This window comes from Pecten maximus, chromosome 3 (assembly GCF_902652985.1).
Source record: "Pecten maximus chromosome 3, xPecMax1.1, whole genome shotgun sequence".
Lineage (NCBI taxonomy): Eukaryota > Metazoa > Mollusca > Bivalvia > Pectinida > Pectinidae > Pecten > Pecten maximus.
Window position 1 is genome coordinate 3,119,013 of NC_047017.1, and position 72,089 is coordinate 3,191,101.

At 36.5% G+C, this 72,089-nt stretch overlaps 2 protein-coding genes across 2 annotated transcripts in view; one reads left to right on the top strand and one right to left on the bottom strand.

Moving 5' to 3' along the window:
• The window catches only part of LOC117322968 (REST corepressor 1-like), a gene marked incomplete in the record, with an annotated part of 10,071 nt that extends 8,302 nt beyond the window's left edge, over positions 1 to 1,769 (bottom strand). Inside the window, 2 exon segments of the mRNA XM_033877938.1 lie at positions 1,352 to 1,408; positions 1,544 to 1,769. Coding sequence (XP_033733829.1) covers positions 1,352 to 1,408; positions 1,544 to 1,649 — 163 coding nt within the window.
• Positions 1,770 to 5,307: 3,538 nt separating this feature from the next.
• LOC117322969 (CLK4-associating serine/arginine rich protein-like) lies at positions 5,308 to 34,084 on the top strand. The gene is made up of 21 exons (XM_033877939.1): positions 5,308 to 5,343; positions 7,401 to 7,535; positions 8,047 to 8,144; positions 9,376 to 9,474; positions 10,859 to 10,941; positions 11,189 to 11,279; positions 11,747 to 11,874; positions 15,569 to 15,665; positions 16,669 to 16,740; positions 17,376 to 17,382; positions 17,879 to 17,952; positions 18,413 to 18,457; positions 21,803 to 21,988; positions 22,245 to 23,048; positions 24,013 to 24,147; positions 25,225 to 25,273; positions 27,766 to 27,820; positions 28,199 to 28,257; positions 28,930 to 29,123; positions 30,607 to 30,632; positions 30,789 to 34,084. The coding sequence occupies exons 2-21, from the start codon at positions 7,437 to 7,439 to the stop codon at positions 30,815 to 30,817; spliced, it is 2,430 nt and encodes an 809-aa protein (XP_033733830.1). The 5' UTR covers positions 5,308 to 5,343; positions 7,401 to 7,436; the 3' UTR covers positions 30,818 to 34,084.
• The last annotated feature ends 38,005 nt before the right edge of the window (positions 34,085 to 72,089 follow it).

Genomic DNA, 72,089 nt, shown 5'->3' on the forward strand with positions numbered 1-72,089 from the left:
TTTTTACCATGTCATAAATAAATGAGCCATTAAATGATATATTGCAAAAGTTAATGTTTAAGCGATTTTTGGTGTTTTTTAAATAACATACCCATACTCCAACTGGTGTATATATGTGAGTTTGCATATTGTAATCAAGTTATATGCAGCCAATGCAGGTAGTAATATTTGAGAAAAGTATTTTTATTTCATTACCAATTCAGTGTATGAAAGTATATATGAAAATTCCTTAGACAATATGTCTACATAAAATTGAAATCCCATAGCCCAAGTCATATAAACATATTGTTGAAAGTAGCATATAACTGTCATGCAAACGCTTGCATCATCCAGTAATAACACACTGTTATGGGTAAAAAAAACAACTCTATTGTAAGATCCGATTTCATATGATCATTCGTCAGAAAATGTTGGAATGTTGTTTACATGAATTGTAATGTATGTCAGGACTCAAACTTTTCATAGCCAATGGGGCCAACACTTTGAAATTTTACGTAGACCGACCAGGCTTTCTATAGCCTCGGACCATTGGACCACCTTTACTTTCGAACACTGCCAATTTTGTGAGTTTATTTATAAATGTTATAGATGTTACAAGATTACATAATTGTATGGTCTAAGGGAGATAATCTAGCTACAAATATATGAGTAATTCCCCTTCATTTTATTCTTTACATCATTGTGATTTGAGGACTTGGTTAACACAACCTGAATCCGATATATTTGGGAATTCGGGTAAATGACTTGAAACTGAACAGACGTGTTCATGATTTATATGAAATGACAATGTGTACAAGCGAGTTCCCCATAACCTTCCAATTACTACAGCCAGTAAATACAGAAATTAGTTTTAAAAAGAAACACATGGCAAGAGTACAAAAACTTAAGAGTAAATTCATGGGAACCTATCTTAATTAATTAAATCATGATTTTACTTTTTCCCCATAAGAAAAAAAAAATGAAAAAAATGATATGCTATTTTAGTTTCACTTTGGATAATGTTAAATTCTGGTGTAAAAAGTTGTTTTCCGATATTAGCCGTGCAGATAATGTCAATATTTTCTAATTTTGTCAAAATGAAAAGAAAACAGTCAGATGATTTATTGATGGTAACATGACTAGAAACTCATATTAAAAACTTATACTTAATTTCATTTTTTTTTTTTTACTTAAATTCTAATAGAAAACATATATGCCTATTTTCCATTACATATGTTATGAAAATAATTCAAGTAATTTCAATAAAAAAAATGCATTAATCATGATATGGGGAGGGGGGGGTGGGGGGTCCATGCTAGGCCCTATGTGTTATGAACCTGTTTTATCCCAACGTGTTCCAAAACGTGCTCACCTGGAGTAAACTCGGGAACTGTTGCCTGGAAATCGTGTCCAACTCTCATTCCACCGCCTTCTATAACAAAGAAAGCATAGTCAACGTCTTCTTCAAACTATGTTAACGTAAAAACATAATTTCCTTAAATCTTTTAAATCAGTTAAATACGATCTCTTTTAACGCCATGTGAAGCAAACGGCGATAACTTACCGTGCTCGGAATCGGCGCTGTCGTCGTCTGAAAAGTCATTTGGACTAGCACAGCGAGAACGCCTTCCATTTCTTATATCTACGACATTTCTGTCCGCCATAACCATTATAATCCACAAAAAATAAGTTTCTCTGTTTTTCTTTAACTTTTGTAAACAGTTTTTACCCTCACACGGAAACTACGGCCGTCGGTAACACAAGCAGAGAAGAGTGTGATCACTCCGATGTTTTCGATGCCATCCTCAATCCTGAATATAGTGCCGATTTTATTTCATATTTGTGACACATTTATATCGAGATGATTCAAAACATGATATTTTCATCTAAAATACTCAATTTAGATCCACATTAGCCTTGTTTAAGTTTGCCATATCAATGTTTTATATTCTGAAGCGAAAAGTTCCCTGGATGATAAATATCATTGCGCTGAGCTGGTGTGCTATTTCTGCAAACAACGTACACATTTCGACCAAATATGAACGTTCACCGAAAGGCCTCCATACCTCTTGTTAACTGTTATTCAAAATTTAGTGTTTTATGAGAGCTGAATTATCAAAATATTCCCACATTCCCTTTTAAAACATTGCAAGATATATGTGTGTCGACGATTTTTCATTAATTCCTTTAATTATCAATTATCACTTATTGGTGATTAATCCTCACATACAAACCAATAGGACATTTGTAACGGAAACGACATACTTGTTAAGATGTCTTGTGATGTTAAAGGTGAAAATTTTCCTTTGGGAATTGTCTTAATAGATTATTTCATTTCAGGATAACACAAAGAAAATAATATAACATATTGCGAGTATGGCTCACCGTACTTTCTTACTCCCCTGTTCTTGTGCTGAACGCAACGTGTCAGAACGGACAGGATTTGACTCAACAACGATCCCAGCGATTTATGGATTGTACGTTTGAAGCAACAAAGACACATTAGATATAAAATGATGAACCGAATATGATTCTGAATTACAGACTAGACATCGTCTGCGTTATTGAGAGCTTGGTGCAACAATATTACGTAACCACTTGCCAAAACGACGTGATTGGACGTTGACTGAAAATCTGACGTCATACATCTACCGATACTATGACGTTTTAATTTTTGGCTCGCTTATAAATACAATAACTAATCTTTGTGGGGCATGGCATTAGTGGATTGCTCAAGCCACACTGTGCTATATATCTAGACTCGTACATATTTATTCATAATATAATACGAAGTGCTTTTGAAAATCAATATCAACGCCTAACGGTGGCTTCGCAAAGGGTTTAAGTATTTAAGACACTTGATAACAATTATCTGAAAAAATAACCAGAACAACGCCTATCGTCATACGTCTGAATAAATCCGCCTGAGGGGAAACGGTAGCACACATTGAGTGACAGATACCGTCCAAGGCCGTCCTTACTAGTACTCCACTTAGGACTACACGTTATGTCTACCTATATAAGCCATCTTTTAAATCTCTGTTTGAATTACCTCAAATACCCCCGCCAACCCCCGCGAACCCCCCCCCCCCCCCCCCCCCCCCAAACGTGATTATGATTTTTTTTTTATAAAACCTGCATGCAAATCCTTTTAAACCATTTGGATTTGGATTTATTCCTTGGCCCCGACACCCCCAGAACTCCCGAAACCAAAGCACACATCACAAACATTTTCAAGCTGTTTCAAATTTTAATTGAATCGGAAGCAATAACACGTGCACTAAATTGTTTCTCACGTATTCAAACATCAAAATTATATATTTTTATATTATAAATGGTAGCCTAACGCCCAGCTTTAATGAACACACGCTTCTTCTTTTCTAACTCATGGACTATCCCAGGGTTAACAGTTAAAACATACGCACATGTTCGTGTACGTCTATATATATATATGTTCATAACTTCATGAACATTGGCGGATTGAAGTGGGGGGGGGGGGGGGGGGGGGGGGCTAAAATTGTATGAAAATCTATCGTGAAATACACTAGAATGCAGGATTTTGCATTAACCTACTAAAATTTTTCCCTGGGGAACACCCCCGGACCCCCCCCCCCCCCCCCAATACATTTGTCCCCCCCCCCCCCCCCCCCCCCCCCCCCCCGACCTTGATGAACGTCGATCAATGTCGTCGTCGGTGATTACAACCCAAAATTCAGTAACGCCACCGACTTCTGTCGACGTAGACGGACCACCAGACCCTAAGTTATTTTATTAAGACTTGCCAAGCTAAATTCTAATACTAGATTATCTGCCCCTAGTTTGAAACTTAGAATCAGACGTATTCTAGGGATCAAAATCATAAAGCTCAATTTTATTTATAATTTTAATATTCTAGAGACAGGGGGCCAGTCTACTGCCGACGCTGCAAGAGTTGCTTTCAAGTCGATCGATATTTAGAAATCAGTCCGCGAAAATATTACTTTCGTTATTAATTATAGCTCTAGCTAGACATCTGCAGTGACGACCTGCACTTCTGTGAGGGAGGCTTTGGGTTCTGTCTCCTTGCTGAGACATACTGAGTGTCTATAAAAAAAATGGTAGCTACTCCTGCTTCGCCCATTTTTGGGAGTAGGACGACTGGTTTGCCCGTTTTAGTATAATTAGATGTGACTGGGTGGGGTGTCCTGCTGGTATCTTCGATGGTATGCTTCAGTGAGATAGCACTATCTAGTCGGCATCGGTCCTTCACTATCATAATGACCCAAACACAAACATGTATACTGTTGTAAAATTGGGGCGTTATGAAACAAATTCGGGGCGAAATTCCCACCCATGCACCGTTCGTTGTTTCCATTCGCTATACATTGTCATTATATAACCTTGCCAAACAAAATATTAAGTTGTCTGATCATAATTATCAAGTCACAAGACAAGTCAACTTTATAACGAGGCAGGTCTGTGCTGTCGAAGACACTTTTTAAGATACTCTAATTGCTCGTGATGGCCTGCAACGGACCTCCCGCATGTTGTTAAGTGAGGTGGTCACCAACTGCTACAAGTGGACCCCGCCTTAAATGACCTTGGCTGTTCATTGGGTGATAAACCCAGCATACAAAACACACAAACTTTAGAATGCAAATACGGAATTTTGGAAAGTTATTGTCTATAATTCTCACAAAATGCACTAGACTATTCAATATTTCTGCAACCCAATGAGAATTTATATAACAACCATATAATAGGCCTATACTCACATAAACTCTATATATACAATTTCTTTATTGACTAATTTCGGCCCACATGTGGCAACAATGGTATCACGTTACTCATAAACAGACTAAGGGTGGCCAAAAAAGACAAGTTATGGGCAGGATTATTGATATTTTTGCAGCACAATGAGTACGTTCTATGCAAACTGTTGAAAAGGGATGGAATATTGCATTCCATATGAATATACATATGGAAAGATGTTATGATATATACATTATACTTAGATGTTCAATAATGAACGTGAGTGACGTCATATATATGATAATCAATGTATTTATCACATACGATTATCAAAACTTAGCACGAAACATAATTAACCCTGGAATCAATGAGAACTAACAAACAAACCGACGTCGTTTTCGCGCCATTGAACTTGTAAAGTCACGGGGTTTAATAAGTTGGTAAATCATTGAACATGTTAGACATCCAAAATGGAGTTGAATTTTTTAATTTTTTTTTAGTATTATGAATTATTATGCGAACAAGCCAACAAATGAGGTAATTCAAGAAATTTAGTTCACGACTGTACAAAGCAATAGTTTTGTTAGAGAGTATATCCTTATTTCCGGTTAAATGGCGGCGAAAAGTTGGAAGGTAATGCATGAGATATTTTCATTACACGTTTACAACCATGGCTTTATATTTTCGATAATGTGTCAGCATTTGCTTTTAGGTCTATTTATAGTTCCACTAACTGACAATGATTTTATTTATCGTGCAAAGGCTAACATTGAATGAAAAAATAAACGACACGCAGATATTGTTATAACTTACACCGCCACAATCCGACATTGATCTTGGATCAGATCTTCTCGTCAAGTATTTTCCAGTCTTCTCAAAGATATATATCGTTAGCTGACCACAGAAAGACTCCAAGAGAGTCTGTGAGTTTCTGAAATGTTCGGTTTTAGTTTCGGTTTTTTTCTTCAGAAATGAGATACCTTCGCCGGCCCACCTTCGCTCATGAATAATTTCCCACGGTGCTGTTATAAGAAACTCCACTGAAGTCTTCTGGACGGATCAAGTCATTAGATTTATTCTTAAATTAAGTCATAGGTCCAAAATCGGTCACAATGGATTTTGTAGTCTAAAGATGCAAACATCAATAATTGCATTGTAAAACAACTTGAAGTAAATTATGCTTTTGATAACCAATGTCCTTCCTGTTTCAAAACTTGAAAAGGAAATCAGAACTGTATACAAGTTCTATGGACAAAATTCCAAATGTGAGATGGCTGAATCATCCACATTTTATTATAATGCTGCTTATAGAATGGAATGTTTTACCAAAGTCTTGAATATCACGATTATCAAGAATAAATCTAGATCTTAATTCAGAATCATCTTCTCAACCTAAAAGAGATGAAGACAAACATTTAAATTCTCTTATATAATTAGTAGTAAGCTATTATTGTTATATGGATTTCTCAATTTTATATGAATAATCTTAACCCTTATCCCGCCACACATGATCATATGTGTACATATGCACTGGCTGCTGTACACATTTCTGCAGTACCTCCCACTGCCAAGTGTAATGTAGTCGGGTCTATCTTTTTTTCTATACTCAGACTATTATACTCTTGGTCATCAGAGCCTTTACAGCATCTATTGCTCTCGGTCAGCAGAGCTTCTGTAGCCTCTGGTCAACAAGGCTCATATATATTTATACTAGAATTACCCACTCGGTGACAATCAACAAACGCCAAATTAACAGTTCAATAACAATTTATTTTGGGTAAAGTCTAAAGACAGGTACATCAACTATAAACTCAATAACGTAACTGTAATATACAAGTACCCCAAGTTGTCTATCGCTGGCTTTCTTCTCAACTTTCACTCTGATTCACTATTCTAACATAATGCTAGAAATGTATGATCACCTTCAACTAAGACTGGTTAAATTAATGTGCCTATAAATGCCACTTGACTCTGTAACCCAACTACACAGTAGCCGTACAACTGATGCGGTAGCCTTATCACTAATGTAAACCTACATTTGACAATGATGTAATAAACAGAGAAATCCTTTGTTATAAATAGACTAGTTCATACTTCTACAAGACATTAAGTTTGGTTCCCTAGGAAAAATAGGAATGAATCGCGCCCGAAACTGGTAAGCGGTTCTGAGACCTAAAAACCTACTGTACTCACTGGCTGCTGTGTCGTGACTGATGATGGAATGTCAGAGTCCTGAAACTAACGGGACTCGGTTCCGAGAAATTAATGTGCCATGACCCCAATTTGATTGGTTAACACGTGCACCCACGAAACGTGAAAACATAAACTTCCGGTAACAGACATAATGTGTCTTAAAACATAGACCCCAGTTGAAATAAGCCTGAGACCTTTCTGAGTAATCCTGCTTTTAAGGACAACATATATTCATTAATATTTATTTTTTATAGGAATAGTTTATTTTAAAGTGATTCCCATATCGTTTAGATTTCAATAGCTTACAGTAATTCATGCTGTGATCAAACATTTCTTGTGAACCATAATGAAACTGTTATGTTGTTGTACTTTTTAACCACTGAATAATGTTAGCACTGGACTGATTAATTAAGAATTTGATTATTCTAACTTATTCTTTACTTTCATTTTGAGTTTAATTTTGTTTTCAATATTTCTCCATTAATTCTCTGTTTTAGGTATTCATATTCGGGTGATAGTCTCCCAAGTACAACATGTGGCATGAGGCGAGGAAGCAGGAGAAAAAGATTCGGGGGTTGATGGTTGATTACAAGAAAAGGGCAGAGAGAAGAAGAGAATTTTACGAAAAAATTGTAAGTTTTTTCATCTAATGTAATTTCGTTTTTGGACTTCTTGATTTACCCCGATTCTTATGAATTTTCATTCTGTAGTTATGCAAACAACTTTAATTGATTTGATATTCTGTTCAGTCATGTTCAATCAGACTCTCTGATTTCTGTCCCCATTTACGTCAGTATTCTCTTCAAATGCAAGGATGATTCTAGATGACTTAGTGGGATTTATTTGTACAGTACATCATAACATCAATTAACATGTAAAAAAAAAACATAATTGAGAGGTACTGTATTTCTGGTAGTTAGGGAATGAAATCTTTATCTAAGTGTTACTGCAGCTTGAAAGTTCTTTCTCTGAGACGGTCAAAATCACAGACGAGAATAACATGACACTATAGATTATGGATCTATTGGCTTTCCATGTAATATACCAAAGATGCAGTCAAATACTATTTATGGATGTGTATTTCTGTTTGTTATCTGCTGCTTAAAATTCTAATTGTTCTGAAAACTTCCTTTGTTATTTCAGAAACTAGATCCTACCCAGTTTTTGCGAATCTACGGACGGCCATGCAAGATAAACCTCGACCAGGCAGTGGCTATTGCTGCGGAATCCCCACAGAGCATGTCAGTATTTACATAGGATTAGTAAGGATCAGTGTATAGGCATTCATTGTTCTCTCTTACAGAATGGTTTGTACTCGGTAAGATGCAGTTTAGTTTTGTGTTGTGTCCATCCATTCTTCTGTCCTTCTGTCTTTCTTCACACTATCTACAGGTGAGGCAGTTTGTCATGTACCAAAATTAGGTCACTCTGACCTACTTGCATTTTGACCTTAAGCTTTGATCTACACTAAAAAAAATTGTTCAGGCTATATATCCTACAATACCTGTCATGGAACTTCATACTTGGTTTATAGGTTCACCTAGATGAGGTATTTTGTCATGTATCAAAAGCAGTCGCTCTGACCTACATTTGACCTTTGACATACATAAAAAAAGTTTGTCTGGGCTCTATCTCCTACAATACTTGTCATGGAACTTCATACTTGGTTCATAGGTTCACCTAGATGAAGCATTTTGTCATGTATCAAAAGCAGTTGCTCTGACCTACATTTGACCTTTGACCTACATCAAAGAAAAAGTTTCTCCAGGCTATATCTCCCTACACTTCTTGTTCATAAAAAAAACGCTTCATTTGGAAAAATATTGAGGAATGTTATTAGTATCTGTTTTGATATTGATAGACCAAAAAAGTATCATAAGAAGTTTAAAACAAAATTTACAATATACTGAATTTCAAAATATTATTCTGTAAAATGTCTAGAAACTTGTGGAAGGCAGTGTATATGGTATTCACTGTTGTATATTTTGATCAAGGAAATAATCAGGTGAGGCTTGTCCTATGTATGATTCTTCTTAGGAAAGGGGAATGGATTTGTTTTGGTTAGCGAGGTTGATTACCTGTGTAGACTGTTGCTGTATTTCACATAGAGTTGTTGATTGTATTTTGTTTTGTTTGTAATTAAATGAAAAGTCGTAATATGCGGTTTATATGTGTTTGACATAGAACAACTTCAAAACATCCGTGCCCTTGATTTTCACTGAGTTATAGAAACACTGATGTTAGATACAAAGTTATTTCAAATCAAACATATGCTCTGGTTGAAATACAGAATTCCATTGCATGTGACCAGAGGGGGAGTGTCTGTTAAGGTTTGACAACAAAACCTTGTATTGAACTGGAAGGACAACAAAATGTTGATTTGAACTTGAATAGTATTTTCCAGAGATTTTCTCTTTGTTCTAGCTTTGCTCTAACCTATGATATGCTAATACTTTTGTTTTCCTTCCACAGGATGCCCTGGCAGGGACAGACGGATAACATGATTGACAGATTTGATGTCCGGGCACATCTCGACTACCTGCCACATTTCAACATAGCTGCCCCTCCTACGTATGTTAATCAGTGCATATAAAACTTCTAACTATGCTAATAACTCGGAATACAGTGGAACTCCTCTAAAGGGATCATGCATGATACATTGATATTGGACAGATTTAGAGAATGTTCACTGGGTTTTTTCTGAAGGCTAAAGTCGAAAGTCGAAGTCGAAATTATTTCATATTTAAGCCAAATTCCCAAAGTTTGCAGTTTACTCCTGGAAAAATCTTTCCCAATTCACCATTTTTCTTCCCAAAATGAGACAAAAAGGCCCCATCCCAAACCAGTGAGAAAAAGCCCTGGTTCAGTGTGGGGAAGTGATTAATTTTGATTGGTCACGATCCGATTATAATATTGATCGGATGACTTTCCAATCTCATAAGCAGTGTCAATAGTACGGAAGTTAGCAAATTCATAGAATGCAGATTCTTTGAAAAATGAATGAACAAAATTAGTTTTAATACTGACTGCAGATGTATGCTATAAATCATTATACTTATTATTTTACAATGTTTAGTCACCAGTACCGACTTCCATCCTGCTTGTCACTACACCTCCGTGCTTATGGGGCACAATAAGGATATTTATTTCATTGTGAACTAGAATGGTCAGGGCTCAAAGTAGCGCCTATTTTAGTGGCCATGGCGCGGCTGGCGCCTTAAATTCACCATTGGCAACCAGATATTGACTTATAAGGTGCCTGCGCATGCATGACCATAAAAAAAAATTTGTGGAAATTTGCGATTTGGTAAATTTTTCAAAGATTGCAGTCCATGCTAAATGACATTCACAATTGAAAAAGTACAGAGAGATATCATACTGATAAAAGAATAAAAAGATTATTTATTTTTAATTTTTAATTAAAGACAACTAGGCAAGGCAACTAACTTTTCAATTGGCGCCTAGATTTAATGACTTGGTAGATAAATAAGTAAAAATATCCACTTTGAGCCCTGATGGTTTTGCAGATAAAATAACCTTAAACACGAACCAGTTTATACCAGTCTTATATAGGACATTGACAGTGTATTTTTAAAATAAAGTCCAACCTACTATTCTATAGCTTCTTTGCCATATATCTGAATTTGTCTACTATAAAGATACCTGTTATGTTTTAACTATTCAGGACACAAAATTGGTTTGGTATTTTAATTCACAGGGATTGGTATTGGGAAGGTTATTATAACTATTAAAAAGAAAAATCATTTCTGTACATCACCATTCATTTCGTATAATTATATTCTCAAAATTGATAAAATATTCTCCAAATGAAAAAATAAAAAACAACAAATCTCTGTGTCAGTGTAAGACATGCTAACGGAGGCAAACAACATTGTCCGTCATTTCACTTTGGATTTACTAAGTGTTTATCATGTTTTTTTTTTATACCTTTTAGACTGACTAGGCATGAAGAAGAGGAAGAACGACTTTGTTGTTATGAAAGATACAGAACACTAGTTGAAAACGAATGTTCTGGCTGTAAGTAATCTGAAGTCTGTAAACAATGTTCTGGATTTAAGGCACTTGTTATATGTAATTTGCTCTCTGTAAGATAATAGCTGATAACCCACAGTACATTGATAGAATTACAACTTACTATTTCACGTCGGAGAGCTACATAATGAAAAAGAGACAAAGGTATCACAGCATTAGTTTTATAGTGTTGTATTGTCCATCGGCATTTAGGACAAAAACATGAAATTTAACTATTTATCTTTATTGACAGTGACTGAGGAACAGTGTCTACAACAGATAGCGATTGATGAACAGTTTGGTGCAGCTAACAGAGCATTTCAGATTGAAGAAGAGAAGAAAAAGTGAGTATTTATCATGTCTGTTTAATTATGTCATATGTATATATTTTAACATAGTAATACTATGTTGTACACACTCTGGGGTCAACATTATCTAAAAATCAGGGGTCAACATAACCTCTGACTTAAAGTCAGGGGTCAATATAACTCTTGATTCAAAGTCAGGGGCCAACATAACCTCTGACTTAAAGTCAGGGGTCAATATAACTCTTGATTCAAAGTCAGGGGTCAACATAACCTCTGACTCAAAGTCAGGGGTCAACATAACCTCTGACTCAAAGTCAGGTGTCAACATGACCTCTGACTTAAGTAAGGGGCTGGGCTTTATTACAGGGCAATGCAGTTTCCACTGTACATTTTGTTGGCAATGTTACTGAATAGTAGCAGGATGGTTTGTATATGGTGAAGAGAAACATTTTGTGATGATCTGCAATTGTTATGAAATTAAAAATTATAATTTTATTGAACAGACTTGCAGGGAAGAAGGCTGCCATTGGTTACACATATACAGACAGTACTCCCGCCCCGGAGGAGCCAGAGGAGGAGGAGAATGATAGTGATGATAGCAGTGACACTGATGTTGAGGTGGCCGACTTAGGTAAAGTGTTATAGATATACGAGTGACAGACTTAAAGAAAGTATAATTGATTTAGAATCGGCACAGTTTGGTAAATTGTAATAGATTTAGAATTGGGTGAATTGTAATAGATTTAGAATTTGGTAAATTGTAAGAGATTTAGAAGTGGCACACTGGGGTGAATTGTAATAGATTTAGAAGTTGTGGACTTGGGTAAAATGTAATAGATTTAGAAGTGGCACACTTAGGTAAATTGTAATAGATTTAGAATTGGGTGAATTGTAATAGATTTGGAAGTGGCACACTTAGGTAAATTGTACTAGATTTAGAATTGGGTGAATTGTAATAGATTTAGAAGTGGCACACTTAGGTGAATTGTAATAGATTTAGAATTGGGTGAATTGTAATAGATTTAGGAGTGGAAGACTTCGGTAAATTGTACTCAGTAAGATAATAGCTGATAATCCCTAGTACATGTAAATTGATAGAATTACAACTGACTATTTCACGTCAATTTCATGTCGGAGACCTACAAAACAATATTACTACTTACTATTTCACGTCGGAGACCGATAGAACGAAAAGAGACATGAAGGTATCACAGCATTAGTTTATAGTGTTGAAATTGTCCATTGGCATTTAGAACAAAAACATGAAATTTAACTAATTATCTATAAATTGACAGTGACTGAGGAACAGTGTCTACAGCAGATAGCGATCGATGAACAGTTTGGTGCAGCTAACAGAGCATTTCAGATCGAAGAAGAGAAGAAAAAGTGAGTATTTATCATGTCTGTTTAATTATGTCATATGTATATATTTTAACATAGTAATACTATCTTGTACACAATCTGGGGTCAACATTATCTAAAAATCAGGGGTCAACATAACCTCTGACTTAAAGTCAGGGGTCAATATAACTCTTGACTCAAAATCAGGGGTCAACATATCCTCTGACTCAAAGTTAGGGGTCAACATAACCTCTGACTCAAAGTCAAGTGTCAACATAACCTCTGACTTGAAGTTAGGGGTCAACATAACCTCTGACTCAAAGTCAGGGGTCAACATAACCTCTGTCTCAAAGTCAGGGGTCAACATAACCTCTGACTTAAAGTTAGGGGTCAACATAACCTCTGACTCAAAGTCAGATGTCAACATAACCTCTGACTCAAAGTCAGGGGTCAACATAACCTCTGACTTAAAGTCAGGGGTCAACATAACCTCTGTCTCAAAGTCAGGGGTCAACATAACCTCTGACTTAAAGTTAGGGGTCAACATAACCTCTGACTCAAAGTCAGATGTCAACATAACCTCTGACTCAAAGTCAGGGGTCAACATAACCTCTGACTCAAAGTCAGGGGTCAACATAACCTCTGACTTAAAGTCAGGTGTCAACATAACATCTGACTCAAAGTCAGGGGTCAACATTACCTGACTCAAAGTCAGGGGTCAACATAACCTCTGACTCAAAATCAGGGGTCAACATAACCTCTGACTTAAAGTCAGGTGTCAACATAACATCTGTCTTAAGTCAGGTGTGAGTATAACATCTGACTCAAAGTCAGGTGTCAACATAACCTCTGACTCAAAGTCAGGGGTCAACATAACCTCTGACTCAAAGTCAGGGGTGAACATAACCTCTGACTTAAAGTCAGGTGTCAACATAACATCTGACTCAAAGTCAGGGGTCAACATTACCTGACTCAAAGTCAGGGGTCAACATAACCTCTGACTCAAAGTCAGGGGTCAACATAACCTCCGACTCAAAGTCAGGGGTCAACATAACCTCTGACTCAAAGTCAGGGGTCAACATAACCTCTGACTCAAAGCCAGGTGTCAACATAACCTCTGACTCAAAGTCAGGGGTCAACATAACCTCTGACTCAAAGTCAGGTGTCAACATAACCTCTGACTCAAAGTCAGGGGTCAACATAACCTTTGACTCAAAGTCAGGGGTCAACATAACCTCTGACTTAAAGTCAGGTGTCAACATAACATCTGACTCAAAGTCAGGGGTCAACATTACCTGACTCAAAGTCAGGGGTCAACATAACCTCTGACTCAAAGTCAGGGGTCAACATAACCTCCGACTCAAAGTCAGGGGTCAACATAACCTCTGACTCAAAGTCAGGGGTCAACATAACCTCTGTCTCAAAGTCAGGGGTCAACATAACCTCTGACTTAAAGTTAGGGGTCAACATAACCTCTGACTCAAAGTCAGATGTCAACATAACCTCTGACTCAAAGTCAGGGGTCAACATAACCTCTGACTTAAAGTCAGGGGTCAACATAACCTCTGTCTCAAAGTCAGGGGTCAACATAACCTCTGACTTAAAGTTAGGGGTCAACATAACCTCTGACTCAAAGTCAGATGTCAACATAACCTCTGACTCAAAGTCAGGGGTCAACATAACCTCTGACTCAAAGTCAGGGGTCAACATAACCTCTGACTTAAAGTCAGGTGTCAACATAACATCTGACTCAAAGTCAGGGGTCAACATTACCTGACTCAAAGTCAGGGGTCAACATAACCTCTGACTCAAAGTCAGGGGTCAACATAACCTCTGACTCAAAGCCAGGGGTCAACATAACCTCTGACTCAAAGTCAGGGGTCAACATAACCTCTGACTCAAAGCCAGGTGTCAACATAACCTCTGACTCAAAGTCAGGGGTCAACATAACCTCTGACTCAAAGTCAGGTGTCAACATAACCTCTGACTCAAAGTCAGGGGTCAACATAACCTCTGACTCAAAGTCAGGGGTCAACATAACCTCTGACTCAAAGCCAGGTGTCAACATAACCTCTGACTCAAAGTCAGGGGTCAACATAACCTCTGACTTAAAGTCAGGTATCAACATAGCATCTGACTTAAGTAAGGGGCTGGGCTTTATTACAGGGCAATGCAGTTTCCACTGTACATTTTGTTGGCAATGTTACTGAATAGTAGCAGGATGGTTTGTATATGGTGAAGAGAAACATTTTGTGATGATCTGAAATTGTTATGAAATTAAAAATTATAATTTTATTGAACAGACTTGCAGGGAAGAAGGCTGCCATTGGTTACACATATACAGACAGTACTCCCGCCCCGGAGGAGCCAGAGGAGGAGGAGAATGATAGTGATGATAGCAGTGATACAGATGTTGAGGTGGCCGACTTAGGTAAAGTGTTATAGATATACGAGTGACAGACTTAAAGAAAGTATAATAGATTTAGAAATGACACAGTTTGGTAAATTGTAATAGATTTAGAATTGGGTGAATTGTAATAGATTTAGAATTGGGTAAATTGTAATAGATTTAGAAGTGGTATACTTGGGTAAATTGTAATAGATTTAGAAGTTGTGGACTTGGGTAAATTGTAATAGATTTAGAAGTGGCACACTTAGGTAAATTGTAATAGATTTAGAATTGGGTGAATTGTAATAGATTTAGAAGTGGCACACTTAGGTAAATTGTAATAGATTTAGAATTGGGTGAATTGTAATAGATTTAGAATTGGGTAAATTGTAATAGATTTAGGAGTGGAAGACTTCGGTAAATTGTAATAGATTTAGGAGTGGTAGACTTTAACTCAAGGGTAATAAATGTAGAAGTGATAGACTTCGGAAAAAGTAAGTAGATGTAGAAGTGGGGTCCTGAGGAATTTTTATGAGCAAACAGGACTACCAGATTTATTTGCTATAAATTTTTAATATAAAATGTTTTCCTTTAGATATCACTCTTGATGTTGATACCCTGAACCCGGAGCAGTTGACCATGTTGAATCAGTGTGCTCAGCTGTTTGGCATGAAGGAAGAAGATTATACTAGGTATGAATCCATGTTTATATTGTATTTCTAGGCGTGACATTGCTCACATAAAATTCCCTGATATCGGATGTTTGTATCTAATGGTAGACATTTCTCTAAGTAATTTTCTCAGAACTCGTGTGGTGTTAATGTTATTAACATTGATTACAGTTGTATTTCCTCTCCTTTTGTCTTGTATGTATGTAAATTGTACGTATTTACGCAACACCAAAGCATGTCAATGCTCTAGTAACTTCATTCCTTGAGGGATTTTGATCAAACTTTGCACAATTACAAAATTACAAAGGACCATAATTTCTTAGAAAAGTTTGAGCTGCAGGGTTGTTAGGTCAAGGTCACTGTTACTATTTCTAGAAAATCTAAGTTTCTTTATAAATCATTACAGTGTAATATCTAGTGGGGGCCAGCAGGGCACAAGTATTGCTTTAGCATAACTCGGTATGCTTGTAATTGGTAAGTTTGTAAACTGTCTTATAGTTGACAGCCAAATCTGGCTGTGATAATCTGGCTGTGATCATGAGTGCATGAACAAAACATAAACATCCTGATCTAGTGGTGTTCCGATTCATCTTGTTCATCGAGTATCACTTGTTTGAGAAATTTGATTGTGTAATAAATCTGTCATCGGGTTTCATCTGAAATGTCTGCCATCGTGATAAACCAAAGAAAATTTATTTAGCTGATTGGTATAGCGTGTGCGAAAAAGCTCGTCACAATTGATCGCCTGATTGTGGTTGTCACTTATATCATTAGAATTACATGCAGCATACATCACGAATGAATGTAAAAATCATTTAAATACCAAAAAAAATATAATAAAAAATGAATTGATTTTAATTGATCATCGATTGGAACGACAAAACTGATGTTCGATCAGGAAATTTCAACCGATTCCCATTACTATCCTGATCTCACCTGAATGTTTTGCTAAGTTGAAGTGTTGTTTTTTTTCCCCACATTACAGTTCTAGTTTGAGTTGATGTGTTGTGTACAATTTTCACAGGCTGTTGTCTAAAGATAAGGAAGAAATCGAGGCTTTAAGGCAGGCGAAGATGCTGGAAGAAGAAAAAGCTCAGTTTCGCAGTAAGTTACATCTTCTGTAGTTTTGGCAGTACAACATTTGTCATTAAGTAATCTTTGTTACTCGGTAGAAAGTTTGTATTTTACAATGGTCATGATAATTTGAGATGCAAAAGTATTTCATGTCTGATCAAGTAATGCATATATACTATAGGGGTATATAGTGATTATTCTGTCCGTTTCTTTTCACTAATATATTTTTCAAATATTCTCTCATACATTTTATGGCTCAAATCACACCTGTTGATAGTAAATGATATCTACAATTAAATTCTGTTGTTAGATTCAGATATGAGAAATAGCATCAAATGGGACAATATGAAATTATTGAATACAAATACTGTATGAATTTCCTTGGTGTAAATTTTTATGGGGTATGTAAGTTAATGAATATACAATAATGGCTATATCCATCATCCATATGTCATCTTTTCCTTAAAGTCGTTACTTTTCGGAAATGTCTCGGTGAATTTTTAGCAAATTTGGTCTGAAGTATCCATCAGGTAAGGGGAACCAATTTTGTATGAATGGTGTATGACTGTGTCAAAGTCAACATTGCTATCTTTTCACTAATAAACATTTTATGATGACATAACAAATATGCATGGAATTAATTAGCGCTGTCTTAAGGTTTAAGGTCAGTGTATAATTCTCTAATTTTTCACTGATGAACATTTTGTGATGACATTTTTTATAAAAATTGGTTGGGATTAAAAGAGGTGTCATCTGGTCAAAGGTCAAGGCTATTTGGGACCTATGGTCAAGGACAAATTTGATCTCTGACAAGGCCCCAGGTTAGATAAAGCAAGTCAAATTTTACAAATGAGTATTACCAGTATACTGGTATATTTTGCAGTTGCTTTTGGACTTAAATGTCAAACAGAAATAAAGACAGATGGTTTCTTGATAATTTTTGGGGAAATAAAACCAAAAGGGGCCCCTGCTGATCTGTCAGTATTCTGGATTTCTTTGAATATTCTTTGGAACAAGAACTAAAAAAAAAAAAAATAGTGAAAAGTATTTGAAATATATAGCTTTGCCATAATTACTGAAATATCCAGGTTAGCAATACAGGCCCCATGGGCCTCTTGTTTAAAAAAACTCATACACAGCTGTTTTGTTGTCTCATTTAGGGTCGGAAATCAAGGAGAGAAAGAAGGGCATACAAGGAAAAGCGATTGGCTGGTCGTAAGCTGAGTCCACCGAGGTAATTGGCTGGTCGCAAACATTTCTTCTATAATGATTGATTTGAACTGAGACCTGAAGCCGAGGACAATAACCGTGTCTAGATTTAATGCTTTAGTATCAGAATGATTTCGGGTTACGGTATAGCTTAACAAAATGACCAGAAAAAGGAAATCAATTTTTCAATTGGGATAATCATATTGGATTTTTTGAAAGAAAAATGCTGATAACTAAGACGGCAATCATTCAGGGATGAGGCTCATTTTGGGAAATACATCTACTGAGGTCAGCACTAGAAATAGTTTGGAATGATGGGGTAACAAAATGTATGACTTTCTAATGGTAATTACAAATAACCCTCCTGCCATAAGTTCAGGTAAAGGAATTGATGACTTCCACAGTGTTTTGAGTATCAAATGAGCATCCATTTATTGTATAAGTGGAGAAATAGCACTATGTAACAGATCATTGTTGTGTTTCAGTTATGCTGCTCGAGACAGTCCCAAGTATGAACCATACAGGAAAAGGTAAATACAAAATCTACTCGTTCAAATATGCAAACCTTAAAAAGTATTTTGGAGGTAGATATCTGAAAAGTGTACTCCGAATGATTTTTGTTATGGTTACTGTGTAAGTTAAAGTTTTAAAATAAATTACTGTGAAGAAATTATGTGAAGATATTATATCATTTTCGAGATATGCACAATTTCGTGGAATACATCTCTGTACATCTCGGATGTTTTGGGGCGGGCAGGAAAGGGTCAAATTGACTGAAATTTCAAAAAAAAATCCCTACCCAGATATGGTAGCGTAAAATATTCTTTATCGATGTTCAGGTGCTTTATCAATATTTTAAATTTCATTGCCCCTGGGTTTCACAATTCCCCCTGGGAAGGGGACTTTACTCTAGTTTATACAGGAAAGTCACATTTTTTAGCATGATTTCTTTATTTCCATTGTAAATTATCAAAACTTCATTAGAATTTTCAATATGTAATAACTTTGATGGTGTGCACATCAACCCTGGCTGACCCCGAGGGGACTTACAGCAAGGACCAAAAAGGGTCAAATTGACTGAAATTACAAAAAATCTCACGACCCAGATATTATAGAATCATGTACTCAATATAGATGGATGGGTCTTAGGTGCTTTATCAAAATTGTAAAATTCATGTCCCCCTGGTTACATCTTTTACCTGGGAAGGGACTAAACTTTACTATTATTTATATAATAACTGTTCAGATTTGCATTTTAAGACTCCGGTGACTGTTAAGGCCCATGGCTTCTTGTCCCCATTTCACCCGGGTGGCAATTTGCCAAAACGGACAGGAAAAAACCCTGGATAATTTGAGCCGCCTTTTCAAATATTTAATAGTTAGACTTCAAAAAACTAGTTAAGGTTTTAAGAGGATTATCAAGGTAATAAATCTCAGTCAAAATATAATAAGGTTGAAGTGTTGATACAGAGTGTTATAAACCATACTTTCCGTGATATATGGCCCCAAAAATTTGGTTACCATGTAAATGGATTTTCTTGATATTTTTGTCTCCGCCAAACGAAGGTTGGCAGGCTATAAACATAGGGGTTCCGTCTTTCTTGTAGCATTACCAGAGCATATCACCCGAAACTTTACAAAATACATTCTTAGAACTTCAAACTCAGCTCAATCAAGCGGTCTAATAGTGCCAAATAGAGCATTTTTCAATTTCATTATTTTCATGACATGGATGGACACTAATATAATCACCGATTTCATGGTTTATGAAGCAGATCTCGAAAACTGTCCTATAAAACGTCAGAAAATTTTCTACACATATCAATCAAGTGTGTGGGGAAGCTGTTACATATGGAGGAGTCTCCAGTTTTCTTTGGTTATCATGGAAACAACAAAAAAAAAAAAAAAAAATTCAAAATCACTGAACTAAATATTTCCAGGCCCTTTTAACCCTTTGCCACATGCAGGTTATAACACTTCAGCACTCTGTGCCAATAGTGCAAAGATACATTGTTGCAATGCAACATTATTGCGCTGACTGAAATATACATACACCATCTCAATGGCAGTTTTTGAGAAATTAAGCTTTGTTTTGATTAATTTTTCTAAACCTAATTTTGAAAGTGAAATAGTTGTTTTAGACATTTTTAGTAAGTTACAATTATGTTCAGAATTTCTTAAATTTTAATTCTGTGTTATTTTCTTTATAAAACCAACAACACATAACCACGAAATCAGCTGTATACAAATTAAACAGAACAGAAAAATTTCAAAATATTTTGACAATGTAATTTATAATTCATTGAATTCCTGTACATGAAATGATTCAACATTAACTCCCAAATGAAACAAACTGAATTTGCAAAGTTTTCACAAGAATATTTCAACAGTTCAGGCTTAAGTCTAGAATATTTTATATCCGATGTCGCGACGAAGGAATGTGTATCCGACCATTTTGGGTCAAATCTACCTTCGTTTTTCAAATGCCAGCGAGCGTAGTTATTAGTGTGTCGAGCTATGGTGGAAAACTGATTCTCATTGAAGAAAAGGTAGAAATAATCAATGGGACTTGCAGTATCAACATCAAAAGTTTCTGGAAGTACTGGCCCCGTTTCCCTAACAAAATCATTTACTGTGATCAGCGAAAAATCTCGGTCAACATTACCTAATGGCGGCAGTACAACTAGTCCCGTTCGTCCTCATTTTCGGACTCGTTATCTGTTGACAGTTCATTTAGAACATCGTTAAGATCAATATCTGACTCAATGTATTCAGGTCCAAAGCCATCGAACTCTAAATTATCATCATCGTCGTCAAAAACGTCGCGCAAAATCGTAGCCACAGCCGCCATCACGCCTCGTTGTTGTCACACTTTTCTACACTCATGACTCACACTTTCTAGGTTAATTTATTCAAAAACTTTCGTATGAATGACGTGTACAAATCTGATTGGTCGATGCATTGATATCTTCTTAAAATAGTATCAGGGATTTCCAGATAGGTGTCGCTCTCAATCACGGGATTTTCCATGTCTAAGTTTACCGAACCGGCATGGCGTCGAAAGGCGCTTACATTGAGATAACGTAGAGGCGTCGAGAAGCGCTTACATGGAGATAATGCAAAGGCGTCAGGAAGCGCTTACATGTGGCAAGGGGTAAAGGCGTCCAGAGGCGCTTACATGTGGCAAAGGGTTAAGTAATTCCATGAAACTTCTTTAGATAAAAACAATAAACCAGTGTAGTAGCACCTTCTGCTATAAAAGAGTTTTCCTTTTTGATATTTCCTTGGTTACCATGGAAACAGTCAAATTCACCGATTCCTGTGTTTCTGGAACATTTCCAAAACTTCCTCTTCTGTTCCAACGTTTATATTGACTATTACCTCCAAACCTCTGTTAGATAATCTCAGCTAGTGATGTCACTATGAATGACTACCTTAAATGTCATTTCTCAATCGGACTGTTTAACATATTTATGTGTGTTATTTGTGAATAGGGATTGTGTCAGATTAGTAGATCCTGTCATGTAAAGTTTAACAGATGAATTCGAGTAGGTGTTCAAATGTTTGCTTGATGGTTTTGTGACCATGTAATGATAGTCCAATTTCAGTCGTAAACTTTCAAATATTGAACCTAGGGCTCTCACTTAACCCTTGGGAGTTATGACTCCCCAGAATTTTCACTTGCTTTTAGGGTCTATATGACCAATGGTTTGGCCATCAGATTTTTTATTTGACTTTCTCTAAGGGATAAATGTCTAGAGTCAACTGTAGAAAGCTTTAAAATTGAAGTAGCTTAATTACAGAGCAATTTTGTGGGGAAAAAAGTCACCCAAAAGGTCAATATTGTATCTCTAATCGTAAATTCTGTTTTTTAGATCGTCCTCTTCATCAAAGTCGAGGTCTCGTTCCCGCTCCAAATCACCAGAGGCTGGAGGGAAGGTCATGTTTATCACGAGTTTTGGTGCTGATAGTGAGGAGGAAGGAGCCATCCATGGACCAGCACTTCCACCTAAAAATAACGAGAACAACGGCAAACCTGAGGCTAAAAAGTCACCATCGTGGTCGGTGTTCCTTTTAGCGATTCTTACTTCTCTACCCAGGATTGGCTCCCCTCAAATACAACTTAAATTTAGGCTGGAAATTCTTTATTTAATGTAACTTTAAATTGGTGGGTTGAAGAAGAGAATATTATTACAAAGAAAAAATAATGATAATTTTTTTTTCATAGTTCCGTGAGTATATTTTTGGGAGTTTTTCTGTGTTATATATAGCCCTGTCATGCTATTTGATAATATGTTAACCATTTTCTTTTTTTAGTGAAAAGAAATCTTCAAAAGTTAAACCTGAAAAGGACAGGAATCGGAGGTCAAGGTCAAAATCTCCTCGATCAAGGTCACCACAAAGACATAGCAGTCATAGTTCAAGGACACCTAGAAAGAGGTCACGATCAAGGTCAAGAGACCACGATCGAGACAGAGATAGAAACCACAGCAGTTATCAAGGAAGGGACCGTTATGGGCCCCCGCCGCCGCCGCCGCGAGCTGGCTGGCGGGACGGTCGAGATTATAGGGATAGTCGAGACCATAGGGATAATCGTGATTTCAGAGAAAGTCGTGATTATCGAGATAGTCGTGACTACAGGGATAATCGGGATGGACGGGATGGCAGAGATCGTGGTTATAGAGGTAATTCTGAACGTGACAGAGACCGAGATGGAAGAGATAGTCGCGACGATCGAGATGGACGAGGCTATAGGAATATTCGTGACAGCCGGGATCGGGACGGGCGAGATTATAGGGACAATCGTGATGGCAGGAATCGGAGAAATTCATCACCCCTGAAAAGTTCTTCATCGAAAAGGAGAAGGTCCAGTAGCAGTTCCTCATCTAAATCAAGGTCAAGAAAGTCTAGATCAAGGTCACGAAAGTCTAGATCAATGTCACGAAAGTCTAGATCAAGTTCAACGAAGTCGAGGTCAAGAAAGTCAAGGTCAAGGTCACAAAAATCTAGGTCACTGTCACGATCCAGGAGGTCTGCATCAAGAGGTTCATCACGTTCATCAAGCTCATCATCGTTTTCCAGCAGATCATCATTGTCAAGGTCACCTTCCTCAAAATCAAGGTATCATTGCTACTTTGTACCGTAAGAGTAGTTTGAGTCGAAATGGTAGATTTACCACAGTGTAGTGGAACTAAAGTTTTTTTGTTTTGTTTAAGTATTCAGTACAATCTGGAACATTAAACATACCAATTCCCTTGTACTATAGAGCTGTTGGCAGTAGCTTGGCTTGCATTCAACAAAATTATAAAGTAGATGATATTCAGAGGGCTAGCCTTTTCAGTATTAATGACCATTTTACCAAAATCCAATATCTAATGTTGCAATAGTGATTTCTGAAAAATTCAAAAGTATGGCTCAGCAGAAGTGAAAAGTCAAAATACAATGTTATCATTGTAATGTCATGACTGTAACTATCAGTTGTTCATTAATCCTAAGACTCGCTATTTAAAGGCACAAACTACCATAAAGTTTGTTATATGATTTCCATTTGAGGGGAGATAACTCAGATTGGAACCATAAAGTGATCAAAATATGGAAATATTGATAAAAGAACAATGGGATTTATTTAGATTCTCATAAACATCAATTGTTTAACAGAATATCAAGGTTGTAGTGTCTGGCGATTTCCCCCAAATCCTAGGTATTACATTAACATAAAAATTTTATGGATGCTGTTATATTTGATTTTAATATTTTGACATGGAAACCAAAGTGCAAACCATAAACTCTTTACTGCAATATAATGAAATATACAGAAATGTAGCCATCTTCGTTTTGACTAATATCTGAGTATATGAACAATATCAGAGTAGAGTGTGAAAATATTGTCTAAGATTAGGGCTTACATATCTAGTTTTAGATTCTAAAGATGAATTTTTGAAATGGAAAAAAATGGTACCACAAGCCTATAAATGTTAAATAACTATTAAATGAAGAATCAAATTCCATGACAATAATTCTTTATACTAATTAGCCACTGAAATGTCTTTAATTATTTGAAATTGACAATACTAATTGTCACCAGGTCAAAGTCACCTTCACCAGTGCAGAGTAAACCGGACCCAGTAATAAAGAGGTATCGTCGGGAAAGTCTGTCGTCCAAATCAAGTGACAGCGAGTCGGACGCGGAGAAAGAGAGCAAATCTATTAAACCCTCCAGGTAAGGTCAAAGTTCAGACGTACAAGGGAAAAACAACATTATTTCAGTAGGTTCATGAAGAAAACAAAATTGATAGATACAATTATAGGGGTTATCGTTTGTTTCATGATTTATTTACAAATTTATATATTTCATTTTAATCATTCAGTAAAACTGGGAAACTTTAAACTGTTGGAAAAACCACATACACTGTATATGGTATGTTATTAAGGCTTTGCCCTGTAAAAGGGCTATCTTTGTTTAGTACTTCATTAGAATACTAGCAAATATTGTTTTACTGTTCACTGCTGTTGTGTAATAATCCTAGGCTTATTAAATATTAAGGTATTTCATCAGATTAGTGAAAATGGCAATTTCCAGACCTGCCAACTACTACTATTTTATAGTAATCTTTACTATTTTGTGGTGGTCGTTACTCTTTTTTCTCTCGAAATAGTAGCAAATTACTCTTTTTGATGCAATAGATTTGGCAAGAATTGTTAAGAATTACTCTTTTTTTGCTCAAAAATGGGCCAAATTACTATTTTTGAATTTGAAAGGTTGGCAGGTCTGAATTTCCCATTAAAAAAACCCAGCCTTGATGAAGTTTCAGGGAGAGTCAAAGGAGGGACAAATTTTCTCTGATATTCCAAAAATTGCATGAAAACCCCTTTTAAGCCTACCATAACTTGACATTGTTAATTCAGAAATTAGATATGTCATTATGTAAAAATGTGGTCTCCTTTTAAAGAAATATTTAAAAAGACATGATATTGCAAAAATGTTGCTTTTGGGGATGTCAAGAGTGTCAATACCTTTATCAACTATCATTAGACTATAGAATTATGATGATGACAATTTATCAGACTATGTTTCAATAATGATATATCAGATTTACTGAATTTCAAAATATTTTTTTCTTTAAGTTTAAAGGAATTTATGGATGGCAGAGTATATTTCAACTTTTTAGAAAATAAAAACTTCAAAATGAAAAAAAACATAAATTCCTCTATGAATTATCAATGGAATCCCATTAACCTGAACTAAGCAGACATTTTCATCAGTAACTGTAGAACGTTGTGTTTTGTTTGGTTCCAGGCCCCCTGGTGCAGCTGTGGTCGGTAAACTGACACCTCTAGCTCCTCAAGTCAGTAAGAATTGCTTGTCTTGTTCATGGTTTGCCAGTGTATTTCTGGCTTTCATTTCCACTCCGATACAAAAAAACAAACACTTTCTGATATCAATATTTTATACTGATTTTCTGGATTTCGGTCTACCATTTGATATTATTTCTGTGATCATGTTTTGCAAAATTTTGAAGAAAAAAAATGAAATAAGTCTATATTTCATTTATAATTAAAAAGAAATAATGCATAATACATTTTAATCAAGAATTACCTTTGTGTGGGATTGAATTGTGTTTCCGTCTTATTCTGAAATTCTCTATCCTATAAATCAGTATCAAATATTTGTTAGGTTTTTCTGCTTCTTGGATTTCTAATGTTATACTGAAGAGAAATTCGGAAGAAAATCTTTTTCGAGCTTATTCACCCATATTCCAATATAATGTAAACAGTAGTATCGACTTGTAAACATGTTGAATATTAGAATATTTTAACTTTGCATTGAGATTTTAGTTTTCATTTTCAAATCCTTTAGAAAAAAAAATCTTAGTCATGTAAGATCATATATTTACATTTCCACTGTGTGTTCTCTATATGAAGGTACTAACAAAATTAGCGTTTATTCCTAGGTGAACAATTAACCTGCCGCGTATGAATACAAACAGTACGTTGTTGACAAGTGTGAATATAAAATCGCGTTTGATTACACATCTTTCATGATGATTAAAATAATGAATTTGTGTGGAACTATATTTTGTGTACTTGTGTACTTGATAACCTTTCCCGCCAAATTGGAACTATCTGTTACGCTGTTACATCGATCATTCAGCTGTTTCGTCACTACGTATAACGAACGTAGAATACTGTTCAAATATCTGTCAAAAAATGCCGTTCATACACCAGTGAACAACAAAAAATAACAATTATTTCTTAAATATAATGCACTATTAGAAAAAAAAAACAAAAAAACTTTATGTACCAAAGTGAGACAGTGAAACTGAACAGTTAAATGGAAGGTTTTTTTTTTGTTTCAACCGAACTGATTTTATGTTTAGGAACTGAAGATGATTGCAGTAGTCTATGATATCCATTGCTTTCATGCCTGTAGCCAGGAAATTGAAATAATTTAAATTCTTTTTAATGTAATCTGAAGTTTTATTTTTACATAAATGTGTTCCTAGCACTGGGAACGGCTTCCATGAACATTTATACGGCATAAATGGAAGAGAAATACAAAACCATTGTCTTAATTATCCTCTTAAATGTGTAAAATATGGCGGATTTATAAAAAAAAATATAACATGTGATTGATTATCAATGTTTTTCAAATATTTGATGAAATATTATTAATTGGTCATAGAAGAGGAAATTATAAATGATTCACAAAAAAGGGAAAAATTCAGTGGATATGTGAAACTTTATGTTGTTTTAACTGTAAGCACCATTTTTATACCATTATGATATTTGCAGTCAAATGATGTAAAATTTTATCAATTATTCACTTTTCAGGTTTGTTGTTATTGTCGGTAGTGATTTAAAGTTTTTATGTAAAAGTCAAACCATAATTAATCGTAGAAAATCCTGATTAACTAAGTCATTGAGGTAAAACTAGTAAAATGGTTATAGAGGTTCATTGCTTTATTCATGGAGGAAAAACCAAAAAAATTGGTTATACAGGTTCATTTCTGCAACTGATGAACTTGTCGATTACGGTACTATAAATGCATGTTGGCTGAGTGGTTAAGGTGTCCCGACACTTTATCACTAGCCCTCTTCCTCTGGGTTACAAGTTTGAAACCTACGTAGGGCAGTTACCAGGTACTGACCGTAGGCCGGTGGTTTTTCTCCGGGGACTCTGGCTTTCCTCCACAACCAAAACCTGGCACGCCCTTAAATGACCCTGGCTGTTAATAGGACGTTAAACAAAAACAAACGAAAACTTTTTTTGCAATCATAGATAGGTCTGTTCAGGCTTATTGAAATTATTAGTGTTATTTAACGTATTTGTCAAACATCATCAAAAAACCCTTTTTGATTTAATGTACTCCTTTACCAATCTGATCTAGTGAGGCTCTTGCAGAAAATAGAAGAATCCAGTAAAATTTTCAAGATGGAGTGATCATGAAAACAAAACTCAATGAACTCACTAGATGGAGTGATCATGAAAACAAAACTCAATGAATACTAATCATATGGTATGCATGTATACCCCAGGTACAGGGCAAGCAGAAAGGCATTACGAAAAATCGGTCATCCTTTTTGTCGTTCGTTTTCTTAGAAAATGTTCAGAAATATTGTAAGTACATGAACAGTAAGAAGAGAATAGAGATGTATAGGGTTAGGCTATGGTGAGGGTTAATTGGTAAATCTTGTGTAGTGGGTATTTTGAATTCACATGACAAATGGTGTGTGTTAGAGTCTATCATAAGCTCATCCACAGTGAAGTAGACGACGTCCTGTCCGAAACAGAAATCCTGGCTACATGTTATTTACAAATGATTTTTTAAAATTTTAGTTATCAGCCCGTGAAAAGCTGAAAAGAAAAATGCAAGCAGCTTTAAATCGACAATGTAAGTGTTATCTTCCATTATACTGGTTATAGATTTAAAAAAAACTTTCCCAAATCTTCTTTTCAGAAAGTGATTTTTTTTGGGGGGGGGGGGGATATATTTAATTGAATTTAGAGAATTGTTTATGTTTTGCAAAATTTTATCATTTGTTTTTTCCAATGCATTAATGGTAACACTTGTCTGTAATGTAAACAGGGTGCTTCCAATTCATAAGTGGAGGTTTTTTTGGGGGGGAAATACAGAAATTTTAGTGAATTTTGGAGTTTGCTCAAAACTTACTCTACTGACAAAGCAGGACAGGTGAGATATGTGTATTTACAAAGCAGGTGTAATTACATGTAATTCTAGTTGGTTATGTGGCTCATCTCGTATTTGTAGATAAAGCAGATAAGAAGGCAGAGGTCCAGAGAATGGAAAAGGTTGAACGGGAACGAGTGGTATGTACATTGTACTTACAATCCCAACATATGATTCCATAAATGAGAGGCGTTTAGAATAAAGTTGCTGTCAGTGTTTTTTTATCACACCTTTATTTGATTTGACAGTTGTTTAGAAAAAAATAAATGAACATGTAACATTTACCTACAAGTTCATTCTGTACCTTATTCTGGATAATGCCTTGATTGATTTAACTTTTAAATTGTAAAAAATAAATAAAGTTCATTATTTTCATCAGCATTAATGCATAATAATAGAGTTTCGGAAAGTGTTATCTTGTGAGAAAGCTCGAATGATAAATGTTTTAGAAAAAATTATTTTGTGATAAAGTTCGAATGATTGATGTTTGATAAACTGTTATCTTCTTAGAAAGCCTGTATGATCATGTTTGAGAAAATGTTATCTTGTGATAAAGCTGGAATGACTAATGTTTGATAAAATGTTATCGTGAGCAAAGAATGCCACAAGATTGACCGATGTCTGGGGAAATGTTTTTGTGCGAGAAGTCTGCTGAAATGTTTGTTAATTGTTGGAAGTAAATTGACAGATATATAATAATGATGAAATTAAACTAAATCCTGTCAGAATGAACTATTAATTGGAACTATCAGACAAGGCTATGTGAACGACTAGTGCCTCGAAAGAGTTACATGTTAAATATTTTTCTTCAGGACAGAGAAGAAGAGCTACGCCTTCGAGCATTGGAGATGCGGCGCAAGGAGAGGGAGCGTAGACACCGGGAGCGAGAGAAGGACAACAGCAGTAGTGATGATCATGAGAAAGTGACGCATTCACCGGTATCAAGGAAACGTAACTCAAGTCGTAGCCCGTCTCCTAACCCAGTCATCAGGCACAGAAAACGCAGGTATTAACCCTCCCCAACTCTGTCTCTGTATCCACCAGTATCAAGGAACGTAACTCAAGTCGTAGCCCGTCACCTAACCCAGTCATCAGGCACAGAAAACGCAGGTATTAACCCTCCCCAACTCTGTCTGTATCCACCAGTATCAAGGAACGTAACTCAAGTCGTAGCCCGTCACCTAACCCAGTCATCAGGCACAGAAAACGCAGGTATTAACTCTCCCCAACTCTGTCTGTATCCACCAGTATCAAGGAACGTAACTCAAGTCGTAGCCCGTCACCTAACCCAGTCGTCAGGCACAGAAAACGCAGGTATTAACCCTCCCCAACTCTGTCTGTATCCACCAGTATCAAGGAACGTAACTCAAGTCGTAGCCCGTCACCTAACCCAGTCGTCAGGCACAGAAAACGCAGGTATTAACCCTCCCCAACTCTTGTCTGTATTCACCAGTATCAAGGAAACGTAACTCAAGTCGTAGCCCGTCACCTAACCCAGTCATCAGGCACAGAAAACGCAGGTATTAACCCTCCCCAACTCTGTCTCTGTATTCACCGGTATCAAGGAAACGTAACTCAAGTCGTAGCCCGTCACCTAACCCAGTCATCAGGCACAGAAAACGCATGTATTAACCCTCCCCAACTCTGTCTCTGTATTCACCAGTATCAAGGAAACGTAACTCAAGTCGTAGCCCGTCACCTAACCCAGTCATCAGGCACAGAAAACGCAGGTATTAACCCTCCCCAACTCTGAATTTGTTAACTCCCAACTCAGTCTACATCCTCTATATTTGCTACCTTGGTGCTTAACGAGGCAGGGACAGCAAAAAGCTCAGTTGAGCCTCAGGTGAAGAGCTGTGTGGTTTGATCCCTATTTGGGTGGTTTGCGATTCTCAGATCATGGATCATTCTTGGCTTTCAAGGTCGTGTTCTTTGGCTAGACACTTTTCTCCAGTTGTTTAAGATAGCATGCAATAATTGTCCATATTTAGTTCATTAAGGTTACCACTACTACTACAAGTATGCTCATCAAAATGGCCCTGGCTGTTCATCAGGGCAGGAAACCCAGCAAGCAGACAATGACTTTATAGGGAAATAAATCCTCTTGAAAATGAAAACCTTCACAATAATGATAATCATATTGATGATGATGTTTTAACAAGCACCTATGCTATTTTGGTTACATCGACTTTGCAAGATATAAATGTCATTAACATATGAAATCAAGAAATATTTCCAGGATGGAGAAAAGAATATAATAGGAATATTTCATACACTCTTTCCATCAAAGAAGGAAAAGCATTTTCCACTGAATGCTAGCTGCAGTTGTTCTTAGATATTTGATTTTGAGTTATCTCCCTTGACACATATGCTGACAAATTGTTCAGAGGTAAAGTTTAACATATTCCATAATAAAATTGTCAGGTCTGAAAATAATAAATGCTTGCAACCCTGGTTTCTCATAATGTAACTGTTATTTTTTCATGCAGGTCAAGATCAAGATCAAGGTCACCTCATCGTAATAGTAAACTTGTGTCCTACTGAAGTTCTCCAGATCGTAATAGTAAACTTGTGTCCTACTGAAGTTCTCCAGATCGTAATAGTAAATTTGTGTCCTACTGAAGGTATCTACATTGTAATAGTAAACTTGTGTCCTACTGAAGTTCTCCAGATCGTAATAGTAAACTTGTGTCCTACTGAAGTTCTCCAGATCGTAATAGTAAACTTGTGTCCTACTGAAGGTATCCAGATCGTAATAGTAAACTTGTGTCCTACTGAAGGTCTCCACATCGTAATAGTAAACTTGTGTCCTTCTGAGTGGAATACTGGCAATATGTCAAGGCTTTATTCAGGACCAGGATATCTGGAGTAAACATTTAGGACCTGTCTACTCATATTGGTGGTGATTTAGGATATCTGGACTAAACATCTTGGACCTGTCTACTCATATTGGTGGTGATTTAGGATCGGATATCTGGAGTAAACATCTAGGACTTGTCTACTCATATTGGTGGTGATTTAGGATCGGATATCTGGAGTAAACATCTAGGACTTGTCTACTCATATTGGTGGTGATTTAGGATCGGATATCTGGAGTAAACATCTAGGACTTGTCTACTCATATTGGTGGTGATTTAGGATCGGATATCTGGAGTAAACATCTAGGACTTAGCTACATGTACTTGTACTGGTCGAGAATAGAGACCCAAACAATCTGCAGAAAACTCCAGGTCTCTTACTGATATTGGTAGAGAATTGATTGAGACTCGAGTATTTACAGAAAACATCAAGGTCTATCTTACTCATGTTGGTCGAGACCAGAGTATTCAGACCTTGTCTACTCATACTGGTGATGATTTGGGATTCTGAGCATCCTCATTAAACATACAATATGCATCCAGGCATGTTCTCACTTACTTGTGCTGGCCAAGTACCGAACCACCCTGATCATGTGTCACAGCTACTGGACAGAAAAAGGATCGAGAGATACACGGACCGTGTCTCTGAAGGATTGTCCGAGTTATGTGTCTCCGAAGGATTGTCCGAGTTGTGTGATACAGAGTAATGATAGCACTCACTAGACATATCATTTACTTTCCCATTTAGTCCTTACACGGTAAAATCAGGATTTCTTCACAACCTGGAGCATTTCGGGGAGGAGAAAATAAATTGCAGCATGTGGAGTTTTAAAGTACTATTATCATAAATCATTCAAATTTGAAGTTTCATACAAAAAGTATATAGAGTGTTGGTCCCATTGTGTTTTTATGCAGAACTTGATAATCAAGGGGTCAGGTTGACACAGTGGTAACACACTTTTTTTTCACCTAGGGGGCTGGGGTTCGATTTCCTTATCAGACGTGAAAAGGTATGTGGTCACATGTCCGACCACGAGGATTTCCCCCTGGTACTCCGGTTTCCTCCCAAATTACGACCCCTGGTGCGTTTCCATCCGGGCCAACAAGCGTGATTAATATAAGTTGATATAACTTGTTTCCCAATTGTTGTAAAATAAATAAAGTTTTAATTTTTTTTGATAATCAGGTCTAAGCTGTACAAATGCTTTGCTGTTTTTCTGTGTAGATACTAGTAAAATGGTGATCTAGGGTTTACACGTGATGTGTGTCTATTCTAAATATACCTGTTAATGAATAATTAATCATACGACTGGAGTTAAAGTTCCAGGTGAATATTAACTTTATATTAGAATATGGAAAGCTGCTCAAAAACCCTTTAACAGTTATTCTATAAAGTCGACCCGTGAAATCAATCACGGCTCTGGTATGAAACTTTTGAATTTCTCTTTATTATCAATTTAGAGCTGTCGTCAATGATAGATAAATACACTATTTTTGTAACGGTGAAATAATTTTGAAATAAAAAAAGAGCCAAACCCCAGATATTTTCATGTCACATTTGCAGAATCTTTGAATTCTACAATTTAGGAATTTTCATACATGAAGATTAACAGCAATCATGGCACTTGTTGTTCTGTTTTATCAGATTTTTAACCATGAATTGTTATATTAAGCTTGACAAGCAGGGTACTTGTATGAAAAAGGTTTTTCCCTTTGTAATTTGTGTTGACTTTGATCAAAGAAATTATTAAATACAAAATTCTTGCTATGCTTGAAAGTTTGTGATAATGAATTTAGAATTTATGGCATAATGCTGTTATACTCTATAACATATGGGAGTGATATGCTGAAACGAGATGTTCAGGATTTATGATTTTAGAAGAAATGTGTGTTCAATAGTTATCTCTTTCTGTACATTTTCTGTTGCACTCTGATAGAATGTTTTTGTACAATACATCTGTGAAAGATTGAGCTTACCGTAAAAACCTGTGTAAACTTGAAAATGTCTCTACCTGTATAATTTGCACACCCCAACTTTAAACTTTATTTTAGTACAAAAACACTGTGCAGATTACACAAATTTTTACGGTAAACTACATGTATATGTATATCAACACCATACCTTTATATTATAGCATCAATCTGCGGCTGAATAAGAATTTTGGGGTCATCGGTCAGAATTATAGGGTCAATGGTCACTCTAGATAATTTTTGATTTAAACTGATTGTATACACATAATATTTACACCATCTTATTTAAACATTATGTTCTACTCCTGATGAGATTATGGTGATCATAAGGGTCAAAGGTCACACAATGTTAAGGTAAAGGGGTAAGTGGGAGGTATATCAGTTTGTTTTTATTGTCTTGTTATGTTACATCCTTGTTACGGTACCCCATTACTATCCACTGCCGTACATTCTCAGTGCTGTGGACAATATTGTCTACTGTTTAGTTGTAATAAATTTTAATGCTGGCTCACTATTTGACCTAATTACAACTTAAGACATTTGATGTTGCCATGACTATGTATAGCAATTTTGGACTGATGAACTCAAAACATTGACTTCATCTGATTCAGATTGTTCATGGCTTCATTGACTGATAGGTCAAGTATCTAGTATTCTAACAGTCTTAAGTTTGTTATCCCTATTTCTCAGAAAGTTCGTATATCTTTCTTAGATTTCATATAAGGTTTTCCTTGTTATCAAGTTAGAGAGAAGGTAGAAAATTAGAGGAAGGATCAGTCTTACCTATATATAGAATATATAGAACCAAACATTAAATGATCATTCAGTGGTCGCACCAAGATCCTTCTGGAATCTCGTGTTGTTTTTAAGCACAGGCATTTGGATCATATAGCAATTAGCAAAACTTGAATATCTAGCTCCCTACTGTTTTGCAATTTTTCAATTACCCTTGGGGTCTAATTGATCCACTACAGTAAGACCCGTGGTTGTTTTGTTCTTTAGTTGTGCAGAGTTGTACAGTAGTTATATTAACTTACCATCAGAAGAAATTCTTATTTGTTATTTCAAACTATATTTCAATGAAAGGCTTTGTGTTATTGCTGTATGTATATGGAATAAAGTACATTTTGAAATTTTACGTTCCGTAGTGGAGTTAATGTCTATCTATATTTTTGGACATCAGACATGTTCCGTAGTGGAGTAATATGTCTATCTATATTTTTGGACATCAGACATGTTCTGTAGTGGAGTTATATGTCTATATTTTTGGACATCAGACGTGTAGTAGAAGTTACCAGGTTATTATATACATCTGTCGGTCATTATATTAATTTATAGTCATTTTGTCATGTGCCGCAAATTTTTCTATTTTGAATTTCTTCTTGAATTCTTCTTAAAACTAGCCAGGATGATTCCGATTGATTGTTGTAATTGTTGGATTAGTCTGAAATTCAAGATGCTGTCATCTTTAAAAATACATTTCAAACTTCTTTTCATGACCAAGTTTCAATATTATGATCAAGCCAAAAGTGGTTGCATGACTAGAATGACCTTCACAGAGGTCAATTTTTTGAATTATTCAAATGCCTTCTGCTGATGAACAGAAATGCCAAGGATCATATTTTGTTGGTAGTTTCCTGGGATGAAGTCCAACAAAATCGTTACATATTCAAGGTCACGGGATCAATGTTGTTGAAGCATTTAAATGACTTTTGATATTTGGCATGTACCTTTCTTCATACATGAACCACAAAACAAATTTGGTTTAAAAAAAAAATTCCCCCCAAAAAATTGGAAATGTGTAAAGCAATACAGGCACATTGGGCCTCTTCAAGCTTAAACTGTACTGTCGCATATGTGCCAGTCATCTGTCTGTCCAGCATCAACTGTTTCCATAACTTCTCAATAACCAACTCTAGAGGCCCAGGGGTATAATATTGGGCCAGTAGCTTGCTGGAGGAAGAACTATTAATTAAGTTTCTTCAAGCCAATGACATTGACTTATTGTCAGTGTCAAAGTTCAAAATATTTGGACCAGTCCAGAGTGATAATTTTTGGTTGGAATAGTCCCAAGATGAAGGACTGCCAAATTTATTCAAATGAATTACAATGATATACAGGTCCTTAGACAACCATTATGGACTAAATCCAAGATGGCGGCGTGCATTTTAACTTATTGCATAAGTCCATTAATCGGGTAAAAAGCCCCCGCAAATAGGTAACCCAATTAAGCGGAATACACTATTCTCAAGGCCGTAGGGATCAAATGTTTCAAAGTCTTTAAAGAACTTCTCATAACTAATAAGCCCAGGCTCATGATATTTGGACTGAGGCCCAGTACCATACATGTCTTATCAATGAGTGTCTTTGGTCCACTTTCAAGGTCATTTTAAAGTTTCAAATAGATTCTTTGTTTAAATCTGCAAACAATGTCTTTGAATAACCAAGAAGTCATGGATATGATACTGGGATGTATTATATTCTCAAATTAACTTTCCCATTCATCTCTCAAGAACAGGTGATTGTAACAGGCCCAGTAGACCTCTTGTAAATTTCTCAAGTTGTGTTAGAGGGCTATAGTTGACATTTTCAATGAATAGTCACAAGATGATGTTGACAATGCTAAGATAGCTTTCATGACTACCATCTTGTAAAACACCTTTTTCAATTCTTACCTCACCTAAGCATATGCCATGCTACAGCAGCCATCATTTCCTTTAAATTGCTACTCGTCCTGAATTCTTGAATAGATTTTGATGAAATTTGGCCTGAAGCATTATTGGAGAAAGGAGATTCAATGTTTTATAAACGGAGACAGGTTGCTCCCCTTGGGCCGGAGGGGAAGGGCCAAATAGGGGAAAAGATAAATCACTACTAGTCCTGAATGACTTAATGGATTTTGATGAAATTTTGCTTCGAGCATTATTTGGAAAGGAACTCCAATGTTGTATAAACAGGGTGTGTGAATTTTCTAGGTTCTAAGGGGCAGGCCCAATAAAAGATATAGTAAAAATCTTAAGAATTCATCTCGTGTATGAATGACATGATTTGGTCAACATTTAGTTAGAACCATTGATGGGAGTGGCAGCTCAAAAGTAAAAACATTTGTAGTAGACTGTACAACTTATATGAGCGTGTTTTGGCATGATTACTGAAATATCCAGGTGAGCGGTGCAGGACCTCTTGTTTGAAGAGTGTTTCACAAAATTACACAATCGAACTTTGACCCCTACCGAAAACCGGAAGTTGATGTTGGATAGAAAAAATGTTTCCTCAGAAAAGATAATTGTCATTCTACAGTACATACCCAAAGATGAATTCAATATACATTTAGTCATTTATGAGATATGGTGAATAACGTGAAAGCGTCGTAATGTGCAAACGGGGAGGGTCAAAGAAAAATTTTGTTTGAAAATTTTGTGAGCCTTTGACCCATTAATGAGGATATCTATTTGATCGTTTTTGTAATAACATGAAATTGGGGAAAGTTGGCCCTGAAGATTATCTACAAATAATATGATTACATTAAAGCAATAGTTTTTGAGTTATGGCCATTTATAGAATTTAAGATATCACGTCATGGCGGCCATATTGGATTTTGGACTTTACTTTAAAATGTTGCAATGACTCTATTATTACTAGCCCGAGTTTTCTGTGGCCCTGTCACCATGTCTGGTGTAGACATGGTGACAGGGCCAGAGAAAACTCGGGCTGTATTATTACATGTCCTTTTTATTCCTGACAGACTTTGACCTACCAATTAAAAGAGGCCACACACTATGACAGAGAGGGACAAAAAAAGGTCTTATTGACTAAAATATTTCAGAATTCAAGTGAACGTAAGGCCCATGGACCTCTTGTTGTAAATATGAATAATAACCGAATAAACCTTCTTGAAAATAAGTTTTAAGAGAGTGGAAATAAATATGAGCATTGAAGCTCGTGTTACAGTATTCGCAACATCTCGGCAAACTCCGTGAAGACCCGTTTGATTCTGGGCCTTTACAAAATTGGCCAAGAAGTCACAGGTTTAGGCAGGACAGAAATAAATTAAGACGGATTAAAAAAAAAATGTATTGTGTTGTTGACATATGAAATTTAGTCTTTTCATTCTTATTTGGTCGTGAAAGTTCCTATGGAAGCCATAGACTGTCCTCTCTGCCATTGGCCTGGTGTGTTCAAGGTCATTCGTTGAGCATTGTGCGTCTAAAAGTGGCATTGACCTTAAAGAGACACGGGAAGATTTTTTTCCCTGTATAAAAGACTGACGATTTTATTTCAACACATTTTTATTGATAAAGGATTGAACATGTTTTCTTGGCCTCCATCAATTCTCCACTAATGATGCTTCAAGGTTCTCGATGTAAATCATTCGGAATTAACCGCTGTAAAACCCATTACAAGGCTTATAGAGGTAGCACAATGTTTTTGAAGCGCCCAATTGATATATTTAACATTTACAGAACCGTTTCATTTCTTGATGGAAAAATAACGAAATGAACGCAGGCTTTAAGTGTGAAATATAGATGACTGTGGTTACAACTAAGTAGAACTGGGACAAAAGCTGGGAATATCCAGCCACTGTAACAGCCGACAAAGTAGGTCAGAAAATGGTCAGGTTTTCGATATAATCAGGCAATTTTGCACCCACGCCCAGAAGTTGGTTAAAAATAACGCGAACCAAAGATATCTTTCTCGGACTAGACAGGCTTCCTGTCTCTAGAATATTAAAATTATAAATAAAATTGAGCTTTTTGATTTTAATCCCTAGGTTTCACACTAGGGGCAGATAATCTAATTAGGATTAAGCTTGGCAATTCTTAACAAAACAACTTAGGGTCTGGTGGCCAGTCGGACCTACATTATATTAAGAACAAAGACAAGAAATAATTCTAGTTTGTGTAATTCGCTAAAATTAATGGTGGTTCGATCAGTCAGATATGACGACCCCACACCCTCCCACCCTCCCTATCTCTCATACACACGTTTTATTTATAAGTAGTTTCTCATCGCCGGACTGCCTAATATAACAAAATTAAAGGTTTATCCTTTAATCACTTTTTCCCGGCACACTGGTTTTCTGCAACGATCAAACCCCTGGGCACATACAACAAGAATAGTGAAGAATGAGTTGGCAACTATTTCATAATTGTAAAGTTTTCATTTTAAGCTTCCGTTAATATCTACACCGTTCGGGGACCGTACCTGTAAAATTCGGTCTCGACTACTACAATATATGGTGGCGGATACACAAAGTTTTGTCATTTTACTTTGTTACTAGCGACACCAAGCGACAAAACGACAACCTGAAAAAGAGAAATAACGAAAAAAAACAACCGAATTTTCAAGCAAAGAAAAAAAGCAAAGCGTTGAATTATAGTGACGTATTTTCACTTCGATTTTGTGGTGTTTCTTTTTCCGTCTTTCTCTTTGATTTTGGGGTTTCTTTCTCTCCAACTACTTCCTTTGTCAAAGTTTTTGTCGCTTGATTTTCGCTCACATTAAAGACCAAATTTCGTATATCAGTCACCAAAGAAATCATTGATGACTTTCATTCCCCCCGTACCGATTGATGTCTCATATGTAATAGTTTCTATGGTCACACTTCAGTTGGCCTCATATCGCTTTGATTGATACTCTACGAAATTAGAAAGCGTGTTATAGTTAAAAGTTCAAAAATAACAATTTTCCATGATGTAGTTAATTTAAAAATAATATCCGACTGGCTCATATGTTACACAATCGAGGCATTTATAAAGTTAATTATCGAGGTGCCGTGACTTGATTTGTAATCTTTATGTAATAACTGCATGGACCTCATTTAAGCTACCGAGTTAATTTATTCCGAAAGGAAATAATAATACGTATATTGTTGCCTTTGAAGTGTTGTGATTGATATAGATTTAAGTATGTCTACCTTAGCCAGTTCACCTGAGTCAATGATAAACGATTTCAATTAAGTTTCAAGGCTGTTTGGTTCATTGTGAAACATCTATAAGTAACGTATCTACATATTGTTATTTCTTATCCACGTGCTTTTCGGAATTGTTAGGAAGAAAATCCCAAAGAAATACTAACATGGAAAATTAATTAAACGTCGTTCTTTTCTATGAAATGAATCTACCTCAGCCCCTCGCTCTGTCCGTCGCCCTTTGTCCTTATCTCCTCGCCCTGTCTGCCGCCCTTTGTCCATACCCCCTCGCTCTGTCCGTCGTCCTTTGACCATATCTCCTCGCCCTGTCTGTCGCCCTTTGTCCATACCCCCTCGCTCTGTCCGTCGCCCTTTGTCCATACCCCCTCGCTCTGTCGTCGCCCTTTGTCCATACCCCCTCGCTCTGTCCGTCGCCCTTTGTCCATACCCCCTCGCTCTGTCGTCGCCCTTTGTCCATACCCCCTCGCTCTGTCCGTCGCCCTTTGTCCATATCTCCTCGCCCTGTCTGTCGCCCTTTGTCCATACCCCCTCGCTCTGTCCGTCGCCCATTGTCCATATCTCCTCGCCCAGTCCGTCGTCCTTTGTCTATACCCCCTGGCTCTGTCCGTCGCCCTTTGCCCATACTCTCGCCCTGTCCGTTGCCCTTTGTTCATATCCCTCTGTTCTGTCCGTCGCCCTTTGTCCATACCCCCTCGCTCTGTCCGTCGCCCTTTGTCCATATCTCCTCGCCCTGTCCGTTGCCCTTTGTCCATATCCCCTCGCTCTGTTCGTTGCCCTTTGCCCCTAGGTTATCCCCTCGCACGTCCCCTTTCCTCGCGACCGATCCCTACCAACTTACCCTACCCCTTGCCCTGTCCCTACCCCAACCGCAATTTGTCCCTGCTCTCCTCTTAATGTCCCTATCCATGAACCCTGTCCCTCCCCCGTCATTTTCCTACCGTCACCTCACGCCACGTCACTGTCACCTTCACCTTGTCCCCGCCTGTCCCTACCCCTCGCCCTGTCCACGCGCCTTGTTACTACTCCTCGCTCTGCCCACGCGCACTGTCCCTACTGCCCATTCACCCTGTCCCAATCTCTTCGCCTTGCCACGCGCCCTGTCCTAACTCGTTACGGAATCTTGTGTCCTCCCTAGTTGTTTGTCCCTATCCGTACTTGTACGTCCGCGTACGTCTCGTCATTCTATTGTGTGTACATTGTGGTATCACATGACGTCACTTGCGTGAAATCTTCTCCGTGATGACCCACTGGTGTTATTCTCTGACAGAACTTTAAAAAATATAAATTTTTAATACGACCTTGATCCACATATGGACTCACATCTTTCGGTAACGATGTTTGCCGGAATAAGCGGAGTAAGATATATTGTCCAAGTCGATATGATAATTACATGTACGTCCTATTTATAATAAAAGTGACAGGGTAAGTTTTCCTTCTGGAAATATACATTATTTTGGATTATTTTAGAACCACTTCTCTCATATAGGGTTGTACTCGCTTAGACTTTCGAGGCGCCAATCGGAGCGTAGAAAAAAACAATAGGGCCCCCGCCATAGCTTCGGAAGCTGGGCGGAAATTCCCTAGCGGTTTTTCGATTGTCAACACTAGGGGGTATTAAATTTTACATTGTCATTGAATTACAATGTCACCATAGGGACACAGTCCTTTTCGGGTCAATAATACAAATGGATGATAACTACGCCGAAATAAAGTTGGTTTGCACGAGAGTTTATAAAACATTTACATAACTATGTTAAATCTTTTTAAAGTATTGCATGTACATTATATCACGTTTCATTACGAATCGAAATAACACGTTTTAATAAGTCAGTGCACCTACATGAAAATACAGGCGTCTGCTTATGGTTAGTATTAATAGAAAAAAAACATTGTAACCTCTACTCCTACGATCTTCGATGCATCGACTGAACGGAAGTAGACTTGTTTGGTCGACAAATTATAGTTAGTTTTGTTTGTAGAGTTTTCCACCAATCATATCGACTTCTTCTCTTTGTGGCGTCTTTCACGTTTTCTGCTCTTTCCGGAGAATCTGTGCATGAAAACTAACGGCACGTGAGTATTCAGAAATACAGCAAAATAACACATTTATCTATCTTCGCTTCAATTGAAAAAAACAGCAAATTTCTATGAGGTAAATACTAACGTTCACTCTGATTGGTCAAAAACGAAAAATAAAAATCACTGCAAAACTTATATTTTCACTGTAATTTTTTTTTGTATTTTCACTGCTCATCGCTTCAGTGAAAATATACGTTTTGTCAGTTTGATAAATTTCTATATTTCACTGACAAAAATGCAATAAAATAAAATATTTCTATTTTACGTGGATTGTCTTTGCGTTAGTACAAGAATTGTAATGTTACTTGCTGTGTCAGTAAATAATTTTTTTTCTCTGATTTAATTGTGTCACATTATATACGCCTACTCGGTGTGTCAGGTTGGGAAATAAACTATAACACAGTTCCTAACAGTTTACGGAAGTCTCCAAGTGTCGTTAATGTATTGCTAAATCCGAGGGTCATGGCGTTCACGAACCCGTGTCTTCAACACGTGCCCGATGTTATACACTACATAGTATAAAATAAAATGCTATCTTCAGTAGTTTTACATTCCCTTATACATTTTAGTAAGTTTCAGAAGGAAATGCTATTCTACTGGAATTTGTTATTGTTTATGATGCCTTTGGTAGCCGATTTATAAAGAATGCATCATGACAGAGCCACAATTGCACAAAGCACGTGCAAGTGTGCACACTGTGGGTGTGTCTATTTCGTCCGTGTGTGTGTGTTATGGGTATTATTTGGTCACGTGATATTGTCTGTTTACTTCCAACTATCTAGAAGTTGTTTTTTTTTCCCCGACTTAACTTTGTTTGTTTGTTTGTTTGTGTTTAAAGGGTCATTTAAGGACTTTCGATTTAACAAACCTATGACAAATATGTAGGCGTTTATAAGGCGGGTACCTTTAAATTTGATTAAAAAAACTTAAATTACGAGTTTCTTTAGGCTTCATATTTGGTATTTACACTAAAATCATAACTTGGGCAAGCCCGAATTTTCTCCGGCCCTGACACCAAACGAAACTCGGGCTAAACAAAGGAAATGGAGGGAAATTTGGAATTATCAGATATTTTCAAGTGGACAAAAATAAGCGTAAATACGCAATAACCCATATTTGATATATCTTTTTTAGAAACTACGGTAATTATTTTTCACATGCTCTTTGTGTATTCAATGGAAAAGGCAAGCGCACGTGCAACTAAAAATGTAAATATCAATACTAAACTGCTTTCATTAAATGCATAACTTCACATTGTATGTCGTTTCCAGACCTAGTTAATCGATTGAAAGAATCATTAAAACTGTGGTTTATGAGAGGTTACGTGTAAGTGAAATAAACTTTTAATTGGTGGTGGCCGTTTGAACTTAGACGTGGTAAGAAACACCTTTGACGAGAAATTATTACGTCATGCCTGTCTGATGGACGTGTAATGGTCGGGAACAATAGCTAGACTCAGACCATTGACTCCAGTTATCACACAATCACACATAATATTATGACAAATTTTTAATATTTCACTGCCCTCTACATATATTATCGATGGCGATACATCAGAGCAATCAATTGTTTTACCTAAAGATCTGTAGTTAAAATTATACGCAAATGTGTTCATAGGCGTCAAAGCGTTTAAATGATTGATCTGGTTCTGTGGAACGCTTTAATTGTTCTCGATATGAAAGGTATCCGTGACTGCCTGTCAAAACGACGTCGGCCATCGTCGGTGATGCATGTTCATTAAGGTTAAGATAGACTAGACCGATTTGTCATTCTTGGGACAAATGTGCATATATCTAGCCATGCATAATTTCGACAGGTCAAATGACGATTCTTTCCTCATCACATTCATTTTCTCCCACACGAAATAAATTCTGATCAATTTGAGTAATTGAGTAACATTACATGTTGGTCTCGACTGATTTATATTTTTTTTCTTTTTAAATGATCAATTTTATTTTGCTTAATGTTATAATTAGTTATCGCCATTCAAATCGCTCGATCGTGATCTCTGAATGGCGTACCGGTGTTATGCTAGACTATAATAGTCCATAATATTAATTACTTATTCAAGTTTCGCGATAATTCCATCGGAATATGGCATGTAAATTGTAGAGCATATTTTCCCGTAGTGGTTGACTTAGGCAATCTCGCTTTGTCGCCCTTGTAAATACTTCAACATATGGGACAGTGTGACAAAATTTACACAACAGCGCGAAAAATTAGCACGAAGACGTAACATACATTTCGCGTTGTAGCATCGACGAAATATTTTTTGTCGTGTTGTCGGTGTTCGATCGCGCTCCTCGCGATGTCGCTTTTTAGTTCGAGACACACTACTGGTATTTCTTTAACATACATATATACCAGTATACATGTACTACTAATATATATATATGTATGTATGTATACGCATATCCTTGGCATTCCACACTCGGTGACCTTGTTATTTAGGTAATGTCAAATCACATGTAAAAAATAGCAGATGAAAAGAAAATTAGCATAAATCTGCATAATTTTATAACAGGTTATTACTTTGATAGTTCATGTAGTAATATCTCTGTGGATAATGAATTTAAACTTCAATGACCAGCGATGTACAAATCGTGCCCATCTTTAGTAGTTTAAAAAAATATTAAAAATTGATTTCAAATAAGCTTGATTCAATAGGTCCGAGCCCAATAGCTTGTAGTTCGGTATGTCTGCGGGGCGCAAACACCAGAAGATTTATTTTCATCTAAACACGTCATAACTGTCAAAATATCTATAGAACTTCTAACAATAAAACATAACGTCATTTGATTTAAACCCTTAGGAGAGGAAAACATATTAATTATTTCTGCAATTGAAATACAATTTACTGGATACCAATTTAATATAGGGTCGACTATTGGGTAGCTTGAGGAGAGGCCAGAACATGGAGAAGATTTATTCTCGATTCTCGTAGGGTTTAGGAAATTAAATTTAACACTCAGTAAAACTGTATTCATAGAGTATTCATATCGGAGACCATTTGTCTGATTTACAAGGCGGACCTAGTTTACGAGTCCGCAATTATCTGCTGTGTAAACAATTGAGGCCCATTCTCTTTCTGTGCAGGCTTCTTCCGTTACCAATATTTTGAAAATTGTTTTATTTTTAATTTTTATTTTCTGGTATTTGTTTCATTTTTGGATTTATCCTGCACATGTGTGTAAAAATTAATAAAGAAATAATTGGATAAATAAATCAATCAATCAATCAATAAATCAATCAATCAATCAATCAATAAAGAATAAATCAATAAACAAATAAATAGATAAATAAATAAAGTAATCCCATTAATTGCGTTCCGCACTCTCTTATAAGATGTGTTAAAATAAATAAATGAACGAATAAACAAAACAAATAATGATGGAAGATTTTATTTTATTTTCCGGGCTTTTAATTTCTATATCATGTTTGTTTTCTATCTTTTCTTAGTTAATATTGCAAAGGTTTGAGATATTAGTTTTCCATTAAAATGGAAATTTTTACTTGTTTCTATAGCAATTAATACCAAACATGTTGGATTTCGGCCTTAAATTTCAACCCAAGAAAGGACTGTATTAAGAATTAGGTTCGCAATTACATATTTGACTGACTTTATTAAATCAACATCTGAAAGATAAAACTGGAAACAATTACCGGTGTGATTGATTTTACTACCGACTGTCGAATCGTAAATTTGTATTTCTCTGGATGAGAATTGGTTTCCGTCAGTCTTCTTTAATTATATTGACAATATTGTGTTTCCGGTCGCACCGAATTGAAGGTCAGTAAGTGCTAATTGATAGTTTTCCGGTTATATCGAATTGAAGATCAGTAAGTGATCATTAATAGTTTCAATGTTGTACCGATTTGAAAAAAACAGTAAGTGCAAATTGTATCGATTTAAAGATCAGTAAGTTTTAATTGAAAGTTTCCCGGTTGTACCGAATTAAAGGTCAGTAAGTTTTAATTGAAAGTTTCCCGGTTGAACCGAATTGAAGGCGAGTAAACTCAATTGATAGTTTCCCGTTTGTACTGAATTGAAGACCAGTAAGTGTTAATTGATAGTTTCCAGTTGTACCGAATTGAAGGTTAGTAAGTGTTAATTGATAGTTTCCAGTTGTACCGAATTGAAGGTTAATAAGTGTTAGTTGAAAGTTTCCCGGTTGTATCGAATTGAAGGTTAATAAGTGTTAGTTGAAAGTTTCCCGGTTTTACCGAATTGAAGGTCAGTAAGCGTTAATTGATAGTTTCCTAGTTGTACCGAATTGAAGGGCGAGTAAATCTCAATTGATTCCTTCGTCAAGGGAAGCTAAACACATCCCATAGTTACTTTTCGACTCCCACACCTATTCTTCCCTCCACTTTCTCAAGCCTCCATTTTAATCTCTCCTTTTTCTCCTTCCACATTCTGCAGCCCCTCATTCCTTCCCGACATTCAATTCGCCCATTCCTTCTTCCACTTTTCCATCCTTTCATTCCTTCCTGACATTCAACTCGCCTATTCCTCCTTCCACTTTTCCATCCTTTCATTCCTTCCTGACATTCAACTCGCCTATTCCACCTTCCACTTTTCCATCCTTTCATTCCTTCCCGACTTCAATTCTCCTATTCCTCCTTCCACTTTATCCATCCTTTCATTCCTTCCCGACATTCAACTCGCCTATTCCACCTCCCACTTCATTCTTTCATTCCTTCCCGACACTCAATCCAGCCTATTCCTCCTTCCACATTGTTCATCCTTTTCTTTCTGACATTCAACTCGCCTATTCCTCCTTCCACTTTATTCATCCTTTCCTTCCTTTCCGACTCCCAACACAGTATATACATGTATATATTTTCTCACATTACTCATCTCTTACACTACTATCACTGCAGTACCATATTGATGCTACATGTAGAATGTCATTTCATTGCAGTGTAAGACTATTCTTAGAAGATATTTTTGCTACTTGTAATTATTCAAGTATTCAATCAATTTTAACTACCAATGAAACATGTTAATGAAAACTGTAGAAATTCTATCAAAAGGAAATATCATATCTGACTAGTTGAGATCAATTTTCATTCTGTCATCGCTTTGTCACCAGACAAAATAAAAACGCCGTCACTGCCATTTCTGTCCCCAAAGGACGCACGCACTATGAATTTTCGTCCTGAGATACAGACGTTGAAATAAACACGAGTTGTAACTGAACAGGTAAAATTAAAAAAATTGAAATTTCAAAATGTCAAGAAAGTGCTTTGTAACTGACAAAATCGTTCAGCAATCAAACAATTCATTTGTAAACATCAGGTATAATATGTCAACATCGCCACAGGAAGAAGTGTGTTGTCGCGTGTTTGACATGAATGATAGCTAATGTCTCCGATAAAAAAAAAGATATTGTATTAGCCTACATAATCAGTGAAATTTTTGTAGCATCAACTGTTATTGTCGATGGCTGCTTGATCGTTTCTTAATTTACTGTCGTAATTATAACAGCGATGGATCCCACAGGGCTTCCGCAAATTCGTGAAGGGACCAAAATTGAATTTAGACTATAATGAACATTTCTAAGACCGTCTTACGCCATATTGGACGTTGCAGGCAACCGTTGTCGGACAACCCATTTTTTTTACCAACTGTCGGGCACGTGGCTTCAGCCCAGCTAGCGCCACCTAGTGTGACCATGTAGTGGTTGATTGCGCGGGAGTATGGGAAATGTCAGCGAGGACCACAAACCGATGTTGAGACATAGCTCCAAAGACGTTCAAATCTGTTTATTAAGATGCACGAGAAAGCCTTAAGTTTCAAGAAAATTGCAGGCAATTTTATATTAATTAGAATTTTAATTTCAATTTCACTTTGTAATGTTGCCCGGTAATGTAGAATTGAAAAAAAAAATACTTCCTTTGCGCAATGTCTATTACTGTTTTTCAAAGGCATAAAAGAAATGGGTACAGGTGAATAGGTTTTGTTTATTTGGGTCATAGGAAGGAGGGGCGAAACACGAACACACACCGAAAAAAGAGCAGACCCAAAGGAAATACAACAAAGAAAGGGTACTATCAGATTGGTGCATTTGATCAAGTTTCATCAAAGGTAATACTAAATACAGCGAGACTAGTCTAATATATAGTGTGTTAATATGACGTTCGATATGTTTTCTAAACAAAAAGCTTTAAATATTGCGTTTATAAATCTTGAATCATGGTTCGTAAGACACTATATAATCAGTCAAATCAGTCACATCACACGATCATGTAGTGTGATACAGCAGTCACATTAGTCGCCTCTCGCGATCATGTAGTGTGATACAACAGTCACATTAGTCGCCTCATATGGTCATGTAGTGTGATACAACAGTCACATTAGTCGCCTCACGTGATGACGTCTGATACAATAGTCACATTAGTCGTCTCACATGGTCATGTAGTCTGATACAACAGTCACATTAGTCGCCTCTCACGATCATGTAGTGTGATACAACAGTCACATTAGTCACCTCACGTGATGACGTTGTCTGATACAACAGTCACATTAGTCGCCTCACATGGTCATGTAGTGTGATACAACAGTCACATTAGTCGCCTCTCACGGTCATGTAGTGTGATACAACAGTCACATTAGTCACCTCACGTGATGACGTTGTCTGATACAACAGTCACATTAGTCGCCTCACATGGTCATGTAGTGTGATACAACAGTCACATTAGTCGCCTCTCACGGTCATGTAGTGTGATACAACAGTCACATTAGTCGTCTCTCACGATCATGTAGTGTGATACAACAGTCACATTAGTCACCTCACGTGATGACGTTGTCTGATACAACATTCACATTAGTCGCCTCACATGGTCATGTAGTGTGATACAACAGTCACATTAGTCGCCTCTCACGGTCATGTAGTGTGATACAACAGTCACATTAGTCGCCTCTCACGATCATGTAGTGTGATACAACAGTCACATTAGTCACCTCACGTGATGACGTTGTCTGATACAACAGTCACATTAGTCGCCTCACATGGTCATGTAGTGTGATACAACAGTCACATTAGTCGCCTCACATGGTCATGTAGTCTGATACAACAGTCACATTAGTCGCCTCACACGATCATGTTGTCTAATACAACAGTCACATTACGATTGTAGTCTGAAATTCTGATACAACAGTCCCCTCACGTATTATTTTTTTTTAACATTTCGATTGTTTTCAGAAAAAGACATTTTTCTATCATCTGTAAGTTCTGTTTCGTTTTGAAAGATAGTTTCATCATCTATAGTGTGGATATTTAGCTGGAACTTCCATTTTGATGTTTCAACTGTCGGTGTCACAACGAGAAGGCGACATATCTCTTTAAGGTACATATACATATTTCCAGTTACAATGGTTGCTTCCCAGAAAGTATTCTTAAAAAAAAAGACGATACCTTTGACTAATGTAGAGAAATTGCTGTAGGTACATAAATCTATTTTCGACCGCCGTTCATTATTCCATAAAGAGACGTTCAAACGTATATCGCCCATGGAATTCATAGTATCAAATACTTGAACAGCGTGTGAAATGTGTGTTCATTGTACTATGATTGCAATTTATAATTGTGATGTCGACATGCCGTGAAAATATATCTAATGAAATATAACCTTACTTTTCCATGTTTTTGTGTCATTGTGACATGGAACACTCTTATGTGATATAAATACGTACTGACGAACAACAAAATGTACTCGTTATAAACGTATATCCTGGTAAGTAAAAAAGAAAAAAAAAAAAAAAGGCAGATGACACACACCACAAAATCATGCATGTGTATCGCTTATGGCAAAAACAAGTAGAATTTCAAAATTAAATTCCTTTAAAAAAAAAGCTCTCCTGAAATGCCATTTTGGCCGTCAACACCTATCACTGTTTACGATATGCATCAGAAAGAACCGAGATAATATACATTAAACATCTATATTAAACCCTACTGTTTACATAAAATACAAATTCAAGCTTTAGACGTATCGAATGAATTACCCGAACTGAGATCCATGACAACGCGAGGACGTAATTGCAACTAAAATGGACGACAATACCATGGTAACGGTATTCACGGAACTCGGTGGCCTGAGTGCAGCCAGTGGGGTTTGTGCCCCGTAAAGACCGGTATTATTTCTCACGTAACTCACTAGAGCTATCACATCATGCAACATAATCATGATCCATTTCTGTGATCCCGATTTGACCACGGAAATCAATATGGACAAGCACGCGATGGAAACAGCTCTCCCCACGCATCGCACCCATTGAAACAAAGACCTAGCTAGTGTTACGTGTAAGAAATCAAGCTTCTTCTTGTCACAGTAAAAATGTGGCAAATCCACACAGCAGAGATTCACGCCTTTGACTTGTTTACATCACATTTATATAATATATAAGATACGGTTGTTCAATGGCGCTCACATTATTATTATTATCATTATTATTTTTTATCGATAATATTTTTTTTTTTTTTTTTTTTTTGTGTGTTTTGTTCAATTTCCCTTTACAGTTATTTTTGCGTGAGACATGCTAGAATTTATAGCCAAGTAAGATTATTAATGACGGAAGCCTTGTGTGAAAGAGTCCATCATTACTGTTGCCTCTCCCCTCCCCCGGGGGCAGAAACAGTTACAACTGGCCATTGCTGAACGATAACTGCTATCTGATCATAATGATTAAACCACCATATCGAATTATCCGCGGAGAGTATGTCCAGGGAAACGAATATCATGGCGGCTTTTAAACACAGAAATCGGAGAAAGGATAATTATGTATAAAATGTTTTAAATGCTTGATATAGATGCATAGGTTTCTTTATTTAATTTCGGAAAGAATAATTGTTTTCCTGTATTTCATGTTTGATGGTATCACTATAGGTCCGGCACGGCACGGCTTTCAATTCCAATACGGAGATATTGTTTATGACGAGTTATAGATAGATAATGGTATTTACGGTTGTAGCCTGGTGCCAAGGCGGCCCCCTTCACACAGATAAATTTGTATATGTTTCTCATTTTAAAGACATAGCAATAAACCTCTTGACCTTAAAATAGCCATTCCATTTCAGACTCAAAGTGCTGTCATTGGTAGTTAGCGAGAAATCTGTTCCCAGCGGGCAGATGGAAGATCTCTCATTTATATAGAGCTATTACAATTACATCTTTTGTACAACTGATGTTTTTTTCTTCAAATGAATGCTTTTAGTGCTTATTTGTCACTTTTCGAATAAAATGGGAGAACACATTTCATTACTGAAGTATGATTTACAAGTGTTCGGATACCGATACTCCGAAATTTTCGATTTCTGAATGAATGCTGTTTTTTTATTTCTTAGTTCCAAGCCTATTTTTCATTTTATAATATCATGATACAAAACAAATACAGAAGGATGAGATGTTTGCCTTATGCTACTTGTACATTTATTTCATAATTATGATTGCAGAATAACTGTCATGGAAGTGGATTAAAGTTCATTGATCGCGACTATTCGTGTTTTACGAATTGGCTAAAAAAAAATAAATATTTCGATAATAATTTAATATTGTTTGTAACAAACATTTTCATTGGCTTAGATTTATGTTATCAGTTCATAACGTAAAAAATGACGTCACCGTTTATAACGTCGCTTTTGATTGGCGGATGGAGCAGCGTAATGATTTGTAAGAGAAAATAGTCCATCAATAAAGTGAATTTTTGCAGGATATAGATTAAATTATAAGGATTAACTTGAATAGATTTTTTATGTTATGGAGTTATAACACAGGGATGCACTCTAAATTAACAGCTTGTGTCATGCATCCATAGCATGAAAATATATTCAAGTAAATCCTTATTAATCAACTTTATGCCATCTATAGACGATGGAACTCTCCTTCTTTGATTGTCAATCAAACGTTTATGTCCATGGTTATAAAGAAGCATTGGTCATTATGTTCACGGTATGAATATTCTTAATTTAAATATCTGAAATAAAGTGTACTAAAAATCTTCAGTTAATCATTTTGATTTAGATAGCTGTGGTCACGTGGAAAAACACAACACAAGCTGATTTAGTTGTCTTCTTTAAATGCGGCGAAAACGTGTTCGTTAACCTCAAACGAACTTGCTGAGATGTGATCGCTAAGTAAAAGCCCATTACGGATTACACTAGCGAGAGTCCTTAAAACTTAATACGCAATCTTCTGCTTTAGATTCTGACCCTGCCACTAAATAAATCGCGCACCATCTACGTCACCAGTAATTAAAATGAAAGCTCTTCAGATAAATCCGGGGCCATTCGGTATGATAACACTCATTTCAAATTCTGGTGTGTGGCCATTCTTCTCATTTCGGTAGGTCGTGTTGATTCTTAAAAGTGCAATTAGGATATATTTGCAGGACGACTTTGATTGGAAATTTAAAATCTGAGTTTTGTTACACTTGGAAAAAGTTCAGTGTACTTTTGAATCTGCAACCTACCGGCTGTAATTACGATGCTTCAGCAAGGCCGGAGAAAGCACAATTAAAGCAAATCACATACTGTAGTGTCTAGAGTACACATACGACCACAAACGGAGTGCAGCTTCCTTATTTTCAATATTCTTTTTCTTAAGCTTCACAAAAAATGTAAAGAAATAAACATAAATTTTTAAATGGGTTTAAAGTAAGGGACTCTATCGTAAGGGAAGCTTTATTGAAACGGTACATATATGCACTTTTAATCGAGTCGACGCTCCTTGAAAATCACGAGATCGAAGTTTATCATCCAGATTTAGCATTACTACTTCGACCCGAACTAGAACTTCCTAATGATGACAATTATCTTTGTTGAAACACATTTCTATTTCAAATCGCCATTTAAAAACGAATGTTGTTGAGAAATAAAAATGTGTGGAATTTGTGCACGGTAGATTGCGGCCTAGCTGCAGCGATCTGAAAGTATGTGGTAATTATTTGTGGTGGGCGAGTTCAAATTGTGAACCAAATGTCAATGTTTATTTGTGGTGGGCGAGTTCAAATTGTGAACCAAATGTCAATGTTTATTTGTGGTGGGCGAGTTCAAATTGTGAACCAAATGTCAATGTTTATTTGTGGTGGGCGAGTTCAAATTGTGAACCAGATGTCAATATTTATTTGTGGTGGTCGAGTTAAAAATGTGAACCAAATGTCAATGTTTATTTGTGGTGGGCGAGTTCAAATTGTGAACCAAATGTCAATGTTTATTTGTGGTGGGCGAGTTCAAATTGTGAACCAAATGTCAATGTTTATTTGTGGTGGGCGAGTTCAAATTGTGAACCAAATGTCAATGTTTATTTGTGGTGGGCGAGTTCAAATTGTGAACCAAATGTCAATGTTTATTTGTGGTGGGCGAGTTCAAATTGTGAACCAGATGTCAATATTTATTTGTGGTGGTCGAGTTAAAAATGTGAACCAAATGTCAATATTTATTTGTGGTCGGCAATTTCAAAATGTGAACCAGATGTCAATATTTATTTGTGGTCGGCAATTTCAAAATGTGAACCAGATGTCAATATTTATTTGTGGTGGGCGAGTTAAAAATGTGAACTAAATGTCAATATTTATTTGTGGTTGGCAATTTCAAAATGTGAACTAGATGTCAATATTTATTTGTGGTGGGCGAGTTAAAAATGTGAACTAAATGTCAATATTTATTTGTGGTTGGCAATTTCAAAATGTGAACTAGATGTCAATATTTATTTGTGGTGGGCGAGTTAAAAATGTGAACCAAATGTCAATATTTATTTGTGGTGGGCGAGTTAAAAATGTGAACTAAATGTCAATATTTATTTGTGGTTGGCAATTTCAAAATGTGAACCAGATGTCAATATTTATTTGTGGTGGGCGAGTTAAAAATGTGAACCAGATGTCAATATTTATTTGTGGTTGGCAATTTCAAAATGTGAACTAGATGTCAATATTTATTTGTGGTGGGCGAGTTAAAAATGTGAACCAAATGTCAATATTTATTTGTGGTGGGCGAGTTAAAAATGTGAACTAAATGTCAATATTTATTTGTGGTTGGCAATTTCAAAATGTGAACCAGATGTCAATATTTATTTGTGGTGGGCGAGTTAAAAATGTGAACAAGTGTCAATATTTATTTGTGGTGGGCGAGTTCACAATGTGAACCAAATGTCAATATTTATTTGTGGTGGGCGAGTTGAAAATGTGAACCAAATGCCTGTTAGTTGTTATCGTCGAGCTCAAATTATTGGCTGTTGTGGGAAATGAACAAGTTCAAAGTGTGAAAGGAGAGTTTAAATGTGAACCGAATGACAGCTCTTGTTCGTGGTAGGATATTGTAGAGTTCAGAGTGTGAACCAAAAGTCATTTTTGATATGTGTTTGCGGGGTTTAAAATAAGCATCAGTTACAAAATCAACACTACCAGTTTATTATGAAATATTGACTCGGAATTAAATAAAAAATGTAATTCTAGATTCTGGATATTTAAACACTACCTAAAACATGATATGACTGTTAATGATGTTATAAAAAAGCCGTGTAGTGAAAAATCTCCACATAGACATAAAACAACAATTCATGATGTTCATGCTAGGAGGTTTTGGTAGCTTACAAGAGTACAATGTCAAAAGCACTGATTTCGCCTACAGGCATACCCCTAGTGTCAGGGATCCTGCAGAATTGAATTTTTTTGTCTCTTTTTGAGGACATTATTTTGACCAAAACGTATGTGCTGTACCTATGGCTTCTTGAAAGACCTATGTATACTTACTGAGTCAATTTGATCCCTAATGCCTTTATTAGTAAAACGTTTGGCCTTAGTGGTAATCGTGCGACCAAAGGCAGAATATTACTGGTTTTATCCCCCTGACAAAGGCCAAGCCAAAGTAATACTTGGTATACCGTGCGTAAATTTACCGGTACTCGTTATATTTTGGTCTGTTTCAGGTAACCGTTGATTTATAGAAGCTTCGTAGAAAGGTTCCTGGCATTAAAGGGCTGGTGATAAGGGCTCGTAAGCCAGTGATGAGCATGAAGTGACATTAGGGTGCCATGCTTTCGTGTCCATGCATGGCATCTCATTGTGTTGGTGCTTCAGAAAATGGTTCTTGACTGCCCCTATTGGCCATATACAAACACATAAACTCATTTCTTTGAAGGACTGGACTGTGACTTTGAATCATAAACAATAATTTTAGTTTGATGCAAATCTTGTAGCTGTATTTAGCCTTTGCAGAACTTTAGTGTTTGCGCTGCTTTTTGCACTTTTTGGTTTTGTTTTATATTGCATTGTTTTATATTGTATTGTTTTATATTGTATTGTTTTATATTGTATTTTGATTTATTGCCTAAAAAACTGTTCTCTATTGTTTTATATTGTATTGTTGGTGTAGTTCTAATATTGTTTTTGTTTACATTGTTGTTTGATGATCACCTCTGTCCATTGTTCGTCTTTAAAAGTATACAAGCAAACTATTTAATTCATTAATACCGATCTTCTTGAATTTTTTTTACTTTTATATTCAGAAACTAAAGTTCAATAGTATCGTATATTTTGGATTAATTCATTTAATGATTCGTATAACCAAGAAGAAATCATTCTGTCGTCCTGCGTTAGTCACGAGCAGTTGCGGTCAATAGCATTCGACCTTCACCTTATAGACATGGAATGAACGAACGTGCTTCTAATGACATCACATCTTCATGTTGTGCAATTAACTGACTAGTGACACTCATTGCACACTTTCAACCTTTTCACCGCAGTCGTTAGTCAAGTAGTTTTCCTCGCACCCGTTGTAAATAGAAAATATTTCTTATTTGGAACATCGTGTGATTAAGCCCCGTGATTTGATTGGATAACAGTTTTTCCAATAGTACATCTTCCTCGGGGCATTGAAGTTTTTTGTCAATGGCGGTCTCTAGTGTTCTCGCTACATACATGATACGTATGCTGATTTGAAAATCAGAGTTGACGGAGCAAAAACAGAGTCCGGAATTACTTTTCGAAAGTGTAAAATGAGTTTATACCGGATCGAAGAGACTGCGAAATATACCAAAGTACAGCTGGTATTATAGAAAGTCAAAGCGAAACGAAGCCGCGAGATGGCGCTTGATACAATGATCTTTTTTAGGTACCTATCTTTTGGCACTGTTAGTCCGGAGACGTGGTCTTCACAGAAATTATACCTTAATACATTTATTGCCCGAGAAACTGTTCTCTAGATCAACTCGTAGACATTTTCATGATTTTAAAGTCCGTTACAAGTTATGGATCAAGGATACATTTTTTTGGTCAAATTGTCTTGGTAACCGCAAGTGATAATATTGTAAACGAAGTCCAAACCATAAAATGCTTCATAAATCAAAATGCCCCCCCTCCTTCAGCCATGAACAGCATGATGCGGAAGAAAATTTTGTTACGTCATCCTGTACTGTGTTATGTTACTCTTCCTGCTTCGGTGTCTTTCGATGTTTTCCGCACCTCATTGGTCCATGCTGTCTTTCACTTTATAATCATGCTGCATTCCGTTTTATTTTGGTTTTCACATTAGGTCATTTTGTATTATGTTTTATGATGGACGCCATACAAGATTATTTATGTTTTATGTCGGTGTAGTGCGTTCACTCGTGTGATACGTCATCTATTCGTGTGAAACGTCAGTCATTCTTGTAATAGTCATCCATTTGTGTGAAACGTCACCCACTCATTGGATACGTCATCCATTCGTGTGATACGTCATCCATTCGTGTGAAGCGTCAACCACTGGTGTAAAATGTCATCCATTCGTGTAAAACGTCATCCATTCGTGTGAAACGTCATCCATTCATGTGATACGTCATCCATTCGTGTGATACGTCATCCATTCATGTGATACGTCATCCATTCGTGTGGTACGTCATCCATTCGTGTGATACGTCATCCATTCGTGTGATACGTCATCCATTCGTGTGATACGTCATCCATTCGTGCGATATGTCCATCCACACGGTTCCGGCTGTGACCGTAAAGTTATATGACAGTACGAGTCTGGATTAAGACTCTTCCACCATTTTATTGTCGTTTAATCTTTTAAAAATGTGATGTTCATGAATTTCATTGGTCTTTTAATCAGACCACGATTACTTTGGTTTTAGCGTTGAAATGACGTTTTAGCTTCATGTTCCACTGTTGCTCTATAAATATATACATGTATTTGTTTTCTGTTTCAAAAGTGAATGTCCTTTAAGACTTTTACTTATTGCATACCCACAAGTGTTGACAACGTGACACTTCTCAGAGGTGATTAAATTCTGAATAAGATTTTACTGTGAAGGTTTGGGACTATAAATCAAGTGTTGCTATGACCAGTTTTACATTGCCATTACGAACGTGAGCACGCGAAGTAGTTGTGCAATGGAGTTATGACAAACTCCTGAACTGTTAGTATGATTTGTGTCAAATAAAGATCTTAACAGTAGTACTGCAGGTGGGATGTAAACATATTATATCTATTGCACGATTCGTAAGAGGCGACTAAATCGGGGATCTTATCTTTGCCCTACTCTCTAAACAAACATGTTCCACCAATGTCCTCTTTAGCATTGTCTAACATATGGGGATCATTAAAAGTGGTAGTTTCTACTTTCTACGTAATGTTCAGCAATTTTGAAACGTAGCAACGTGTTGATCAGTTATCGGTTTGATTTTACCGTGTGTGGTATTTTACCGTTTGTGGTGTTTTACCGTGTGTGGTGTTTTACCGTGTGTGGTGTTTTACCGTTTCTGGTATTTTACCGTTTGTGTTATTTTACCATGTGTGTTATTTTACTGTGTGTGTTATTTTACCATGTGTGTTATTTTACTGTGTGTGGTACGTTACCGTGTGTGGTGTTTTACCGTGTGTGGTATTTTACCATGTGTGTTATTTTACCGTGTGTGGTATTTTACCGTGTGTGGTATTTTACCGTGTGTGGTACGTTACCATGTGTGTTATTTTACCGTGTGTGGTATTTTACCGTGTGTGGTATTTTACCGTGTGTGGTACGTTACCATGTGTGTTATTTTACTGTGTGTGGTATTTTGCCGTGTGTGGTATTTTACTGTGTGTGGTACGTTACCGTGTGTGGTGTTTTACCGTGTGTGGTATTTTACCATGTGTGTTATTTACTGTGTGTGTTATTTTACCATGTGTGGTATTTTACTGTGTGTGGTACGTTACATCGTGTGTTATTTTACTGTGTGTGTTATTTTACCATGTGTGTTATTTACTGTGTGTGTTATTTTACCATGTGTGGTATTTTACTGTGTGTGGTACGTTACCGTGTGTGGTATTTTACTGTGTGTGTTATTTTACCATGTGTGTTATTTACTGTGTGTGTTATTTTACCATGTGTGGTATTTTACTGTGTGTGGTACGTTACCGTGTGTGTTATTTTACTGTGTGTGTTATTTTACCATGTGTGTTATTTACTGTGTGTGTTATTTTACCATGTGTGGTATTTTACTGTGTGTGGTACGTTACCGTGTGTGGTGTTTTACCGTGTGTGGTATTTTGCCGTGTGTGGTATTTTACCATGTGTGGTATTTTACCGTGTGTGTTATTTTACTGTGTGTGGTATTTTACCGTGTGTGGTATTTTACCGTGTGTGGTATTTTACCGTGTGTGGTACGTTACCATGTGTGTTATTTTACCGTGTGTGTTATTTTACCATGTGTGTTATTTTACTGTGTGTGATATTTTACCGTTTGTGGTATTTTACCGTGTGTGGTACGTTACCGTGTGTGGTGTTTTACCGTGTGTGGTATTTTACCGTGTGTGGTATTTTACCGTGTGTGGTATTTAACCGTGTGTGGTATTTTACCGTGTGTGTTATTTTACCGTTTGTGGTATTTTACCGTGTGTGGTATTTTACCGTGTGTGGTATTTAACTGTGTGTGGTGTTTTACCGTGTGTGGTATTTTACCGTGTGTGGTATTTTACCGTGTGTGGTATTTTACCGTGTGTGGTATTTTACCGTGTGTGTTATTTTACCATGTGTGGAACATTACCGTGTGTGTTATTTTACCGTTTGTGGTATTTTACCGTGTGTGGTATTTTACCGTGTGTGGTGTTTTACTGTGTGTGTTATTTTACCATGTGTGGAACATTACCGTGTGTGGTATTTTACCGTGTCTGGTATTTTACCGTGTCTGGTATTTTACCATGTGTGGAACATTGCCGTGTGTGGTATTTTACCGTGTGTAGTACATTACCATGTGTGATATTTTACTGTTTGTGGTATTTTACCGTGTGTGGTATTTTACCGTGTCTGGTATTTTACCGTGTCTGGTATTTTACGTGTGTAGTACATTACCGTGTGTGGTATTTTACCGTGTGTGATATTTTACTGTTTGTGGTATTTTACCGTGTGTAGTACATTACCGTGTGTGGTATTTTACCGTGTGTAGTACATTACCATGTGTGATATTTTACTGTTTGTGGTATTTTACCGTGTGTGGTATTTTACCGTGTGTGGTACGTTACCATGTGTGGTACGTTACCATGTGTGATTCTTGGAATCATTAAATGAACAGTCCCGTTGATAAGACGTCAAACAAATTTTAAAAAAAGCAAAAAAAAACAAACAAAAAAACTAAAACCAGCGTTTTACACTTTAAAAAGCACGGATCTTTGACCAAAATAATGGAGATATTATTTTGGGTTTATTTCATTTCATGTCTTCCAAAGTTCCACATAGAATTAAAATGGCTGAATTACTGGACGTGAACATTAACGTTTAGCAGGACTCTTCACACGAAAACATATACCCTAAATGGTTTTAGAGAATGAACACCGAAAAGATAGACGAGTATTATTGTTATTATAGAAAATCCATAACTTGAGTAGATTAAATTAGAAACATATGATTATCTAATTCCACTGAATAAAGAGTTGACTTACATCAGAATATCCTGTCTGTATGTGAATGCTAGTTTGATGTCATTTTATATAGAAACACTTTCCTGAACGTGTGTGTATATGTTTACAGATTATTGATTTCCTTGTTCCATTTTACTTGTAATGCATTTCAGAAGATTTCATTAAAATTTGAAATGAAATTTTTAATTAAAAGTGTACGTGCTTGAATGACCATGCTGTGAGCCAGCGATATCGCTGTACACATATATATATCATGACACACCCTAACGCTTTGGCTCGTTGTTTCTTAGGTTTAGTTCTTACTAAACACGTAATAATTACAATCTCATTCACATGTGTCCTTAACGTCATTTCTCAGGCTATCGTTCCCTGAATGGAAAGAACGACAGTAATTTAATGCCGGATTGAAAACTGTAACACATCTCTAAAGGGCTGTAACATCGAGGGTGCTTCTTTCCACAAACAGCGTTTGCCTACAATCTAACGTGTCGTTAGCGGTGAAATTTGACAAGTTGTTATGCAATGTAGGCATTTTCCAAGGATAATTAGCGGACAGAAGAAAACCTCGTGCGCCAGGAGTGGTCTCACGGTTCGGTTCCCATGGTAACTGCTGTCGCCAATGGGTACAATTAGACTAGAGCTTATAACAGCGCATGGCAATGACAATGCAGAGATGCAGGCTGGCTAGAGCATCCGTGGTATGGAATCGGGCAGGGATCTGCTCACAAAAGAGGCCAATTTACTCCAAGATAGTGTTGATTTAAAAAAAGGAACTAAGGGAATAAAAGGCGATAAGGAAAACAAGTATCTCATTTTGTAAAGGAGACCAAGTCATTTGTGAACTTTCTTTAATGACAAGCAGAAAACGTATAGAAATCATACGACAGTTTGGGCTTCAGCGTTCAATGGAAAGAAGATTAGAAATGTGAACTTTTACATATCCCAACGCACATGCACTACTAAGGCTTAGCTTGTTGTGTAATAACGAATTTTTCGACCAAATTCATTATGTATTAGGACTATACTCGATAATTAATGGCGCCTAGCATTAATGCAGAGGTGCTTGAGGCCGAATTCGATTTCCTTCACGCTCCAAGCTTGGTCTGGTTGACAGGGTAATTATGTAGACCCTTTTTACGCCCGCGTTTAAGTCTTACGTAGACACCAGGGCGGAACCAATGCTCTCTATAATGCTTTCCAAATACGCTAAACCCTGCTGCTGGGTTCATTTCGATTTATAAACATCATAATGTTAGATTGAACACAAGAGGATTCTGGGATCTTAAAGTCGTCAAAACCTTTCAATTTTTTTTTTTTTTTTTGCTTTTAAACATTAACGGTTATATTTTACACTGAACCGCACCTTATTCTATGTAATGTGTACTCTGGTTCTTGTCTGACAAATTCCTAGGACCATTTTGCTGCAGAGATAAGCTGGCAATAAATATGATTACGTCACAGTGGCGCGAAATCGTGCAGGCCCTAGTCTTCATCGATCTTCATTGGATGAGCAGACTAGATGAGTTATCGCCATGATGCGCATTCCTCTGTCAGAGGAGAGAGGTGTACTGCATTGTGATGGATATTCTTCCGGTCAGGGGAGGTAATTCATCACGACAAAGCCATATTTACAGCGACTGAAGTATGTGTATCTTTGCTACAGGGAATTGAACGTTACACAATATTTTGATGCAGAAATAAAATAACTGAAAAGAAAAATGTTTTATGTTATATTTTTTTATTCTAAAATTTGTTTTTAAATATCTCTGCTATACCGACCAGCAAGGGTGTCTTTAAGAGATGGTTGACTCCACTTGGTACACTAATCATAAGTGGGCTGGTTCAAAATGGGGTAGTACCTGAATACACAAACGCTAAACATGAGATTCTTGTCTAGGATAAAATGATCTTAAATTGATGCTTACATGTAAACTGTAAACACCGCTATGAGACAACGTTTGGACGAGTTGGGAGACAGATCCGAGCTCAACCCGAAAATGAAATGAAATACGTGAAAACAAATTTGATAACATTTTGTATTAAATTTGTTCAAATTGTCACGGATTCAGCTATCCTCTTCTCGACCCTGATGCAAATGAATACGATATTTAATGACCAGCTAATGTTTGGAAAATACGACTGCACTATTCCAATCCGACATTTTCCCTACATAGGGGTTTTGAATGCCAACCATGTTCGGCCCTGTTAGCTTGGGCAGACGATAGATGCTGTGAAAAATGTCGATAGAACAGAAACAAAAAACAGGGAAAAACGAAAATGTGTCAGAAGTTAAAATTGTCTTCATTATTGTATAGCTTTGAGTTAAGAGAGATGTTTTTTTTTCAGTTAGTGATTATGTGGTTTAACTTTTTTTTTAATTCATTTTTGAAATTTTTCATCGAAAATGTCGATATATCTGCTTGATTGAAGTCAGTTTACATAAAATACAATTTAAATATCTAATTATTCGATTTTTAGAAGGAATTATTCTAAAAATTAATGAATGAATTCAACTGTTTTTGTAAAAAAAAACTATGACTGGTAACATTGTGTGCTCCAAAGAAACTTTAAAAAAAATATGGTATGGATTTAAACGAACTATACTTCGCTAGCGTGCCCGGTAATTTGACCTTGCACTGTAATTTGTTTCAGTGACACGCCAGTACCGCGCGTTAAGATTTAAAATGATGTGTACAAAATTTTGTACCGACCGTTTTCCCTCAATATACCGGCTTCCTGATCCAAATTTGACCTGTTTTCTCCATGTTAAGTAGTAATTGGAGGGTGGCCCCACCTTAAAGGCAATTCGTTATCGATTGCTGGAAGAAAACTGGATTCCTTTCAAACCTAATAAGGTTGGCTGTTTGATTTCGATTTTTCTAATTCAACTTCCGGTCCTGCCAATGCACTTCCTGTCTTGCAACCCGACCGACTTCATCAAATTGGAAATATCATGGGTTTTTTTGTAAACACAATTTTTTATCTCTTCTTTACGAAGGCTTAATGAGATATAGTAGGGATGTATAAAATTTGAACTGCAGTATTTTAGCTGAGTTGGACACACCAGAGATTCGGTTCTGATCAATGACAAACACGTATTTCGACCTTGGTACTAAGTATGTTATGCTTGCTTTTGAAATACGAATTGATTTCAAAAGCAGCAGAGAACGAATATTTGTTGCTTTTATACAAATCAGCGTTGGCGAAGGTGATGTTCCGGTCGATGTGTATCACTGCTATGACCGCTATCTTAGTCAAGCTAATGGTAACCCATATTCTAAGACAGTAAATCCAGTAGAAGCAGGCTAGGCGAATATATTTCATCAGCAATGTTGACTGTCAAACATGTGTAACACATTAAGGTATAATTTAAGTAATATATTATATGCTATCTTATAAATAGAACTTTATCATTAAGCTTTTTCGTCCTTCTAGGAATCGCCAATGAGTCAAATGTGTGGCAATGCATAAGGGCAATGCAAATCGTTCTAAACAAATATCTAAATACTGGGCGTAGTGGCAAATATTTGTCTCCTTTTCCGTCATCTAGTTTCTGTACAATAAATCTATAAAACGGATTATTGACCACTTAAATATCCAATTGTTTAATACGTTTATTTATTTTGTTTATCGACAAGTGTAAAACTACTACTATGTTTTTAGTCTGATCCGTTGCTTCTTTTCACGAAAAGATAAATTTTACACGATTGGTTTTTATTTTTATCACATATTAGGACCGAGACCACAGTAAGCTTCGCTATATGTTTCATTGTAACATTAAAATTCATAGTAAATTCCCAAAATCTCATATCCAATTTTCCAACTCACCTGGCCAAGACCAACATCATACATGTGAGAAGCAAAATATAAAAGTTTCAACATAGCATGTTGGGCATTTTCTGGAGATATAGCTGTCAAGATGTGTCACCAACGTGGATAATGTACATCCGGGTCAAGGGTAGAGGTCAAATCAGGACTTTTCACACAGGACCCTGGCGCACAAAATACATGATCAATATTAATATTTTACATCACAAAATCTAGATTGACATCTCTACTATAAATTTACATTAAATTCATAGACAAAAATCAAGTTCAAACAGGCATTTGATTTATTTCCATGAAATACATACATTTCTGAGGGGGACTTCATTCGTGGGGCCTGAACCCGGAAGTACTTTTTTGTAATTATGTAATTAAAACACCAATATAAGCCCTTCTGGCTTCTGGAGGCGTATCCTGGTAGCGATCAATTAATCGATCGGGTAACACTGTAACACGTAGGAGCGAATTTGGAGGGTTCATTGTGCCAGTGCTGGATTAGACGCGATTTAAAAGAGTTCACAGAATTTGCAGACACCACATTTTCTGGTAAACTGTTCCAAATATCTACAACTCTGCTGTTAAACCGATGTTTGGTTACTTCTAGTCTGGACACTGGCTTCAAGATCTTCTTAGAATGACCTCTTGTGAAGGTAATAGGAGACATTGTAAACAATTTATCTTTGTCGACCCTATCGATGTTGTTGATAATCTTGAACACTTGAACGATATCTGTACGTTTTCTTCGATATTCAAGGCTTGGTAATCCTAAGGATCTGAGTCGTTGTTCGTAGGATAAGTTGGTTAATCCAATAACTCTTTTGGTGGCTCTCCTTTGGACATTCTCTATCACAATTTTATCCTTGAGCAGCATAGGGTTCCAAACGCAAGATGCATATTCCAGATGAGGCCGAATTAATGACTTGTACAAGTTTAGGAACATTTTTCTGTCGATATAGGTGAAAGTTTTGAAGACCAGACCGGTTAATCTGTTAGCTTTCGAAACACAAATGGAGGCATGTTCACTAAATTTCATTTTGCTATCAAAAGTTACGCCGAGATCTTTTTCGGATTTAGTAATGGTTATTTCGCTCTTTTGACCTTCTTTTTCAATGTTATATTTATTAGTGATTTCCTTGGAATTGCTAATACACAGGTGTTTACATTTTTTGGCGTTTAGTTGCATGTTCCAGGTCTCGGTCCATTTGCAAATGCTCTCAACATCTTTCTGGAGCTCCTCTTTATCCGCGTTGTGCCTACTCCTTTCAAAAGTTTTGTGTCGTCAGCGAACATTTTGATTACGGTGTTCACCACTTCCGGTATGTCGTTCACGAAAATGATAAATAAAATCGGACCCTAGAATGGACACCGCTTGTGACGTCACTTACGTTAGAGAGTTCTCCGTCAATACAAACTTGCTTACTTACTTAATTGTGGTCTCAGTCCTAGATACATATAAATATCGGGAAATATAGAATAAGTTATGTTAAAGTATTATTTGAATTACAAAAACAAAAATCAAAAAAGAAAGATCACTGCAACATAGAAACCGAGCTCGTGCTGCACTAATACACTAATACAACAAATGCCTATTCTTCCTACCAAATCCTTAATGGAGATTTTCAACATTTGACGATAATACTAATTCTCATTTAAGGTATGACTGACTGACGATGTCCACAACTTGGCCTGTCAAGGCTCTTTTCTTTCCCTTTCTTCTCCTGGGTACCTTTTTCTGTCTTCCGAAATAGGTATCCACATCATGCTTTCTGTTGCAAGGACATTTTATCTGAAATAAATTACATAGAGTATAAAAATAACTAAATAAATAAATGAATAAATAAATAGTTTCGGATGCCTAGAGTTTGTAAATGGTTTTGCCGGGTATTATTCCGATAAGAATTAACCTTCATGAAAATTTCGTAAAAACAAATCCGTTCCGCCCAGAAACCCTAAAGTGGGATAAGAATGACCTGTTTTTTTCCCAACACAATGACCTGTACGAGGAATTTTACTGAGAACATTCCAGTTAACTAGGACACTATCGATAAAACATTAAAGAGTTCCGGTTTAAACCGTAAAGGGACAGATCGGTGTCGTTTTCAGTTACATATAATGGTTCATGGTTTACCCCGAATGGGATTCACTTTTGTCACATCAACTCTCTGTACTCTATTGGCCTAAATGATATATCGGAATAGAATTATTTCAAGGAGGCATATTCTCCAAGATAAAAAAAAAAAAGGTCCTCGGTAGTTCCCGTGAGTCCCCCGGGGAATACAAAAGCCCTCGGTAGTTACCGTGAGTTCCCCGGGGAATAAAAAATACCTCGGCAATTCCCGTGAGTCCCTCGGAGAATACAAAAGCCCTCGGTAGTTCTCTGGTGTCCTCGGGGAATACATGTATGTAAATAGTACGTCACACGCGTGACTGTGGATGAATTCTTATTCTGAAGTGGATAATGGACATTGTAAACAATAAATAAATAAATAAATAAATAAATAAATAAATAATAAAAAAATTAAAACTTAAAAAAAAAGATTTAAAAAAAAGAATAAATAAAAAATGGCGTTTCAGATATCCATATTTTCTGTGGAATCAAATACAACGTTCAGATGTTTAGTAATCGAAGCTCGAAAACTGCAAAGATAGCGATGGATTTAATATCTTGGATACAAATTTAAAGATTTCCTGGGATAAACATTAGTGAGAATCTATATATTGACAATTTAACGAACATGTCAACATTTTTTTTAATACTAGTTATCCAATACTAGTCCTTCTACACGCTGTCCATGTCTTCTCTCGGCTCTAATTACAAAACATGCACAGACCTTATCGTCAACATCTCCCTTAGGCACGATCTATCGCCAACGACAAATCGTAATGTTCTTTGATCACCGAGTCACCATTTCCGAGGTCAATTTCCCAAGGCGACTCTTTCTACCCAGGAGAAATATGACATACACTATGAACAGGTATAAACTTCACAGTTTTATTACTCTACTCAAATGACAGAATTTCATATTTTTAAATAGGCTGCTCATGCTTTTGTAATTACGCACACATATGCCGGATTTGGTCGGTGTCTGTTCCGATCCCAGCCTGTTCACGTTTCTCGCGTGACTTCACGGCTGTATTTGCGTCGGTTTTGCGGTATAAAGGTGGCACGGTCATTGAAAGAGCTAATATCAATTAAGCTGATTGATTGACCACGGATCAAAGAAATATTGTCCTTCAGGATAAAATGCGCTCTTATCATTTCCCGCCATTCTATCTGGGTCGAGCAGACGACACTGCCATTATGTAATGACAGGCGCGTGTTTGCAGGGTGGTTTATTTTCATTGACTCTAAAATGACGTAAATATCCCGATGTTGTGTAAAGTTGGTTTTAATTACGACCAGACGATTTTTTTTCATTTTTTTTTTTAAACCGTTGGCTATGAAAGGCTAAGTAGGAATATACTCGCCTACAATACTTCAGAGTAAATTGACTTGGAATTGCATGGAATCCAAATTATAAAAATATTTAAACAGCAAATTTGATATCTTAAACAAACATTCTTGTGAACAAACAAAATGAAATGATGTTTGAACGTACTCTATCTTCTTCTAGAACGTTTGTTTATTTATATCAGTCGAAATCGATGAGGATGATGACTTTTCACAATCGAAATGCCAATATCAATACTGCGGCATTTATTTTAATTTTCAAATTGCTTTTACACCAATAGAACTAATACGTTGAGTAAAGACGTCATTTGGTTTAGATGCATCCGTGGTGCACAGTTGCCTGTCCTTTTATTTATCGTTGGACGAACGATGACTTTACCCTTTAATTATCTGGCTGGAACGGATTAGGATGGAATAAAAAAAAATCTAAACAAAGACGCATTTCTACAGATGTAACTTCATATCGATAAACTGTGGGCGTTGTATTCCCATTATGTCAGGAAAAACCTAGATATTCGGACCATTAGGACCATTAGGACCCATTGGGACCCATTAGGACCCATCATGACCATCATGAACATCAGGACAATCAGGACCATCAGGACAAACATAAGTTCATGACACACTGATGGAAAACATGACATTTAATGGCGGAAAAGACCGAGTGATCACGGAAACAACCGAATATCTTGACTTGCCGACCCATCAAACTATACTGGAAGGCAAAAGAACACAATTTGAAATTGTCCTCATTTGATTGGAAAGAAAAGGATATTATTACAATGTGTAAGTAATTGAAGGATAGAGAACCAGACCCTGTCTCCAGTGAAAATTTCATCCATGTTCATTTTCTGAATCCTCGTCAGATTGGTCTGACCTCTGACCTGGTAGTACAACATTGATGGGATAGTGCCTGGGCTACCATTGAAGCTCATAGGGCGTACAGGATATTGTTGGGGCCATAACGCTATACATTTTGAGGTGACGTAAGCGCTGGCTGAGAAGTGGAACCTTATGCCAATGAGGAGGGTTAATATCGTGACCAATTTAATGCACAAGAGGGTCTGAGCGACCATTGAAGCTCATAGGGCGTACAGGATATTGTTGGGGCCATAACATCTTTTTATTTCCCATAGTAAACCAGACAATTTCTAATTGCGTTTCTTTTTCCTTTCAGTATATATCTGAAACCGCATATGAATCTTGAAAATAAAGTGACCGGTTTCAATTTTTTTTCTAAAAACAATTTTTGTTCGTTTCGTATTCTATACTACAAGTCCATCAGATAATTTTCGCAAAATACACATGAATTTATATAAATTTTATAGTACATATATATGTTGATTAATATTGATTAAAGAAATGAATTTCTGCCGCAACAGGTGGGTGTTATTCAACTTCAATGCATGCAATAATCATTACAACTGTTAAATAGCATTCAATTTATGCCACACGTAGAATAGACTCTAAATGCATTTTGATTGGTTAAAACAGGTGACCCTTGTCCGGGTTTTTATATCTAAATCGTGTGATTCCATGCGTTTTGATTGGTGAACGCTAGAAGACCGCTTCAGAAGGTCCTGGAAGTGATAACGCACCAGAAGTAGTTCGCAGTTGTTTTATCATATTCAATTTTGTTTATAGATTTTTATCATTTTTTTTTTGCTTTGAAAAGGATGAACTTGCTTTTAATTTGTTCTGATTTGTCATAAACTGTCATAATTTCATACATTTCCGAAACTGTCAGTTTTGCATATCAATTAGCGGCATTTCACTTTAGGTATCCTTACACCCCACCTGATATTGTGAAAAGATGACACAAAACAGGTCCTTTCCACCTCATAATAGATTTTCTATTGTGGTAAAAACAGGTCAAACAAACTCGTGGTTGTTGTATATGGTATTTATTTCAGTTATTTTTTCCAAATTTACAAGAAAAACAAACAAACAAACAAAACACACACAGACACACAAAAAAACAAAACAAAAACAAAACAAAAAACAAGCAACCAAACTCGCTAAAGGTCTTGTTTTTTGTAACTTTTGAGAAATAAGTAACGCGCGTGAAAGAAATACTTTATATACAACAACCACGTGTTGGGTTACCTCTATTTAAATCTGTAGTTTACAGGACTCGCTGTGACGGCAATACTGAAAAGACCAATGACCAAAACTCTGGAATACCAGAGGAAACGTCAAGTATTGACGGGGAAGTGCAACCCCCCCCCCCCCCCCCCCCCCCCCAAAACTCAATTAAATTAAATAATATCAGATGCGATTGTATATTGTGAACCGGTTTCATTATTCATAACATATCTCGGTTTCAAACAGTTAACTCCCACACTTTTTGATATTTCATTGATTTCTTGCTTTAACTGTACTGTCAGTCCAGTGCATAATACCATTCCGATTATGAGTCAGTTTTTTTCTCTCTGGTTTAATGATTGACAGACCAAATTATAAACAAAGAAGAGTGATGCAGTGAGGATACGATGGAAGTTACAAATAAAAAAAACCACAAAACATATTCCCAATTGTTCGCTGAAGACTCTGATGACATCAGCCGTATATTTAGAATCCAATGCCACTTACGTTGATCAGGACAGTTAAACACCATTCTCAAACTGTCCAGTGATGCCGCGTGATCGAAATCGACCTAATGTCGTAACATGAGGGCTCAACATATTGATCAAGTTAGCCGGCAGCGCTGGTCATACAGGTTGAGTCATTCTTCACGCGGACCTTCGATTGTGTGGCGGATGATGACAACTATTTAATTATTCATATAAAAATGTTTATATTAGTTTAATTAGTAAATGTGCTTTAGATTTTGTGCATACCATCGAGGATTTAAGTAGATTTTGTTTTTTATATATTTTGATTGACGATAAGTGACGTCAAGGATGTGAATATGACGTCACAAAAAATGTACTTTGTATATTATACATATTATTTGAAAATTAAAATTCGAAAAATATAACTTTGATATATTTGGAGCGAATTATAAAAAAAAATCACTGCTTTAAGATATCTGACCATTCGACATGAAATAACACTTTAAAAATAGAGCAACTTTGTATAAAGCGATACTTGAGATGTCCAATAAGGGGGAAAATTAACCTAGAATTAAAGAAATAAAGCTACACTTACCCTATCAAGTTTTCTTTCAACAGACAGTCATTAATTGTGATTTTGTATCGAACTGAAACCGTTCGGATCATTCATAGTGTATGAGCCATTGGGAAGTTTTCATATCGGTACGGAAAGCCCCGAAAGGTTCCAGATCTATTTTTAGCCAGACGGAAGTGACGACAGACACACAGCCTAGTATACAGTACGCTCAATACTTTTACCGTTTTATTTTACCGACACAAACCGGAGAGATATTTTTGACACGGACTTTATAGCTGTGTATTGTCATTAGATGACAATGGAACAAAATAAACAATACAGGCTATGGTGACCTACATTTTATTTCTAAAAAAAATCTCAAGAATGACTGCATGACCTGGGATTTGACTTGGCAAATAATTTGTCGTTAATGATATTATAGTTTCATGTCCGAAAACCCAGTAGTTGTTTCTATAACATTGTGCCTGTCCTCATTCCGAGAGTAAAACCAGAGTTTTTTATATACGGATTACGAAAAATTAAAAGTTGGTACAGATGTTATAATGGATAAATTGAAAGATAGGGAACCGCTCTGTGGTCTGTGAAAATTTCATCCACGTACGTTTTCCGTACCCTCGTCAAACAAGTCTGATACGATGGACGAGTTGGACAGAAGGTTAAGACGAACCCTCCAATCGACGTCGCTCATCAGCTGGTGAGGAATGGAACCTTATACATATGAAAAGGGGTCAATATCCTGATTATTTAAGGTGCAAAAGAATCCGCACAGCCAGTGCAGCTCATGGGGGCCATACCCGATATTGATTTTAAGAGGGGTATCCTTGGATCAACCTGGGGTTTGACGAGGGTACAAAACGTACATGGATGAAATTTTCACAGAGAACAGTATGGTTCCTCATTTTTCAATTACACTATCATTACATTCTATAACATCTTTTTATTTTCCGTAGTAAACCGGTCAATTTCTAATTCGACATGTTTTTTCCCTATCAGTATACTTATTCACATCGATTAATTCTGTTTGTTTTCTTCCAGACCGGCATTAGATCACCTTCATCTGTTTTAGAACAAACAAACAAAAAAGACTAAGAAACTATGGTCTATACATAGAACCGCCTTTTATGTGTAGACCAGTTCAGCAAACAAGATCCGCCCACCTCTCGCCTCACTGAGCAAATGACAGCGAGTTCAGTAACAAGATCCGCCCATCTCTCGCATCGCTTGGTAACTGATGGCGTTACCAGTAACAAGCTCCGCCCAAATCTCGCCTCGCTTGGTAACTGATGGAGTTACAAGTAACAAGCTCCGCCCACAACGCGTGTTTTAGTTCAGTGGGGGTGTTTTAGCTCCCAGACTAACACAGATGACTAAAACACAGCTAAGCAAAGTCGATTTAACCAGTTGTTTTTATATTGAATAAATAGAGAAGAGGTACATGTATGTGAATTCCATTTAAATTTGTTATTCTGTCAATTTGTGAACAGTTTGGTACATACCAAGAACTCAAAGAGACACAATTGAAAGATACTATAGCATCTTTTACTATAGTTTTTCTCTTATTTTAAGCAGGAACGAAATTTACGTGAAATTAATATTTTAGTGTTTATGCTATCGTGCATGATAGAGAATCTGCGATATTCTTTCATACCATCATAAATAAAAATAATATACAAGCATCTGAATTCACGTCTTATCACACGCGTGTTTAAGGACACGTATTTACCATATACATATGTACATTTATTGACTTTTGACAAGGTTTTCACTTGGATTGATGGACCTGAACAAGAAAGACCCCGGTCAATATTGACACTTGTTAATGATAGAGCAACCTTATTGCGTGTGTACGAAAAGGGAAGACAAAGTGTATATAATGCTGAGTGATTTATAATGGACATTTACATGTATAAAACAGTGTTCACTGTTTATAGATACTAGGAAATAACTCAACAAACACGGAGCACATGTTCAGTACAAATGTACATGGGATGGTTGCATGAGTACATGGTTGGCACATTGAATACATGTTCAGTATATGGTTGGCACATTGAAAACCTGTTCAGTACATGGTTGGTACATTGAATACCTGTTAAGTACATGGTCGGTACATTGAATACCTGTTCAGTAAATGGTCGGTACATTGAATACCTGTTAAGTACATGGTTGGTACATTGAATACCTGTTCAGTACATGGTTGGCAGATTGAATACATGTTCAGTCCATGGTCGGTACATTGAATACCTGTTCAGTACATGGTTGGCAGATTGAATACATGTTCAGTCCATGGTCGGTACATTGAAAACCTGTTCAGTACATGGTTGGAACATTGAATACCTGTTCAGTACATAAGTTGGTACATTGAATACCTGTTCAGTTCATGGTTGGCACATTGAATACCTGTTCAGTACATGGTTGGTACATTGAATACCTGTTCAGTACATGGTTGGTACATTGAATACCTGTTCATTACATGGAAGGCACATTGAATACCTGTTCAGTTCATGGTTGGCACATTGAATATCTGTTCAGTACATGGTTGGTACATTGAATACCTGTTCAGTACATGGTTGGTACATTGAATACCTGTTCATTACATGGTTGGCACATTGAATACCTGTTCAGTACATGGTTGGTACATTGAATACCTGTTCAGTACATGGTCGGTACATTTAATGCCTGTTCAGTACATGGTCGGTACATTGAATATCTGTTCAGTACATGGTTGGTACATTGAATACATGTTCAGTACATGGTCGGTACATTGAATACCTGTTCAGTACATGGAAGGCACATTGAATACCTGTTCAGTACATGGTCGGTACATTTAATGCCTGTTCAGTACATG

Coding starts and splice junctions, on each gene's coding strand:
- LOC117322969 (XM_033877939.1), top strand. CDS start 7,437: ATGTGGCATGAGGCGAGGAAGCAGGAGAAAAAGATTCGGGGGTTGATG. Junction 15,666..16,668: donor AAGGAAGAAGATTATACTAG/GTATGAATCCAT, acceptor CAATTTTCACAG/GCTGTTGTCTAAAGATAAGG. Junction 25,274..27,765: donor TGACACCTCTAGCTCCTCAA/GTCAGTAAGAAT, acceptor TTAAAATTTTAG/TTATCAGCCCGTGAAAAGCT.